Genomic DNA, 72089 nt, shown 5'->3' on the forward strand with positions numbered 1-72089 from the left:
CACATATGGACACTATATTTGTATATGACAAATGCAGAAAATGGTAAATTGAATATGCATATTTGATACATAAACTAATTTTTTTAGAAATCAACCAAAACATTCAGTAACTGGAAATACCTTTAATATTGTTTTTAGAACCAGCAGGTAAAAAAATGAGCAACCAATTTCCTGTGTATTATGCTATTTCAAGGAGAAAAGCAAGTCCTATGATTAAACCAGAAATTAAATGTACAATATAATATATATTCAATATTGATCAAACAATTTAAAACGCGTGATGCCTTCGGCATATAATTTAAATGCATCGTAAGCTGTACACGACGTCTTTTAGACATCGTATGGCCATCGCGCCATCGTCGTAATCCATCGTGTAGCCTTCGTAATCCATCGTTTAGCCTTCGTGATCCATCGTGTAGGCTTCGGCTGAGATATGAAGCATAAATACCCGTCTTCGGTTAACCTTCGTATGTCCATCTTTTGCTATCGTATATAATTTCGGCACCATCGTATACACTTCGTTATTCATCGTTCTTGCTTCGGTCACTTTTTGGTATTTTAACGAGATCGGGGCCAACTTCGTACGAACTTACAATTTTCGCATTCGGGTGTCCATCGTATATAAAAATCGGGACAGTGTGACGCGGGCATTAGGAATTTTGTGACAGTAATTTAAATTTCAAAATGACTGAGTGACGTTTTTTCGACGCACTGGTCAACTCCACCATAGTGAATCACATGACTTTCAGTTAGTATACACCAGCGAAAAATATCTTTATAAGTAAAGAATTGGCACATAAAATAAATACACGGGAAATGGCAAAGTTCACGTCGTCTAGTCTGATTAATCATTAAACTTTTACACAAAAAAAAAAGTCCAAGCAAAAGGGGGAGGGGCGTACGCCTCTACGCCCCCTCTGGATCTGCCACTGATTTGATCATTTCAACTCCTTTGTACTTCATAATATTTGTCATGAACAAAGACATATGTTCGATTGAATAATGATTTCCTCGTAACAAATGATAGAAATTTCGGAGATCCCGTATTTGATCCTTTACCGTTAAAATGAAAATGCCAATGACAGAGGTTGATTATAAAAAATGTTTTACTGTGTTAAAAAAACTTCGACTTAAACAATGAAAACTTACACGTTGGACATGAAATATTTTGTCGATGAAGAAAATTAAATTATGTCACTTTTGAAATAAGTTTGTCGATAACGTAACTTATTCTGATTGTACAGAAACGCGAATTCGATCATTACTCTGTTACGGGCTGTAGTTGTTGCAAGGTAGACCTAATTGGTAAAAAAGGTATGTAAAAAGGGACGAAGTATATATCAAAAAAGACAGTCAAACTCATAGATTGAAAATAAACTAACAACGCCATGGCTAAAAATAAAAAAGACAAACAAACGAACAATAGTAGGAGTCACAACATAGAAAACTAAAGACTTATAAATAAACACTGGGGGTGATCTCAGGTGTTCCTGAAGGGTTAACAAATTCTTCTCCACGTGTGGCACGCGTCGTGTTGCTTATGTTATTACAAATCCGGTAAATAGTCTAATTCGTTTGGTCACATTCGTAAAAAGGGAAGTAATTTAGACTTTAATTTTGAAGAGAGTTTAAGCACCGGTAACAATATAATGGAAATTGATGCGACTGACATTTGAAAATTCCTGTACCAAGTCAGGAATATGACAGTTCTTGTCCATTCGTTTTTGATGCATTTTGTTATTTGATTTTTTCATGTGATTATGGACTTTCCGAATTGATTTTTCTCTGAGTTCAGTATTTTTGTGATTTTACTTTTTTTGTTGATTAAGGACAAAATGCTTGTCTTACAATAAGAAACGAACAGATCGTTTTGGTGGGGTTTTATACATCTAACTGAGGCCCAGAATTACCTTTATTTCTGTATCACAGGCAACTATTGGGCTACAAACAAATTGCTACAAATTTCAGGAATAAAAAAATAAGCTTTGAAGAAGATTTTCCGTAGTATTGTAAAGAAAATACAACACATAACAATCAAAATCATGTAATTTCAGAATAAGAGACAACAATCCGACCATCAAGCAGACAACAGCCGAAGTCTATTAATTGGTCTTCAATGCAACGAAAATCCCACACGCGGAGGTGGTACTCAGCTGCCCCCTAAATACAACTGTGTAATAACAAAGTGAAAATGAACGTCACATTTATCACAAAAAATATAAATGAACTAAAATTGAAAAAAAACATACAAGACCACCAAATATGCACATACAAAAAATTAATAACGTTTTAGACATAGGTTTAAATCTTGGACAATAACTGAATAGATTTTGTGTTGTATAACAAATAATATTATCTAGATCATCAAACTCTGTAAACTATGTACAGTTGATATAAAAATGAGAGGATAGTCGTAAATTTAAGGTGATAGACGATTCAACATTACATCATTTTGATCTATAAAATAGATTTATACATATTTGTTATAGATTAGAACGTTGGCTTCCCCGTCTGAATGTTTTACACTAGTATTGTTGGGCCCTTTTTAGCATGCTGTTCGGTATGAGCCAAGGCTCCGTGTTGAAGGCTGTTCCTTGATCTATAATGGTTTACTTTTAGAAATTGTTACTTGGATGGAGAATTGTCTCATTAGCACCCATACCACATCTTCCTATATCTGTATTCTTCTCTTTTTTCTTATCTAAGAACAGTAGATACGATTAGGATATACAATTGTCTTGTCGAAGCGGAAGAGTGTCTTTGGAATTCAAATATTTAATAATAAAAAATCAAACTCATTTTTAACTTTGATAAAGAAGCCAATAATTTTTGAAATTATGTTCACGTAATAGAACAGCAAGAATTTCTAGAAACGTTCAGATTTGTAATTCTACCAGAATTGTATGTATGTCTTGTAAGCGCTGTACCTGTAAAACTTGTTTGCTCTTCGATATCACAAGCCAACTGCTCCCTCCTTGAGCATGATGGCTTACTCCTAAGAATATCAACTATTTCATTGTGCCTTTTTTCGATAGCGATACACAATGCGGTTTTGTTTGTTGTTGTTCGAATGTGCGGGTTAGCACCGTGGCGTAAAAGCAGGTTTACAACTTCAACTTTGTCCTCCTTTGCAGCCTCGAATAGAGGCGATTCGTTATCATCATTACACATGTTTATGTCACCTTTGTTGGCAAGGAGAATTTCAACAACTGCTAATTGACCTTGACGTGCAGCTATGAACAGTGGTGATTTACGATATTGCGTTAAAGCATTAACCTTTGCTCCATATGTCAGTAAATGTTTGACTATTTCTGCTTGACCTTCCAAGGCAGCATAAAATAATGGTGAACACTTTCTAGAATTTACGATATTAGGATCTGCTTTATGTTCAAGTAATATTTGTACAATATTTCTCCAACCATGCCAAGAAGCTATTGAAAGTGGCGTTCCATTCTTTTTTGTATGCAAATTAGGGTTGGCTTTATAATTTAACAATGTTTTGACCATATCGAAATGTCCTTCTCTCGAGGCTAGCCATAACGGAGATTCGTTATTTTCATTTATGATATTAGGATCACACGTTTTGTTCATGAAAAACTTCACTATTTCTAAATTGTTGTTATTTGTTGCTTCGTGCAGTGGAGTTCTACCTGCAAAAAAATCGTCCTGCATACATCTGTAACAATCCTGCTTTGTTACGAACAGCATTTTTACAATATCGAGATAGCCCTTTGATGAAGCTATATAGATGGGTGTCTCTCCTTTGTGCCAATAATCCTTCCGACATATATGCGGGTCACAATCATGAGCAACCAATAATTTAACAATGTTAGTATGACCCTCTTCCGCAGCTAAGTAGAGAGGCGTTCTACCCATTTTATCACGAACATTTACATCAAGGTTAAATTTTAAAAGCATTTCAACGATATCATAGTGCCCTTTCTTCACAACGTCTAAAAACGGAGACTCTCCTGAAAAAAATAGCGAGGTTTTATTTGAACTAATTCGTCGCTGTATGTTTGCAATAAATTTGCAACGGAAAGATTCAAATTGCAACTGTCTGTTTGTAAAGACCGTACATCCGAATCCATTGACTATATCTTTATAAAGACGATCAAAATATTGATTTTCAAGGTTCTTATTTATCTTAATAATACATTCATCCATATCTTCTTCTATTGATTCAAATTGAAATCGATCGCGAATAAATTCGGCTCGGCAGAGGTCTAGAAGAAGGTCTTTTGTGTGTTCCCCATAAAACGAGGCCAGAATATCAAATAATTTATCATGAATAACACGATATTCATTTCTAGTTTTCTTTACATAAGAGTTCTTGAGACTCTCAATTTGATTCTTCACAACTGCAATGGACAACTGTTGGGATGTTAAGAAGGTATTAGAAAGATGGTCCAAAATGTCTTTCATTGCTTTATTTTGCAGAGACAGGTCCTCATCGGTAATACAATTATTGTATAAAACAAACAAGGATAGTGTTGCAATGGCTGTCTGGTCATCTTCTTCCATCAGGGACAGTAAATCATCTTTTATTATTTCTACCGGACTAGAAAAGAATTTCACAATGTCACATATATTTTTAGAGAGAAAAAGCCGACACAAGAGTGGAAAGCAGTCGAACTGTATAAGCTTTTTATCCCCTTTTAGAGTTTGCATTTGTTCAGAAGATAAATATTTTTCCGCAATTAGATATTTTTCTTCGTCATTCAAAGCATATTTATCACACATCAAATTAATACTTTCTGCAGATATATTAAATCGTTGAAACTTTTTATCATGAAAAATATGTGATCGACATGTTATGAAGATTTTAACTTTACCCTGCCTGAGGATCTTTTGTATATCACCAGAAAGTTTATTCCATGTGTTTAGTGTTTGAAGTTCTATAGAATATTTTCCACATAAATCATCGAAAACGAATATCTGTTGACTAATTGGGTTATAATATTGTGTTATATCAGTTGGAAAATAGGCCGGTATTATATCATAGTTCTGTTGATCATGTAATATTAAAGCTACGTAGTGTACAGAGGTAGACTTCCCGCATCCCGAGGGGCCAATAACAAAGATGGCGTTTTGCGTAGCAGTCATGTCTTCTAATGCTTTTATAGCTGTTGTTTCAACTACATTTTTAACTTCGTCTCTCCATTCTTTAATTTTTTCATCATGAACCTCTAAAGTGAAAATTGAATACAATTTAGCAAATAGTTTTAGTTTTGTTGATATGATGAGCATTGATAAGTATGCAACTTGACATTTCATTATTTGCAAGAAAGACAAAAAGAGATTCTCTATTTTGATACGTTTATTTTAGCTACACAAGTGTGGTATTTCTCTTAAATTAGTTCTATCAAAACATTTTCTAACTCTGCTTAATTACCACCATCTCTCGTGAGAAATTAACAAAAATGTATGTTTTGATGATATTCTTTCATTTTAAACACTGCAAATGTATAGGTTCCATTAATAAATCCACGAGAACTAGAAATTAAAAAAAAACAGACACGGATTCCTCTACCTCATTGTTAAATTTGTACCTCGAATTTGATATAAGCAGTCACTGCGATCCAGATTCTTTGACAAACAAGGCCATTTTAATTTTAAAATGATCAATCTTATCCCCTTAGTAGCAATGTGCCAGCTTTACCTGTATTTGGGATATACATTTCCTGACACATTCGGTATTCAACTGCTACTCTGGCTTTGTAAAATGTCACCAGAGTCTGAGCAGAAAGTTGATGCACAACGGTTATGTTAAAGAATGTCTCGTCTTTTTTTCAGAAAATGGTTTATCGAAAGATACTATATAAACTTATCATAGATACCAGAACTAAATTTTGTATATACGCCAGACGCGCGTTTCGTCCACAAAAGACTCATCACTGACGTTCGAATCCAGAAACGTTAAAAGGCCAAATAAAGTACGAAGTTGAAAAGCATTGAGGACCAAATTTCCTAAAAGTTTTGCCAAATACACCTCAGTTAATCTATGCCTAAGGTAGAAAAACCTTAGCATTTTAAAAAATTCAAAATCTTGTAAACTGTTCATTTATAAATATAACCATATCAATGATAATTCATGTCAGCAACAAAAGTGATGACTTCTGGGCTGGTGATACCCTCAGGGAAATAAATCTCCACCAGCAGTAGTAAATAAACTCATCATAGATACCAGTACTAAATTTTGCTATGACCTTGGTTATAAATATTCCGTACAAACTTCATTAAAAATACATGATGGTCATGAAGTAAAGATCCTAGATACTGACGTTGGTTATCATCTTAATAACGTGTTATATTGTTATTTTATTTGTTTTTGTAAGTTATTACTTTTACTGTTCAGTCTATTGTTTGTAATATCCTTTTGACATATCATGTATCGGTATTTATACATCCCGCCATAGTGTTATTGCACTATGGTAATTTTTTTGGTGTGCCTGTCTTTCGTATTTGCTAAATTGAAGGTGCTTTGTCTTTATGCCTTTATATCTTTATTTATTGATATATGTAGAGTTGAAAATAGAAATGAGATGTATCAAAGAGACAACAACCCGATGACAAAGCTGAAAACAGCCCAACAGCTAATAAAACAATGTTGGCTTATATACCCCTATTTTTTACATTTTACTTCTTTGTCTATTTGTTTTGTTCATACATTGTTGTCAATATAATGGAATTGTCTACGACTGTCATACAAGTGAGAGATTTAGATAGATAAGAATCCAGGTTTAATCAATCATTTTCTACATTATAAATGTCTACCAGTTCAGGAATATGACAGTGGTTATCCATTCGTTTAATGTGTTTGAGTTTATGATTTTTACGTATGATTAAGCACTTTCCGTTCTGAATTTTTCTCAAGTTTGGTATTTTTATTGTTTTACTTCTTCGAATTCTTTACACATATTAAAATGAAATCGGTTTAAATCACTAACCCTATAGAATTTGTAAAATGATAATAATTGATCTTTATATCAGTTACTTTCATAAAAATAAATAGAAATGACGATTTTGAAGTAACATATAGATAATTCGCAGTTTTCTTTCTTGTCTTCATTTACAGATAGTTATATTTATGGATAACTTCAACGCTTTTTGTCACTCACCTTGCAATCCTTTAGGTATGGTATTTCTCGTTACATTTAAATTTCGTATTTCTACCAATATTTCCTTATCAAGCTTGTAATTCTGGAGGTCACGGCATATTGCTTTAAATCTCTCGCCTCCAAGTCTAGTGATTGCCTTGAATACAAAGCAATATGTAAGAAAAAATTTCTCGATACGCTCTTTATCTATGTTTTGTATATTTCGAAAATTTGCGTCCATAAAATTTCGGAATTTCTGGTTTTGTAGACGAAACGTGCGTCTATCGTTCAAAAAATGTGATCCTGTAATCTAGGAATATTTTATTTTCGACCACTGATTTTAAATTCATGTTTAATATTCCTAATCTGAATCTTATAAGAAATTTTCAGGGAGAATATCAACTAGAAATCGATGCAAACTATGAGTTTTATGTATCTTATGTTTGAAAAAATGTGTGCGCGATGATTGTTGCAGAATGTTGATAAACCACTGTCTCAACTAGTTTAAAGTAATTTAACCATTGATGAAGTTTTGTATTTTCTTATTTACACACAGAACCGCCATGGATAAACAAATATGATGTGATATGTCAACGATATTGTCACTGAACGCTACAAACACTAAAGGATTAAACACATTGTTTTTATGTTATTGACGTGTAAACCGGGAATAATATAAAAGTCCTTCAAACTTTTATAAAGTTTGAGTTATTTGACCCGGTTTACACACCAATAACATCTATAAAAAATGTGGTTAGTCCTTATTATTCTTAAGCCAAATATATACGTTTTTTAATTAACTTTTTTTTGTGTAACGATAAACGATACTACAATTATCATCCAATGAACAATTTGAAAGGTCGTAACAAAGTTGGCCGCAATATTGACTTTTGTAAAATCGATAAATGCAACAGAATATCAAATGAAGTAGCACCTACCTCAAAAAATCTCATTTAAATGAGATATTAACCAAATTTGAGGCGTACAAGTAACGAAATAATCTTTCCCTTGAAAGTTTTCATTCGTATGACGTCGTGTTTTTACCATGACGTAAATTTGCTAAAGCATTCATGAAATTTTGCGGAATTTTATTCAAAATTCAATTTTATACATTTTCGAAGCTCTTCTGTATTATTTCTTTGTTTATAATTTAGAATAAACACAACTGTCCTGTTTTCTTTTGTAATCACAATTTGCTGAAACTACTGGGATCCCTCAATGAATGTGTTTTGGGCATGAAAAGATAACAGTGAAAGTTACGAAATCAATGTCGTTTCGGAAACAAACCAAGAGAAAAATTGTAATTGACAATCCAATCTAAGTATTCATTGACAAAATCTTTTAGAAATGCAGTCCACAAAGCATATGCCATGTGGCTATAATAAATGATTTCGGCTAAACCGAATTATGTGTTCCCTCAGAATGATTGACTTTTCCACTCGTTTCGTATACAGAACTTTGATTGGCTTTATCCACACAAGGGTGCAAATTAGCTTGAATTAGTTAGTTAGAAAAAGTACCAGGCTTATCATTTGATACACCAGACGCGCGTTTCGTCTTCATAAGACTCATAAGTGACGCTCAGATCTAAATAGTTAGAAAGCCAAACAAGTATAAATTTGAAAGTTGAAAACTAGAATCTATAGCTAATTGAAATCGAGAAAGTCTAGAATAATTTTTTGATGATGCTCCATATACAAAGTTTTCAGGCGTTTCTGAAGCCATGACTTTCACAGAAAGCAGAATACGACAACTGCATTATTCTAATTATATTTTGGCATTCAAATCGAACATCGTTTTCAAACATTTGTTGTCAAAGTTATGAATAAATCAAACGGGAATTATTAAATGTTTGCAATCATTACTAAAAAGTGAAATAACTAAAAGACCGACAAATTATAAACGGAGAGTCCCTAAGCAAATTTAAAAATCGAAAAATGAAACGAATTGATAATAACTGTCCTTTTCCGGACATTGCACAGGTATTTTTATTTCGATCATATAGCTTATAAACAAATGTATGTACAATTAAAGAAAAAATTGTTTAGCGAACAATGGAAAGTCTTTCCACATCAAAGAAGCAACTTTCTTTATACTGATTCAATAAATGAATGGTTTTCATATACTTTTGAGTTAAATAAGGGAGATAATGTGCTACTTCTTGTAAAGTAATTGTCACTTCCAGTCTCATCTGATAGCTTTTTTAACAGTGATTCTAAAAATATAAAGTTTCTATATACTTTTACCCTTAAACCAGAAGATAATTGGCCACTTCCGGTTTATCAAAAGTCACTTATTCTACACTAGTGATAAGTAAATGTATTTAGATTACAAAATATATGGATCATGAGTACTTATTCATGATAAATGTGCAAAAATGGCTACTTCCAGTTTTCTCAAGGTCACTTCCGGTTGACATTTTTCAAGGACATATGTCACCCAACATTTTGGTAAAGGTCATATGGCTATATAATGAAAAAAGTTGAAGTAATAATCAATAAACCTGATAATAACACATTTTAGGGGCACTTACTCCTATAAGATGCCATTAAATTGTTTCAGACAAAATGTAACATATCTACATTACAATTAAGCAAACATTTTGCACTTGTTCTTTTATACATATCTTCAAAGGTATTGGAGAAAATGCCGAAACAAGGAAAAGTCGACATTGAGAACTTACCTTGACCTTTGATCTTGACCTAATTTTCTAAGTTAGGACCCAGGGGTCTCAAATAAAATCATTCAAGGGTTATACGGTAAACGGTTTATGAGTTAAAAAAAACATACCGACAAATTTATTTTGTAAAGATAGATTCGAATCCCTTCGATCCAAATTAGCCAAATATTCCTGACGAACAAGTTAGAAAAAGAAATTTGTCAATATCTTTTTTTTGTTACGAAGTAGATGCACACATTTAATAGTGAATAGGGAAATAACATTTACAAAGAAAATTGTTCGTCTTAGCAGGGTAAAATTTAAAAGCCTATAAAGTATATGATACAATATACAAAATATATAAGCGACATATTGCGAAACAAAAATTTCAGAATGTGGCGGGGAAAAAATTAATAATTAAAAACCTTTTGGACCTTAAAATAATAATTAAAGGTCTTCTCAGATCTATTTTGATATTCAAATATTAAAATTCAGTCTAAAATGTCAGTTCCTATGGCTTAATGATAAATAAACATGAATTTAAAGCAAAGGTCAAAATCTAGAACGTTCTATTAACCAATGAACTTGACCTCAATTTCAAGGTCACAAACTGAGGACCTCAAATCAAAAGGCGAGAGGTCTTTAATATGTATGGTTAATGAGTAATATCACATAACGCATAATTCTAAATATAAGATGGGCGAAAATTTATTGTTTACGCACCCTTTCAACCAAAATTTATAAGTTACGACATGTTTTAACTAACAATTTAGGCAAAATAATATGTCGATATGTTATACGGTTTTTAAAGATAAATGAAAATAAGCCAAAATAAAAATTTAGAATATGACCTTGACCTTTGACCTTGACCTAATTTTAATTTTTTTGTACCAAGGACCTCAAATCAAATATCCTATGTCTGTATCACTTATGATTTAAAAGATAGAAATGCATATTACTTATATCAAATGCATAAGGGGACATAACTATCATATGGAGTGTTCATATTGCTTCGGTCGAAATACAACAAATCATGCGAAAGATATAACGAGCAATGTTATAAAATAAATTTGTCGTAATCTTCTACGGTTGCGAAGCAGTAGTGGACACAAGGAAAACAGTGTTTGGGGAGATAACTCCTACAAAGAAAAGTATTCGGTTACGCAGGGTAAATTTCAAAGGCGCATAAACTGTTAAATATCATATACATGTACCAAATATCTAAGCGACATATTGCAAAACAAATGTTTATCGCAAGAACAAAATTAGGCGAAAGAAAAAAAATAATTAGAAGAAAAACAATAGGTCTTTCCAGAGAAAAAGTGGAAAGACTTAATAATCAGAACAATATCAATAAGTCTTTCCACAGAAAAGTGGAAAGACTTAATAATAATAGTAAATATGTCGTGTGCAAGCAACTAGAATGTTTACGTATATTCATATATAAATTTATTACCAAGCTCATTGCTAATAAGAACCCTTTGTAGGTCCCAAAATATAGCAGTTTTACAAAATTGATAAAATGTAAACTTTTTGCAATCTATTGTAAGTAGAATACTTTTGTGTCATAAATATGGGCTGTTTTTGACAATACGATTCACAGATATGGTACGTGAATCATTAAGTTATGCTAAATTACTGAAATCTACGCAATTCTAGCATTTGAGTTAACTTTTAGACGGTTTCCGTCTTTAATGGAAGTGGCCGCATTTGTGTTCATTTTTTATATCTAAATGTAAGTTGTCATAATAAAGGAATAGGTTGTCAATAATAGCAGCAATGTTGGTTCCCAAATGTATCAAATATTATGTCAGTAAAGAAATCAAGCATCTTGGTAATAATTATTTTTAAAAATTATGAGATATCCCTCCCTTAGATAACATACTTGAATCTACGTTGGTCATTATATTTCATGAAACAAGACAGGACCAACTCTTTCATTTTGTGTATTAGTTTTTGAATGGGGGAATACTTAGATTAAGTGTAGAAAAGTCAAATGTTTTTTAATACTTTAGCAAGATGAAAGAGTCTTAGATTGTTTGTGCTCCTTAGGATTTTTGGAATTTTAAAGTATCTACATTTGATTCAGAACATCTAAAGAAAAGATAGTTTTACAATAACTTTGTAATAGTTGAAATTATTGGTTTTGATATTTTTCTCTCACGCTTTTTATTTCGATCATATAGTTTATAAATAAATGTATGTAAATATACCGTGTGCTACCAAACAGAACGTTGTCGTATATTTATTTATTACCTTGCTTATTGCGTCCCATTGGATATTAAATTCTTCCTCTGACAATATTTTATGATCGGAATGTGCAATTCTGTTCCGATAGTATTTGATTCTTGTCAAATCGGCTTCAATACTTTCATCTGTATCACATGGTAACTTTTCTTCTACTTTTATGTTAGCCAAGTTACGTAGCAAACAAATCATTAGAGTTAAATCGAATGATAGCGATGATGCAGCACCTGTGAAAAATCATAGTAAATTCTAAATAACAGTATGTGCATTTAAAAATGAAAAAAAGTCTTTACTAAATTTAAAGGTGGAGAAGGATATTGCTTTATTAATGTTACTTTGTTTTTTGTTTAATTTAAGAAATAATTGATGCTAGCTATATTTTATTGTAGTTTTAATATGGTAGGCATTATATTCGTGATTATTTTTCCAAAGCGATAATGAGGGCTAAAATAACAAGAATATAATGCTTACGCATGTTAAAACTACAATAAAGTATATTTTGCATCAATTATTTCAATACTGATTAGGACAAATAAGGTAATTTCCATGTCCGGTGTGTTTAAGTGTATTGCGTTTGTGTTAGCTCTTCCATGAACCGCCCTTTTTGTTTGTAAACAAGCAAACGACTGGCAATATGATTTTTCAGAGGGAATCTAACATGTTTTTTGCATAATCAACTGAAAGTCGCTTTTAGTAATAAGTATCATATTATCACATAGGCTGTCGTGTTATGTTTTGGTAAACATCTGCCATGTATATGTGTATTGGTTATTAGACATTAGTTTCACTCAAAATTATATTGCTGGATTTTAATAAGGATTTGAAAATAAATTGATTACAGTTTCATTCTAAAAGAGGGACGAAAGATACCAGGAGGACAGTCAAACCCTTAAATCGAAAATAAACTGACAGCGCCATGGCTATAAATGAAAAGGACAAAAAGTAAAATCCCAAAAATACTGAACTCAGAAGAAAATCAATTCGGAAAGTCCATAATCACATGGAAAAATCAAATAATAAAACGCATCAAAAACGAATGGACAAGAACTGTCATATTCCTGACTTGGTATAGGCATTTTCAAATGTAGAAAATAGTGGATTGAACCTGGTTTTATAGCTAGCTAATCCTCTCACTTGTATGACAGTCGCATCAAATTCCATTATATTGTCACAGACAAACAATAGTACACACGACACAACATAGAAAACTAAAGAATAAACAACACGAGCCCCACCAAAAACAGGGGACATAGCACATACTATAGTGAAAATATAGATATTACCGACTGAAGGAAACAATAAATCCCATTGAATTTGATTTATAATCCGCCTCGATTTCAGAGAGTTTAATGTTTTAAATCTGTGTTGATTTAAAACAGTTTGAAGACCGCCAGGATTAAACTGCTTGTCGAAGTATTCCCTCACTGCTGGTGGGGCTACTTTAAAAACTAAATTGGCTATCCGCAAATGATTGTTTTCGTGGTCATTTTCGTTCGTACCATCACCCATCACAGGAAAACTTATTGATGAATCTACAAAAAGAAAAGGCAAATAAATTCATATCATCACCCATTGCAGGAAATCTTGTTAATGAATCTTCAAAAAAAAAAATGACAAATTAATTTTCAATGAGGTATTTTACATATTTGGGTGCATGTAAAAAAAGCATACAACATTTGAAACTTTCAGGAATAATGAATTATTAAAAAAGACTTGATACACTTTGCTATCAAACATATTTTTGTTGTTGTTATATGTTATATACTGAGAGATGCATATATATGTAAGCCACGGTACTAAGGGGCAACTATATATTGCTATCACTTAATTTATACATATAAATACTATCTAGCATATATTAGTGCAGTGATGGTTGTAGAAATTATACAATTGCGGTACCGGTATTAGGTTCAAAAGACCACTCACTATTTTGGCGTATTCTGTAGGGTTCGAAAATTGTACAAGTTTAATTTTAAGTAGTAGAGAATTGATAAGAAGTAGTGGATTCGAAAACGATAATCAACTCGCGACTTTAGTAGTAGAGAATTGATAAGAAGAAGTGGATTCGTAAAGTGGCGAGTTGATTATCGTTTTCGAATCCACTTCTTCTTATCAATTCTCTAGCATAACCCATTTCTAGTAAAACGACTATCTGTTTCATGATCTTACAATGAATCAACTGAATTTCATGAAAATAATTTCGTATTTTGTCTTTTTTATTGTCTAATAGCTGGAACTGACTAGATCCACACGGTTCCCATTTATATTTAACTTAATATAAGTTCAATTTAACTTAAATGTGTAGTTATCTTCCCTTTTTATTACCAGATTTGGTATTTGTAAAAGCTTATTTCATTCAATGTTGAATCATTACAAATAATTATCATTGATTAGATTTTAGTATTTATAATTCATTAAAATAGACATATAACTAATATATGGATTTTTTAAAATCTTTTTTAGAAAAATAATTTTTTTTAATTACCAACATTTAGAAACTTTTAATATTTATATATATAGTGTTTAGCAACATAATGATCAACCAATGGCCCGTTTGATTGAATTTACAACACACAAAACTAAATGAAGTGTGAAATTCACAATTTATAATCAAACAAAGATTAACTAAGTGATCATAGTATGTTATCGTTATAATCATAAATTAAAAAGATGATGAAAAGGGAAAGGCCTAGTACCTTAATAGTAATAAGTTTAATGTGTACATGGATGTTTATTTTATCAAGGAATTGTACTAGTAAGTAATATCTACAATTCCTTGATTTTATAGTGTTTATATATTTCATTAGATAACAAAAAGACAGTTCATTGACGTGCATTGACAGATATACGCTATAAGAGTGATATTTAAATATCAATTTATATCAGCACTCGTGGCCTAGTGGTATCATGCATAGACTACAGATTTAATTGTCGAAAATACGCGCGAGTTCGAACCCTATATTATTCACTCTTTTTTGAGAGGATAAAATATCGTAAGTTAAAAGTTATGATATAAGTTATCTTAAGTTAACATGGTGGTCAGTGGATTCTTGAAAAATAATCCATCGCTACAACAATATAGACTGACGTAAGAGAAATGGGTTAATACCACATAAAAGCTATTACACAGTTGTTACAGTTTTTCCGATATTGTAAACTTTCAACTTTACTGATCGTTTAGTATCTTTTGAAGCACATCAATGAATCAACATTAACTTGGTTGTGAGAGAGGTCATAAGTTCGATAACTACCGGGTCAAATGTCCTTAAAAAGACAAGAACCGTATTGAGAAAACAATAATCATTCTTAACGTTTATTTTTATGGAGGAGAGGGGGTTAATTGTAATGGAAATAAAATCAATTCGAGCAGTCATGACCTCATTTTCCAGTCGTATTTTTTTTGTTCAAATACAAAGCAATCTTTTGACTACATTACATACTGGACAATCCAAGTACTAGTTATAACGGAAATTGTATCAGTCATCAATAGGATTAAGAAAGTACGTATAACTTCAGCGTTCTGTACTGTGTAAAAAATGCTTTTTAAAATACGATGTAGTTTTTAATCGACAACACAAAATTATTTGGATTTGTTCCCCGTTTTCATAAATATTTTGCTCAATTTCTTTTACTAAGTATGTTCAAGTATGCTCATTTCCTATCATTAATTATCTATTCTAAAATAATGACTTTCCCTTGTCACCATCTTATGGTGTTTATATATCTCAACTTGTACGATTCGCTCGTGTATGTAACAACATATTAGATTTTAGCGAGAGAAATTTATGTATTACTGAAAAATTATAACACCGGGGTTTTTGATATCACAAACTAGTCAAAACATTTATTAAATTTTATCATCGGTATCAGGAAATAATTCGTAAATATAACTCAACATGCAGACTTCTTATACGTTCAGGTATTTCACATCCAATCTTTTTATGGTAATATTCTTTACAAAGCACAAAAATGTCAGTATTCAACTCAAAAGCTTACAAAACCTTTAAACAAACTTATTAAGAAGGGATATAGTTACGATACTGTTGTCAGGTCATTTAAGATTGCATATTTTTGCTTTAATATTGATGTACGTATATAGTCTCTGCATTGGAACTAAACACATTTATTTAAAAAAAACATTTTTTAGCATGACACGGGTTATGTTCTCATATATTTTATGATAATATGATACTAAACTCCTGACGGGAGGGATTGTGCCTGATATTCATATGAAGTTGACATAATTTTTCAATCAGTTTAATTGAAGCCTGGAGCTGGCATGTCAGTTAACTGCTAGTAGTCTGATGTTATTTATATATTATTGTCATTTTGTTTATTTTCTTTGGTTAGATCTTCTGACATCGGACTCGGACTTCTCTTGAACTGAATTTTAATGTGCGTATCATTATGCGTTTACTTTTCTACATTGGCTAGATGTATAGGGGGAGGGTTGAGATCTCATAAACATGTTTAACCCTGCCGCATTTGTGCGCCTGTTCCAAGTCAGAAGCCTCTGGCCTTTGTTAGTCTTGTATGATTTATAGTACCATGAAAAGGAATGTCAGTTAATTATTGTGAATTATTCGAAAAAGGTGAACTGTATAAGGTTATAATACCAGTTACTCGTTCTTTTGAAATTCCATAATAAAAAAATCATTGCTGTTGTATTTGATTGACAGCTGAGAACATTCAAAAGACAAAAAAGGTTATCGAATTAAGGAAGCACGATAGGTTCAATCATTTTAAGACACTCTATTAAACATCGGTTATTAAATAAAGGAAGCACGATAAAGTCAATCATTGTAAGACACTCGATTGAACATCGGTTATTGAATTAAAGAAGCCCGAAAGGGGCTATCATTGTAAAAGGGGGACGAAAGACCCCAGAGGGACAGTCAAACTCATAAATCGAAAATAAACTGACTACGCCATGACTTAAAATGAAAATGACAAACAGAAAAGCAATAGTACACATGACACAACATTGAAAACTAAAGAATAAACAACACAAAACCCACCAAAAACTAAGACATTTGATTGATCGAACATCGGTTATCGATTAAGGAAGCACGATAGGGCCAATCGTTGTAAATAAAGTCAACAGTAGTTAGTATACCGCTGTTCAAAACTCGTAAATCTATGGACAAAAAACAATATCAGGGTAACAAACCAAAACTGAGGGAAACGCATTAAATATAAGAGGAGAACAACGACACACCATTAAAATGTAACACACACAGAAATGGACTAAGCAATAGACAAAATTCGATGATAATAACAAATATAACATCAACACCAAATATATGAATTTGGGATAGAAAAGTACCGTGACACGTCTCATAGTAATGTGAATTCACACTAAAATATAAGAGAAAACAAACGACACAACGTAAAAATGTTACACACACAGAAACGAACTATGATATACCAATGGCCATTTTCCTGACTTGGTACAAGACATTTTTAAAGAAAAAAATGGTGGGTTGAACCCGGTTTTGTGGCATGCCAAACCTCGCACTTTAAAGGCAATATTAAATATAACATTAAAATGATAACATAATATTACAGGACTACAATACAAATAAATAGGATAACGTATTAGGCAAAGAAACACATGAATAATAGATAACAAAAGGCATCAGGTTTAAAATTCAATACGCCAAAAACGCGCCTTGTCCACACAAGACTTACCAGTGACGCACAGATATAAAAGTTCGAAAGTAAAAAAAAGGGGTACAAAATTGTACAGCACTTAGAATCAAAAGTTAAAAAAAGTTCTGCCAAATACGGCTAGGGTTTTCTGCTCGTGATAAGAACATTCTTATTATTTAGAACAATTTATACTATTGCAAACAGTAAATTTTATCAAATGAATATAAAAGATAGACATGATAAAACTGAAGTCTTAACTAATTACAGAAAACAAAACCCGAATACATAATACAAAGACCAAAAAATACAGAAAATAGACACAACCGACTTAGTCCAGGCCTCAACGCAAAAAAGTCATAAAAATGACATTACATATGAAGTGGTGAAAAGGCACAAAAATTACGTTACATTAAGCCACTCTATTAAACATCGGGTTATCGAATTCAGGAAGCACAATAGGGTCAATTATTAAAAGACACTCGATTAAACATCGGTTATCGAATGAAAGAAGCACGATAAGGTCAATCTATGTTTGTCACTGTTTACACATCGGTTATCGAATTAAGGAAGAATGATGGGGTCAATCATTGTAGTACAATGGATTGATAAAAAAATCGATTACCGAATAAAGGAGGCACGATAGGGCCAACCATTGTTTGACACTTGATTGTTCATTAGATATCGAGCTATGGAAGTTATTGCAAGATAGGATCAATCATTGTATGATACTTGATTGATCGAACATCGTTCCCGAAGTAAAGAAGCTCAAAAAAGCCAATTATTGTAAGTGCTTAATTAAACATTGGTTTTGGAATTCAGGAAGCACGATAGGGCCGATCATTGTAAGACACTTGATTGATCGAACATCGGCTGTCAAAGTAAGGAGGTACGATAGGGTCAATCATTGTAAGACTTTCGATTAAATATCGGCTACCGAATTCAAGAAGCACGATAGGACCAATCATTGTTAGACACTCAATTAAACTTTGAATATCGAACTGATGAAGCACAATTCGACCTTTGAAATTCAATTGGATTTATTTTAATTTAGTGCCCAATATTTAAAAGACAGTGTATAATTTAACGATAAAATTGTCGATATAACAGCAGACATTCGTTAACTCAATGAAAGTTGTTCAATAGTAATTCGGTCCTAAATGATAAGACGTTCGATATAATATCGGCCATGAACTAAAGGTCTTGCAAGAAACTATTGGTTATTCAAAGAAGGGTGTTCAATTGAACACATATCTCTTTCAATAAAGTTACGTTTGATAGAAAGTGGTTGTGTACTAAAAGATGTTCGACAAAGCCTCTATAATCTAAATCGAATATTGTTGATAAAACTATAATCATTCGATAAAAACTGTGTCACTGAGTTATGAACGTTCGAAAGAACATTGGTCATTAAATTCATCATGTTAAAAGGAAATCGTTCATTTTATAAAAGGGGTTAGGTAGAACTTGGTTCATTAAGTACAATATATTCGATAGGATATCGGTCAACAAACGTTCATTGGAACATCATATGATTTTAATATAAAAAAGAAGATGTGGTATGATTGCCGATGAGACAACTGTCCACAAGAGACCAAAATGACACAGAAAATAACAACAATAGGTCACCGTGCGGCCTTCGACAAGGAGCAAAGCATTTACCGCATAGTCACCTATAAAAGGCCCCGAAATGACAATGTAAAACAATTCAAACTAGAAAACTATCTCAGTTGATATGTTATTTTCGTGCATGTTAACACTATACGGACTTCATAAACAGGAGTGTGCTCCTAACACAACAACTGTTCGAACAAAGTTATAAGGAAGAAAGAATAAAAATGACAATTCGTATATCTTATGGACACAATCATGAGATAATTGATCCATACGATGTGTCTGTGTCTAAAGTAAGTATTGGTTTACCCCTTCTAATATTGTGGCTTACTATTTACCATGTTTACGTCGTCGAGTCTTTTAAGTTGCGAACGTGACCTATTCCTGAATATGAATAAAGGAAACAGTAGTATATTACTGTTCAAATGACTGTTTATTCAATAACTATTTCACTTTTATACTGCAATCAGCTATTTTACTATACAGATAAAGCTATACGTATAAACGTTAGCTTTATACGTCAATGACCTCAACTCACCTAAAAGCCCCGCCTACTTACAACGTCACGTCACAACCATGACAACGTGTAGTAAAAATGGTCAAACTTTTATGAATTTAAACCTGTTATGTCTTCAAATAGGTAATTTATATACCATGTTTATCAAATGTTATTAATTAAATTCATTTTCCCTTTCTAATTCCTTAAATTGTCAATGCTTACCGCCTAGACTACGTTCATAGGGAAATACCCCAAAATGGTACCCCAGGGGGAAAATTCTAAACACTTTTTTTTTAATAATATTTGTTTCATATTTTTATCATTTTTTTATTTTTTTATCGATTTCAGTATAAAAACAATATACGTATAATGTCTTGAAATATGAAATTTATTTGTATTCGGCACGAAACGGGAAAATGCTCGGTAGAACCATTTTCCCGTTTCTAAGCCTCATACAAATAAATTTCATATTTCAAGACACTATACGTATATTGTCTAATTATAAAGGAATGCATTTATTGATTGATTGCTGGTGTTTTAACTTTTACGCGTCACATTTGGGCTATTTCGTGTCAGCCAGTTGTTTTATTGGTTGAGGAAGCCAGATTACCTGGAGAGAACCACGGACCTTTGATAGGGAAACTGACACCCACAGAAATTCATTGTTAACCAAGGTATGGAACGCCAACACTGTCTTGTTTTGACCATTTTCTTTATATGATGTGCATTTACCTTTATATGATGTGCAATTGTCATTATATGATGTGCAAATATCCTTACATGATGTGCAAACATCCTTATATGATGTACAAACATCATTATTTGATGTGCAAACATCATTATATGATGTGCAAACATCATTATATGATTACAAACATCATTATATGATGTGCATGTATACTTATATGATGTGCATATATACTTATATGATGTGCTTATATACTTATATGATGTGCAAATATACTTATATGATGTGCATATGTACTTATATGATGTGCGAATGTACTTATATGATGTGCAAACATTCTTTTATGATGTGCAAACGTACTTATATTATGTACAACGATCCCTATATGATGTGCAAATATACTTATGTCATGTGCAAATATACTTATATGATGTGTACATATCATTATATGATGTGCAGTTACCATTATATTATGTGCAAATATACTTATATGATGTGGTTGTGTCATTATATTATGTGCTTGTAATCTTATATTATGTGGTTTGGTTTACTTCATTATATGATGTCGAAACGTCATTATATGATGTGCTTTCGTCGTCCTTATGGTCAATGAACATGATTACGATTAGAATGATTACTGTCTACGTCATAACTGATTCCGATCTGCTTCTGTAAACTATAAACCCGGCTCAAATATGTGTCCATCGCTAGCAAGAGTGCAATTAATAGGAAAATGAGACAATGCAATTTAACAAAATCAACGTTTTAAACAGTTAAGAGGGAGATAATTTAAAGATCAATTAATACAGGAGCTAATTGGAGAAATTTGCGGCTGTGGCGAAAATATGATTAAACAAATTTTGGGGCTCTTTATAGGTTGCTATTTGGGTTTAGCAAAAGCTACGTGTTGCAGGTTGTACTTTTACCTATGAGTGTTTACTCTTACAAATTATGACTTGGATGGAGAGTTTTCTCATTGGCTCTCGTACCACATCTTCTTATTTCTATTCATTGCAAAATGCATCATTGAACTCACAGTCAGTTTTAAAGATATTTCACAACAATAGCTATAAAATTATCTACTCATGCATAATATGGCGAGATGGTTTGTTTTATAAACTGTTATTGAATAATATAAATGGTAAGATGTAGAATGTAATAATTACATTAGATGTATGTTTCATTATGATACTTTATTCTGATTGGCTAACTGCACATCACGTGTTATTCCGTAAGCAATTGTATTGCTCAATAAAACTTTTCATTCATGATAACACGCGGTACGTGGTCCCACATTAAAGTGCACAGGTGAATTAAATAAAACAATAATAAAATTCGTGTTTTCATGATAATAGCTAAAAAAATGTAATTATAAGTATTGAATGCTTCTTTTGGTAACTTCATAGGGTTGTAAAAGCGTTGACCGTGTGCACATTTTAGTACAAAATGTACTTCGGTCAACGCTTTTACACCCCAATGAAGTTACAAAAAGAAGCATTCAATTCCTAAGTGTTACTCCTCCAAAACCATACAAAGTCGGATATATTTGTGATATGACGAATACATGTAGTGTTTTGTACTTCCTTTATTTGTCTTTGAAACAATCTTTTTTTCCTCAGAAAAAGCCAAAATATCCAAATTCGGAGACTGCATGCTTAATCCACGTACTGCCCGCGAAATGCAAAATGGTCAGGTTTGGTAATGTTCACATATTTGTATATACAGATTGTTTATTTTCAACATATTTCAATGGAGATTTTTTTAACGTATTGAGAATGTGTGTGTAATTGTTCTCTTGTGGTTTTTTAGGGGAGGGGGGGGGGGATCGTGAAAAGTTTATGTCTTTGGAATGATTGTTTTTTTCGCTATTTCACGATAATAACTTGGAAAATAAATTAAAGGAATTCCCATCTTTCCTACGCCGTCCCTACCATCAATGATGAAAATGACAATAATTATAATTTACTTATTTTTAAATCTGTTCTTATAATATAAAAAAAGAAGACGTGGTATGACTGCCAATGAGACAACTCTCCACAATAGACCAAAATGACACAGAAATTAACACTTATAGGTAACCGTAAGGCCTTCAACAATGAGCAAAGCCCATACCGCATAGTCAGTACAAACGGCCCCGAAATGACAATGTAAAACAATTCAAACGAGAAAACTATTTTGCTCAGAAAAGGTTTCCCTATAACTAAGTATCAAGATAAAAGGCAATAAAACAACAAAACTCATAAGAGCCAAAATTGCTCAAAATGGGACCTTAAAATTTACCAAAATATATTCAGACACATTGCAGTATTTTTTTTAATCTATTGTAGTTTTAAAGATAAACCTAAAATATTAAAAGTCACAGCCGTAAATCTTCACTTAGAAAAAAATAAAACACAACTCTCTATATGTCAGAGAACACCAGGCCTCAGTAAACAAAAAATAAATATAGTATTTTTATGTTCATTCAGACACAAATCTAATTAAATTACAGCTATTGTTTGTCCAAGCTATGCTTACGCGGATCTGAAAACGCTCCATTCTATTTTCTGTTTAAAGACCATTGGGAATCTCGGTTTTGTCGGATTTATATACACCTTCAAAGGCTGAATATCATTGGCTTATGTAATATTTCCTAGAACAGAAAGTATCAAAGCACTGAAGTACTGAACATCGGATGACCACAAGTTCTCGTTGATGGTCACACGCACTTGTCTTAAAGAAAATCACATCAAAATACCTGAAAGTGAGGTTATCTTACAGAGACATATTTTTTCTGAGACAATTTCGTGCGTGGTAGATGAACGGGCTCGTCTAGATATTCAACATGATATAGTCAGTATCAAAAACGAAACTACCTATTATTCTATATATAACAGTTACATGTATACATAATTTTAATCCAAATGCTATAGCATTCTATTCTACTATTCTAATAATAGTGCAGTACAAGTGCATGGTGAAAACACTTCTATAATAATTCGGATTTTCTAATAGTTTGGATTTATGTAGGCATTCATTTTTCCCGTATAAACGTTCTTGAGATGTTCTTCCGAATGCGTTAACACAATTGTCCTGTATGTGTGCATAGATATAACTTACTTATAACTTAAAAATATATTTCTAACGACGCATCATATAATTTATTTAATATGTTTAAAAAAAAAATTATGAGTATTACTTGAAGCAACAAGGAATGCTATTTTGCCCTCGGTTATGTCTGCGTTTTTATACGATCGGTAACATGTACCAGTCAAAGTCGAAAGTCAAATCTCTGTTGCGACAATACATCGGAATGCCCTCACGGTCATCGTGATGTAAACATGAAGTGTGGGCAGGAGGACGTGTGCTTCCTTGTTCCAGGTCAAACACTATTGTTTTATTTTTTCTCTCATTTTCTCATTTCCTCATATTTATCAGAATAATCTGTCCGGGTAAGGTGAAATGGATTTCTGTGAAGTAGCATGTTAAAAATCCGACTCAGGGTGTTGGTCTATTACAAATCAGGGTTAATATTCATTTCACATTAATATGTTCCCGTACGAATATGCACCTGTCCCAAGTCTGCAGCCTGTAATTCAGTGGGTTATCGTCTGTTGATGTGTTACATACCGGTTTTTGTTTTTCGTTCATTTTTTGTACATACATTATGTCGTTAGTTTTCTCGTTTGAATTGTTTTACATTTGTCATTAAGGGGCCTTTTATAGCTGATTATGCGCTTATTGTTGAATGCCGTACGGTGACCTATAGTTGTTAATTTCTGTGTCATTTGGTGTTTTGTGGAGAGTTGTCTCATTGGCAATCATAACACATAGTCTACTCATACTCCTTAGAGAACACTGTATTGAACATCTTAAAAACCTAACACGTCAATTTGACTCCTTGTCTCAGGCTTGCAAAACAGATCTAACAGCAAGCGAATTCGAGAACATCCAAGAGCGCCTGAGCGATATAACCAACACTAAGACCGCCACTCTCCGCTCCAGACAAAGATGCAAATTTCAAAGGGATGGTACTTCTTTCCCATCCATTAGTACAAAAGAAAAAAAGAATAATAAAACCAAAAACAGACATTTTAGACGTAGACCTCAAGTCCTCAGCAACAAGATCAATACCGTTGTTAATCTTTCCAGCAAACAACTTACTGAGGACGAAACGTCATTACTATCCAGAGGCCTAAACTTTTGTCCAGTCCCTGGTCCAGTGAATGATACTAAATTGTCTGAGGAACTGGATTATTTTGCCAGGAGCCTCCGCATCAAGGAACATTTTGCATCGAAAGAGGACGATAGCACCACCTCAGATAGTGACTCTGATGACTCCAATGAATATAGATTTAGAAAGAAAAGCAACTGGGTCCCTAAACCAAGCAAAAACACCACCTTAGAATCATTTATAGACAATGTTAAAACGGATATACTTACAAATGTAAAAATAAACAATCAGACCTATGATAATTTAACACCTGATGAACGTGTGGCTTTGACAAATTTAAGAGATAATGACGACATTGTTATTAAACCTGCAGACAAAGGGAGTGCAGTTGTCGTCATGGACAAATCTAACTATGTCCAAGAGGCCATTCGCCAATTAGATGATGACCGGTTTTACAAAAAACTTAATTCGGACCCCACCCTCCAATTCAGCGAGGAAATAACAGAATGTTTAAAGGAAATGTGTGACAATAACATCATTGATATAGATACTTTCAAATATTTAAAACCTGAAAATTCAAAACCTGGGCGATTCTACCTGCTCCCTAAAATTCATAAACCTGGTAACCCAGGTAGACCAATCGTCTCAGCTAATGGTCATCCCACCGAAAAAATATCCGAATTCGTTGATTACTATCTTCGACCACATGTAGAAAACTTGCCATCTTTTATTAAAGATTCTACAGATTACTTACTAAAGATGCAGGATTTAAACCCTCTACCTGCCAATACTACTCTTGTCACTATGGATGTCACCTCTCTCTATACGAATATTCCCCATGCGGATGGTATTGAAGCATGTAGAGAAGTTTGGGACTCTCGATCTCCTAAAATTCCACCTACTGATTGCTTAGTTGAAATGCTTACTATGGTCTTGAAAAAGAACAACTTCACATTCCAAGGAGAACACTATTTACAGACAAATGGCACTGCTATGGGTACAAAAATGGCTCCATCTTATGCCAATATATTCATGGGTAAATTTGAAAAGCAACTGCTGGAGTGCTCCATCGAAAAACCGCTTTCCTGGTATCAATTTATTGATGACGTTGACATGAAATGGGACAAGGGAGACCAAAAATTAGAAACTTTTATAACAAATGCTAACAATCAACACCCTACCATCAAATTCACCCATGAAACATCTTATTCCACCATAAACTTCCTTGATACGTCTAGCACCCTCTCTGTAGGTATAATAAACACAGATATATACTCTAAACCTACAGATACTCATCAATACTTGTCGCCTGAAAGTTGCCATCCTCCACACTGCACGAAGAGCATTCCATACAGCCAAGCTCTCAGAATAAGGCGAATCTGCTCCTCTGAAGACACTGCAAAACAACGTCTGGGGCAGCTTAAAGGACATTTAAAAAGAAGGGGATATAAACACAAAAACATCAAAAATAGTTTTCGAAAAGCGGAATCCATCCCCAGAAGCAGTCTGCTAACTTACAAAAATAAACAGAAAAGTAAAAGAATCCCATGTGTGCTCACCTACCATCCATGCCTGAGAAATAGTTTCAAGACCATTCGTGATCATTGGACAGCAATCGAGAAACATTCGAAGTTATCCAAAATCTTTCCTGAGCCTCCCATGATTGCCTTCAAACAACCTAACAGCCTGAGAAATATACTTGTCCGTGCTGACCTTTCCAAACCTAACCATACTGTAGGTAATTGTCAGCCTTGTGGGGACAAGCGCTGCAAATGTTGCAACCAATTGCAGCATTCATCAACATTTCACAGTAAGACCACAGAAAAGACATACAAGATATTTTGCAATGTCAACTGCAAAAGCTCAAACGTGATTTACGTTCTTGAGTGTCCTAGATGTGGTCTCCAATATGTTGGTGAATCTATGCAGCCATTTCACAAACGCCTCAATGGCCACAGGAGTGACCTCACAAAAAAACCGTACATTCCTGTCAGCCAACATTTCAGGTTACCAGATCACAACCTGAAAGATTTTGATCACATGAAGATCCTTGTGATCGAACAGGATTGTACATGGCAAAATAGGCAAAGAGAAAATCGGGAGAGGTTTTGGATAAAAACACTGGGTGTCCTCCATCCAGATGGAATCAATAGAAAGAAATAATTAAATTTACAGTCTAGTGTTAATATTATTATATTCAGGATTTTGGATTAAAATCAATCGACAAAAAACTTACCTGTATTATTAGTGATCTATGTTTACACCTTATACATTATATCTCATTATTGTTAAAACTTTTGTCACCGAAGAAGGCCATTTGTTGAGCCGAAATATTTGCAATTATTGTATAATTTATATCATCTGTTCAGTTTTTCCATCTTTGTGCAATGATATTCAACACTTTTTAGTGTTTTATTTTCCATCTATTTATCGGTATTGTTACACAATCTTTCAGACTCATATATATATATATATATATATATATATTTCAATTTCCCGCTGGACGTCAAGCATACATTCATAATCATGTAAGTGTGCAATAAATGCATGAAAACATAATAAAAATGTTAGGTCATCCCATATCTCCTTTAATTCCTTTTTTTTGGGGGGGGGGGTGGTGGCTCGGTTGGCGAGTAGTCGAAGTATCTAGCCTGTCAACACCTACATGTAGGTTGTGAGTTCGAATCCCACACGTGGCAGGTAAGCTCGACTCCAATCTTAATTTAATAGAATTATTAGTTTTTCCTACTGAAAGTCGGTGGTTCTTTCCGGGGACTTCGGCTTCTTCCATCAATATAAACTCACCGCCACGATATAGCATGATAGTGTTGAAAGTGGCGTTATAAAGCAATCAATCAACAAATTAATCAACCAATCATTCATACCGGTACAATTATAAATGCAAGAGAGGATAATTTTGTAGCTATCGTTATCAAATATTTTTAAAATTGACTCTGAGTTCATTGGTGTCTTTTGCAATGAATAGAAATAAGAAGATATGATATGAGTGCCAATGAGACTACTCTACATCTAAGTCATAATGTGTAAAAGGAAACAATTATAAGTTAAATTACGGCCTTCAACACGGAGCTTTTACTCAAACCGAACAGCAAGCTATAAATAAGAGCCACAAAATTTGTTTTATCATATTTTCGCCGCTGCAGGGAAATTCTTCAACTAGTTCCTGTATCAATTGATCTTAATCTTCCGCTGAAATGTTTGAAACGTTAATTTTTGTTAAAATGCAAATGTCTCACTTTATCTTAAAAATGCACTTTCGCTTAAAAGATTAAAGATCTATTTCTAAAACGTAATAAGTTAACTACATATGCTCATTATTGTAGATCCCGTATATTCATTATTGTAGACCTATCGGTAAAAATTCATAATTTGACAATTTTCCATCAATAATATCTGGTGTGACTTTTTTCATCTTCAATCAAGGAACAAACATTTCAAGGTTTTTTTCTTTTTACATCTCAACCATTTTCCAAACGATAGCTAAAGATTTGATCCGGGTTTATATTAATTCTGCAGAAGCAAATCGGAATCAGTTCTGACGTAGTGAGTAATCGCTTTAATCGTAATCATGTTCATTGACCATCAGGACGATGAATGCACATCATCATAATGATGTTTCGACATCATCATAATGCTGTTCTGACACCCTATAAAGATGTAAACCGAACCACACACCATGATGTTACATTGTCATAATGTAATGACATTACCACATCATATAACGATGTTAGCACATAACATAAGGATACGTTCACATCATATAAAGAAGTTTACACATACTATAAAGACATCTGTACATGATATAAGACCATTTGCACATCATATAAGATAATTTGCACATCAGATAATGTCAAATTGTCATCATATAAAGGTGATTGCACATCACATAATGCCGTTTCTACATCGTATAAGGAAAGCATCACATAATATAAGGACGCAATCACATGACATAATGGAGAAAGCACATTATATAATGAATTGTGGACATGATATAAAGATGTTTGTACCTCATATAAATGTGTTTGGACAGCATATAAGGACAACTTCACATCATATAATGACTAGTGTACATCATATAAGAACAAGTTCATATCACATAATGACAAGTGTACATCATATAAGGACAAGTGCACATCATATAATGTCATTTGCACATCATATAAGGAAAGAATAACATCATATAAAGGCAAATGAACATCATATAACGAGAAATGTCATAATAAGACAGTGTCGGCGTTCCATACCAAGGTATTAAGTATCATTTAGGTCTGAGGAATGCTGGTCGGTAATCATATTGTGTATTTTTGATTCATAGATTTTTTTTGTCTATTACGAATATCATTCATTAAATATATTCTGCTAGTATATACATAATTGTGTACATGTAATAAGATACTAGTACAAAGCATAAGGAGAATAGTGAAGTGCATTAAATACTTTATATAGCATTTTACGAATATTAAATAATTGTGTCACACTTTCAAACACATGTACTTCCTTTTTAAAGATTCCTATTACTTACATCCGACCTTTTCTTGTGAATAACATAAACATAGATATATATATATATAAATATTCTAGTATGACATGCTACTTTCGTTATTCAAACAATACCGAGATACAATTCTCTATATGTCTAGATTTGACGCAGATACATATTTAAAAAAATTGCGGCAGATACCAATGTGAACTTCAAATAAAAAAGTCGAAAATATAGTGAGAGAAAACTAAAACACAGAAACACAGTGTACAGACCACAACATGGATAACTAAAGACTAGGCAACACGAGCCTCACCTTAAACCTGATGTGATCCCAAATAGTCCGGAAACTTAAAACTTAATAAACGGACTTGCAAAGATTAATTTCGAGCCAACATATTATCTATACAACACTTTATAGGTGATTTCACAATTCGACTAGAATTTACTTTATTGGTTTTCGGGTTTGATTCAGAGTAGGAACAGATTTTGAAAACAGGAACATCTTCTCCAAATACGTAGTCTTGATAGAGTAAAAATATGAGTACATACCTAACTCAAGCAGGTATCTGTTGTTCAACTGAAATAATGTCTAATTAAAAATCGTTTTAACACTAAATATATCAGTGTCAATCCAGTATAATACATACAATATACTAGTGTTTCCTGCTACATATACTTATTCATGATTTAAAAAGAGGCTCTGAAAGGTTGTGTTTGTGTCTAAATTACATAGGAAAAAGCTATTATAAAAATACTAAACTCCAAGGTAAATTCAAATTGGGAAGACAATAAAACTGTCAATACCAGATATATAGCTATAATTCAATAATGTTTTCTAAAATTTAATAGAATTGTTCCGGAGATCTATTTTTGCACTTGTTCGATAAGTTTCGTGTTTGTATTTAGAAGAAAAAAGTCCCTGTATATTAAATCGTTAAAAGGGGTCTTATGTAATTCTGGACATGTACCTTTTGAGACGCAATCGATTGGTATAAAATAATTTCATTTAAATCTAAGTAAAAGGGGGAAGGTATCTTGGTTCTCAATGAGAATGTTTCCTAATACAATACAAAACAAACCAATGTAGGTACAAAAAACGGCCTCAAGCAAATTTGAAGTTGTAGTAAATGTTTTAAACACATTAGAAGTACTAGACGTATAATAAATTACTGTCTTTAAGTCCACAACATCGCAATAAGTTTAGCTATGCGAGGAGTGGGATCTTGATGAGCTGAATGAGTAACAAGCTAGTCATTTCCAGGTCCAGTGGTGCGATAAATATATAGTCCTCAAAGGATTTCTTCTAGCAACTAATAAAGCAAAATAGGAAACTTTTTTTATGAAAGTTTAGTAAACAAAGTTTACTAGATCTAAAAGAAACCATAAGATGCACTATCGTGTGTTACACAACCAAATATACATAATTTAGGTTTAAAAACGTTTAGTGCTGAGAACCGATATATAATCTCGACGGAACACCAAAAAGTTATAGGTTCAGAATAAGCCACATACAGTGCATAAAGGGTATTGTAAGAAATACGCAAATTAATCTGAAAGAATACATACCAGAAAAGTTATATTTTTTTAAGGGCGAGAATCGTATTTAATTAAAAATGGAAGAAGTGAACAATAATTTACCATACATCCATTAAAATGAGACGAGAACAACAAAATTGTACTACAGCCACTTAAAAAAACGGAAATGAACCATTCAATCTGAAACCATCAAAAAGGGAACGACAAAATTAACTATAAGCCACATAAAAGTACAATATTTCAACTGTATCAAACCCCGAAAGATAGAAAATGAAAGGTAAACAATATCAAGAAGCAGCTCTTTAAAACTTTATCCAAGCGAATGTGGGTGCATCTTATGACAGTTATGACAATTCGTATATTTTACGGAAGCCATCACGAGTTGGTTGACCATTATTGAATTACCGTTTCTCAAATGATATCGGATATGTTACGTACGTCGTAACTACAGACCCCTTTCCTTTCAAGAATGTGACCTACCGAATTAGGTAGCACCTGAGATCACCCCTAGGTTTTGGTGGGGTTTGTGTTGCCTATTCTTTAGTTTTCGTTGTTGTGTCATGTATGATATTGTTTGTCTTTTTCATTTCAAGCCATGGCGTTATCAGTTTATTTTCGATTTATGAGTTTGACTGTCCCTCTGGTATCTTTCATCCCTCTTTTATAGTATAAAAAAGAAAATGTGGTATGATTGCCAACTATCCACAAAAGACCAAAATGACACAGACATTAACAACTATAGGTCACCGTACGGACTTCTACAATGAGCAAAACCCATACCGCATAGTCAGCTATAAAAGTCCCCGATAAGACAATGTAAAAAAATTCTAAAGAGAAAACTAACGGCCCTATTTATATAAACAAATGAACGAAAAACATATATGTAACACATAAACAAACGACAACCTCTGAATTACAGGCCCATGGCTTGGGACAGGCACATACATAAATAATGTGGAGGGGTTAAACATGTTAGCGGGATCCCAACCATCCCTCTAACCTGGGACAGTAGTATAACAGTACAACATCAGAACGAACTATAAAAATCAGTTGATAAAGGCTTAACTCATCAGATGGACAAAAATAGGTCAATTCTATTGCAAAATAATAAATGTATGTGGTGCAACACAACATTCATTCTATCAAGATTATTAGTTTTCTGTTAAAATGTTTTTGTTTGACAGCAACAACTTATTTTCACATAAACTGTTTGAAGGTATAAAAACAAGATTCTTTCTTTGCAAAGCAACACTTGATTCCATTTGAAAGTTTTGAAATAAAATAGAATAGAATCAGCGAAAAAAATAGCAAAGAAAAGTGATGCCCGTAAATCCTTAAATACAATTATACTGTTATATTGATACTAAATAAACATGAATTGCTAAAATATTGAATTATGATATGTAGGCTCATAAAATAATGATATATATGCTCATAAAATAAGGAATAGAGACACATGGTAAATAGTAATTAAAGGGATAACAAATGAAGGCTCAGCATACAAATCTTCATTAACATGTATATCAGTTGTGCACACATGCTTTCTTGTATCATTTTTATCATAGAAAATGCGTTTTCTGTAATAATAAGTAATAATGACGGACTAGCTTACTAGAAATGAAATTGTATTTTCCATTCGATCATAAAATTGAGAATGGAAATGGGGAATGTGCAAAAGAGACAACAACCCGACCATAGAGAAGACAACAGCAGAAGGTCACCAACAGGTCTTCAATGCAACGAGAAATGTCCGAACCCGGAGGCGTCCTTCAGCTGGCCCCTTAACAAATATATACTAGTTCAGTGATAATGAACGCCATACTAAATTCCAAATTGTACACAAGAAACTAAAGGTTAAAATAATACGAGACTAACAAAGGCCAGAGGCTCCTGACTTGGGACAGGCGCAGGGGTTAAACATGTTTGTGAGATCTCAACCTTCCCCCTATACCTCTAGCCGATGCAGAAAAGTAAACCCATAACAATACGCACATTAAAATTCAGTTCAAGAGAAATCCGAGTCTGATGTCAGAAGATGTAACTGACCATTATTCATCTTTAATTTCGTTTTCAAATGTTCTAAAATCAATCAAAGTATTTCACATATATATGCATGTACATGTATGCAGACACTTGCATAATTGTGTTTTCTCGCGTTTCATTTAAGTATAGTGGGATAATATTGTATTGACGTAAACGGGTCGAATGAATATATAATATTATTCCATATTGATTAAATTTTAGTAGGTTTCTCTATATGAATGGGATTTTGAATAAAAAAGCATATTCACCTGAGAAAGTGTTATTCACCGCGCTAAACGTCACGCGCTTTTACATGCAACGTTATGATAAACATTTTCATGTACAATTTGTTTTGGTACATGTTTGTCATCAAATACATTTTCTTCTCTCGGAATATGGAATAAAACAATTACTGTCTTTTGTTTCGATAAATATGGGGTTTAATTGACTTTTGAAAAACTGATATTCACTTCGGCCGTCGGCCTCAGTGAATATCATTTTTTCAAAAGTCAATAAAACTGCATATTTACCTCATCAAAAGACAGTAATTGTATAAGGTCACACATAGTGACAAATGGATTTACTTTCTGGTAATAAAGCATAGAGTCATTTTCTAGCTGTCGTACAACGAGTGAACACTCAACTTTCGTTTTAGATGTACATGTACACACGTTGATATTTTTATTGCATTTAAACTTGCCAATACACACATGTTTAAGGAGTAGGTCAGAATACCTGGCCCTGTACACAGTATTGCGCACTTGGCATCCACTGACACAGGTTTTTAGAGCTTTTTGATCGATTATATAGTTTTTTATCTATAGTTGTTCCTGTCCGGCCCCGGCCGTCTATGAATAGGTGCATTTAGTCAGAAGTTGGTTTTGGTGTATTTAGGATAGTGCACACATTGGAATTGTATTATGTTGAATTAAATATGCATTATAATAATGATGATAATAGTATTTATGTATATTTATAATACAAACTGGCGTCCATCGAGCATTACGGGCTGTCGGCAAACTAAGATTATGTATGCGTATTTATATTTATCACGAGTATGTAATTAATACTGTCGATTTCTATCCGATGCAGCTCATGCTCTTAATGTATGCACAAAAATACACATGTTATATTAGTTTTGTACTTTATTAAAATATTAGGTGAGATATTGGATATAACATAGTACTGTGCTACCAGCACGCAGATATATTCCCTGGGTATTTTCACCTTAAATAAACTTAAAAATCATATCAACTGAATTAGAAATATAATTTCAACATAGCGTAGATTATTTCTGTTTTAGTATTTTTTTAGCACATTTTTTTTGGAATTTCGGATCCTAAATGGTCTTCAATTTCGTAAAGACCCCTAAGCAAGACTCCTACATGCAGGTTAAAAATAATCAAAATTGGCCGTTATTGGAGTAGTATTACAGCCAATGGAAGTAGACATCTGCGTTTGTATTTTTCTCTAGCTTTCATAGTCGTTACGCTTATAAGTGATTTTCAAGACACATGTACGATTTAGGCACAAACATTTTAAGCAAGATGGTTGCTGTTTCACAAGCAAATAATGATTTAATTAATAAGATAGATAACTGTAGTGTCTTAAGAGATAATCAAAAGTAACGAATATATGCATGCTGCCTTTGATTTGACCTTTAGTTGAAAACTGGTTTAGGCAAGTGATCATTCTGTTCCGAATGTTTAAATTGAAAAGTAAAACAGGTAAACATCTATAATGTACCTTTTCCTTGTCAGATTCAGTCTACAAAACATATTTATTATTCAGTTAAAACTATAATCAGACCTGACTCGTATTTGGCACAACTTTTTGGAATTTTGGATCCTCAATCCTCTTCAACTTTGTACTTGTTTCGCTTTATAAATATTTTGAAATGAGCGTCACTGATGAGTCTTATGTAGACGAAACGCGTGTCTGGCGTATTAAATTATAATCCTTTCGCCAATGATAACTATTTACACCACTGGGTCGATGACACTGCTGATGGACGTATTGTCTCCGATGGTATCACTAGCTCAGTAGTCAGCACTTCGGTGTTGACATGAAAATCAATTAATATATATGGTCATTTTTATAAATTAACTGTTACAAAACTTAGAATTTTTCGATAACTAAGAATTTTCTTATACAAGGAATAGATTTTCTTCGACGTATCTAACACAACTTTTTGGAATTTGGGGTCTTCAATGCTCTTCAACTTTGTCCTTGTTGGACTTTAGAACTATTTTGATATGCGCGTCACTGATGAGTCTTATGTAGACGAAACGTGCGTGTGGCGTATTAAATTATAATCCTTTCGCCAATGATGACTATTTACCCAATATATGGTTATTTTTATAAATTTACCGTTATTTTTCGAAAAACTAAGGATCTTCCTATCCCAGGAATAAATTACCTCAGATGTACTTGGCACGCCTTTTTTTGGCCATTGGGGTCATTTTGACACCACCACAGTTATCTATTTTATCAATTGAACCACAGTTTTCTTTTGAAACAGCAAAAATCATGCTCAATTTTTGGCATAATTCGTATACATGTATGTACATGTGTAGCTAACAATTTTTTTATAAGTGCTACGACTATTTAGGATGATAGTAGGTTCTACAGATTGTAATAAGAAAGATACAAAAACAAGAAACGTTGACGTCTGCTTCCATTTGACTTAATATTACTTCAATAACGACCAATGTTGAATACTTTAACCTGCATATAGGAGTATTGAATGGGAGTCTTTACTTTTGTGTTCTTTAATTTTTATGAATTTTCTTTTCTATTTTTTATTTCTAATTCATTCATTTTATTGTAGCACCTCGTATTTCTATTTGTTTTAGCTTATTTTTCTTTATTTTCTAATGTATTCTTACAATTAATAAGCGTTGTTATTTAAACTGACGATAAAACCAATTGTTATTTGAAAAATGCCTATTTACCTTATGAAAGAATATCTATTACATTGGGTTTTCCTACTGTTAAAAACAGTATCAAATTTGTTCTTTAATAAACAGAAATGAAGGATGACATTATCATTGTTTAACACTGTATCCATTTACGCTTATATTTTAAATAGAGTAACTTGAGTGGTTCTAGTTCAACGAATTGATCCGCAAATATATACACATATCATTAACACATACATGTGATATACAAGTGTAAATATACATTTAGATTGTATGATATAATTTACTGGGTTCAAGAAAGGGAAACTCACCTAGTAAGGTTTTTCATTGTCTAATTTTTAGATGTGATCCTTTGATTTAGATCTTTGTAGTGACATTTTTCTCCTTTGTGTTAGCTTTATATAATTACTATATTAACTTTATAATTATATTAATTACTGTTCCTATGTATACTTCTTTTTTCTTCACTGATTATGTATCGATATAGTTGTCTTTCATTAACAAACAACCCTTCTGTTCAGTTTTTTGCGTTGCTTCATTTGTTTACATAGGAATTGTTGCGAACACTAGCACTTATTGAGGACCTTTTACCCCGATGAAAGTAATTCAGTATTGGCTTTTGGTATTTTTAGTAAGTTTTGTTTTGCCTGTTATATATCTTCTCTGCAAAACAAAACCGGAATTTTGATTAAGACCATCAGTGTCCATTATCAATCAGGAAACAATTACACTAACGCTGACGCCATTGTCCTTTAAAACCAAAATACCACTTCCTTTTGATAACGTTAATCAATAAGGACAAAAAGCTTTAGGATAAACTTAGTAACGATTAAATATGAAGGAATGTACAAGATACAAATATGAAACTTATCTAAAAAGTTCAAACATCGATCTCAAGAGCAAGTCTATAGTATATTAAAAACAACTATGAATAGAAATAGGAAACAAAAGATATATGGTGATGATCTAAACAGAGGGGTACCTTTGCGACAAGTCAAAGATGGTTCCAATAGAAAGGAGACTGTGGCGTTATATACTTAGACCGAGGGAATGTTCGAATTGTGGAAATTCTGTTTTCAATGAATTAAATATAGTTCTATTGTTTATTAAAAGAGAACTTACTTACTCTTGTACTATACTCAGTAATAAGTCAGCAGGTGTTATCCATGCATTCAATTGGTTGTTGTAGTTTTTATGAAATGTACCTTTGAGCTTGTTTTTTGTTAGTATTTGTTTCATACCAATATATGCAGGAAAAATCCCTTACGAGCCTCGTTTGTTTTATTTTTGGATAAGTGGATGTATCCGGAAAAAACTGTACTGTATGAATTAGACCGGATTGAGACAGACATATACAACTTGTTACAACTTATCTTCAGTTAAAATACAAATACTTGCTGACTTAAGGTATGTTAAAAATTTTACTTTATTCATGAAGACAACCTTCAATTCATCTTGTGCATTATTTTTTATGTTAAATTCTAAAATTTCATGCACTAATGGGTCTATTATTGTAAGTTAAATCAAGTGGCAAGAATTTAAGGTCATTACTATACCTTATGCTGAAAAATTCAATATACCTTTAATTGCAAATTAGGTACTTCTAATCTGAACAGCAGCGCAAATGTGTCCTGCTTCTATCATTTCATATATCTTTTTACTATATAAAATTTTACTATATGTCTTAAAAACGTAAAAAATAAAAGTATTTGATACATTATCTCGCTTCAGATTGTATCATTTTTATAAAACAAGACTACATGCAGGTCGACTTTATAACATAGATATTCACACTACTTAAAAATGAAATATATGGATCAAGTGAAACATCTTTTTAATGAATCAAAAGAACAGAGTAGGTGTGTTCGAAAAACAGATTTTTTGTAAAAGTATTTTTAGAAGTAGATTTTTAAGTTTGAAAAAACTTAAATTGTTGTGTGTGAAAACTAGGGTTTATAGGCCTCAACCACTGAAAAATTTTAGTCTGCCCTACCCAGAAATAATGAATTAGATTTTTTTTTAGATGTTTATGTATTTTAGAAAACTCCACATGCCAACCGATCATACAACAGTTTTAAGGAGACTACATGCAGAGAAGTGCGTTTACTGATGCCCATTAGCTAGTAGATACATTTGTCTTTCAAAATACAACTGGCACACTAGAATCGAAATGGTGCTATTTTTGTAAATTTATCGTCGTTCAAGAGCTAAATTTGGTTGGGTTCTTGTTGTTTATTCTTTAGTTTTCTATGTTGTGTCATGTGTACTATTGTTTGTCTGTTTGTCTTTTTCATTTTTAGCCATGGCGTTATCAGTTTTTTTTTAGATTTATGAGTTTGACTGTCCCTTTGGTATCTTCATCCCTCTCTTTGGTAATGCGTCATCCCTTCAATGGCTTCAATTTTTACGATTGTAAAAATGAACTGGCGTAATAGAGAAATAATGTTGACGATGTAGAATCCTGTGTGAACATGGAAAATGTTTGCTTCTCCTTGTGATCAGGATGAACAATTACCGTATATATAAAGACTATATCTACAAAGCAAAAAGTAAATTGGTAAATTATTCACTAGTACTACTAGCCACACTATAAAACATTCAAACACGATTCATTTATAATCGCCTATTAGCATATAAAAAAGTTACAATCATCACTAACAAGCTACTATGATCATGTCCAAGTTACGACTATCTTATAATCAAGTTACGGTTATCATAACAAACTTTTCTTTTTTCTTTTTTCGATGATGTATAAAAATACGGAACGCATGTTCCAACTGGGAGCTTCTCTCCAAGAACTCCATGCAGTTTGCAGTTTGCAGTTTCTCTGAAATTCTAATTTGCTTGACCAAGTTAGAAAATGAGGGTCGGTTGAAAACAAAACTTTATGACAAACGAGATGATTTCAATAGATACGATATTCCCGTGCTTGCATTTCATTTCATGATTTTCTTGATAGAGAGTTTCTGCTCACAAGGAAGCTGTTAAACCAAGAGTTCCATATGCTGAAGTTGAAATCATACCTTCGTAAATTTTACGGACGTCATCACGAGTTGGTTGACCGTTATGGAATAACCGTTTCACAAATGATATCGGATATGTTTCTTACGTCGTAACTACAATCCCCTTCCCTTTCATGAATGTGACATACCGAATAAGACTTTTTACCGGATTTGTTATCACGTAAGCAACACGACGGGTGCCACATGTGGAGCAGGATCTGTTTACCCTTCCAGAGCACCTGAGATCACCCCTAGGTTTTGGTGGGGTTCGTTATGTCTATTCTTTAGTTTTCTATGCTATGTCATGTGTACTATTTTTGTCTTTTTCAATTTTAGCCATGGCGTTGTCAGTTTATTTTCGATTTATGAGTTTGACTGTCCCTTTGGTATCTTTCGTCCCTTTTTTAGAGTACTTGGTGATAATTTTTAATGCACCGAGTATGCAGAGTATTGGAATGCAGTACCCCAAGTAGATCTTCTTGCACCTAGCGCTAGAAAAATATGTTTTATTAAACTCGGTGCAAGTAATTCACCTTGCCGTATTACTTTTTATATACTTAATGTATTTTATTTCATGTCATATATTCTATGAAGCACTGTATTTGACGTATTGCTTAATAATAGAAATAATACTATTATTGAACTTCCATTATAATTTGTATTATTACTTCCTTCACAGAAGGCCCACATAAGTAACTACGATTATCCTGACAACCAACCCCCGGAACGTTACATTAAGTAAGAGTATTTAGTGATAATATTTAATGCACCAGGTGTATTCAATCTCATCCTAGTTACTACGTGATATATCATGTCTTTCTTGATAATTCACGCATTCTGATGTTTTCCAATAGTGTATGCTTTTTTGAGACATGCACCCCCAGCTGTATAATACCTCAGTGGAAATTATTTGCCTTTTCTTTTTGTAGATTTAGCAACAAGATTTCCTGTGATGGATGATGGTATGAACGAACATGACCAAGAAAACAATCATTTACGGATAGCAAATTTAGTATTTAAAGTTGCTCCACCAGCGGTGAGGGATTACTTCGACAAGCAGTTTAATCCTGGCGGTCTTCAAACTGTTTTAAATCAACACATATTTAAAACATTAAACTCTCTGAAATCGAAGCGGATTATAAATCAAACTCAATGGGATTTATTGTTTCCTTCAGTCGGTAATATCATCATTTTCACTTTAGTATGTCTTATATTTAACTGTAATCAATTTGTTTTCAAATCCTGGTTAAAATCCGACAATAGAACTTTGAGTAACAGTTATGTCTTATAAACATACACATACGCATGACATATGTTTACAAATACATAACAAGTCAGCCTATGTGATAATACGATACGTATTATTAAAAGCCACTTCCATTGTAAAACATCTTTTCAGTTTATTATACAAACAAAATACATGTTAGATTCGACCACATATCGTCGTTAAATTAAAGTTAAACAAAAAACAACACCAACAGAAATAAAACAATGCCTCCTGACAAATGATAACAACTGATAACAGCTCTTCACTTTTAAATGCACATACTGTTATTTTGAATTTACTATGATTTTCCACAGGTGCTGCATCATCGATTTAACTCTAATGATTTGTTTGCTACGTAATTTGGCTAACATTAAAGGAGCAGAAACATTACCTTGTGATACAGATGAAAGTATTGAAGCCGATTTGACAAGAATCAAGTACTATCGGAACAGAATTGCACATTCCGATCACAAAATATTGTCAGAGGAGGAATTTAATAGCCAATGGGAATCAATAAGCAAGGTAATAAATAAATATACGACAACGTTCTGTTTGGTAGCACACGGTATATTTACATACATTTATTTATAAACTATATGATCGAAATAAAAATCGTGAGAGAAAATATCAAAACCATTAATTTCAACTATTGCAACATTACAAAGTTATTGTAAAACTACATTTTCTTCAGATGTTCTGAATCAAATGTAGATACTTTAAAATTCCAAAAATCCTAAGGAGTACAAACAATCTAAGACTCTTTCATCTTGCTAAAGTATTAAAACATTTGACTTTTCTACACTTAATCTAAGTATGTCCCCATTCCAAACCAATACACAAAATGAAAAAGTTGGTCCTGTTTTGTTTCTTGAAATATAATGACCAACGTAGATTCAAGTATGTCATCTAAGGGAGGGATATCTCGTAATTTTTAAAAACTATTATTACCAACATGCTTGATTTCTTTACTGACAAAATATTTGATACATTTGGAGAACGCTTTTAGTAACAAAATATCGGCATTCCGATGGGAACTAACATTGCTGCTCTTATTGACAACTTATTTAGATATCAAAAAGGAACACAAATGCGGCCGATAGCAAAAAGTTTAGATTTCATCAATTTTGTAAAACTGCTATATTTTGGGACCAACAAAGGGTTCTTATTCGGCGTAGTCCTTTGCTTAGGGACTTTTCGTTTAGAATTTATTAGTATTTTTGTTATTGTACATTTTTTAATGTTGATTGCAAACATTTAATAATTCCCGTGTAATTTATTCACTACTTATTTAGACGATGTGCGATTTGAATGCCGACATATAATTCGGATAATGCAAACGTCATATTTCGCTCTTTATAATAGTCATGGCTTCAGGAACGCATGAAGCCTTGTGCGGATAAAGTCAATTAAAGTCCTGTATATGAAACGAGTGGAAAAGCCAATCAATGAGAGGAATCAAATAATTCGGTTTAGCCGACATCATGTTTCATAGCCACATGTCATATGTTTTGTGGACTGCATGTTGATTTTTACAAGATCTTTGCAAAGTTCTTTGTGTCTGTATCGTTCAGTGGCAATATCGTTTCCCGTCATATTCGTTTATTCATGGTGATTCAATAACAAATTAAATCTTACGAAACTATACACCTGGAAAAACATATTGCAACACTTCAATTAAACAATGTAAAATGACATAATTTTAAAAAGTGTATCATTTGGGTTTTACCAAACACTTTTAATGCGTTTGTTGTTTTCATATTGAATTCGTGTTACTAAATTACATTTCAGGCAAAATTAAGACTAGAGAGACGAAACCTTAGAGCTGTACTGAAACAGTTATCCAAGCTTTGTCTTGTCTTCTATACCGAATAAAATAGTTAAAACGCGAAAAACTATTTACGTGCAACTGTTATGTCCTATCCATGTAGCATTAATATTGGATGAAATGTCAGTTAATAACACACGTTCAAATTTAAAACATAAACAGATTAAGAGTATTTGGTAAAACCCAAATTATACCTATTTTAAAATCATGTCATTTTACATTGTTTTCAATGGAAGTGTTGCAATAGTTTTTTCCAAGTGTATACATCAATGGTTAAACTACTTTAAACTAGTAGAGGCAGCGTTTTACAACAATCATCCGCCATGGTAATAAGACATAAGATACTCATAAGGTCATTAATTTCTAGTTGATATTCTGCCTGACAATTTTTAAATTGATTCAAATTAGGAAAACTAAACATGAATATAAAAATTTGTGGCTGAAAATAAAATGTTCAAAGATTACCAGAAATTTCGAAATGTTATGCACGAAAATGAACATTTTTGCGAAATATAGATTACAAGATTATTGATTAAGTTTTTATCTAAATATTGCTTTGTGTTTAAGGCACTCACTAGACTTGGAGGCGAGAGATTTAAAGCGATATACCGTGACCTCCAGAATTACAAGCTTGATAAGGAAATATTGGTAGAAATAAGAAATTTAAATGTAACGAAAAATACAATACCTAAAGGATTGCAAGGTGAGTAGCAAATAGCGTTGAAGTTGTTTATGAGTATAACGATCTGTAAATGTAGACAGCAAAGAAAGAAAAATGCGAATTAGTTATATTATACTTCACAATCGTCATCTTTATCTATTTTTATGAAAGCTACTGATATGAAAGGTCAATTATTTTCATTTAGATACACTACACAAGATACATTATGAGAAATAATTTTTATTTTTGTAGCTAGCTTAACCTCTCATTTGTATGACAGTCGAATAAAATTCCAGTATATTTACACAATGTATGAATAAAACAACAAGAAATAAAAGGAAAATGTAAAAAATAGGTGTACAGCGGTGAACATTGTGTTATAAACATAATTATAAATGAAAACAAATAACAACAAAAGCTTTTGGACTGTGTTAAGCTGTTTCATCGGGTTGTTGTCTCTTTGGCACGTTTCCCATTTACATTCGTAACTCTGTGTCAAAATATAAAAATATAATGACATATAGACAAAAACACATAATTTTGCAAATACGAAAGACAAGAATACAAAAGTTTACCGTAGTAAAATAACACTATGACGGGATGTATATATACCGAGACACGTAAATACATATTACCAAAAATAGACTAAACAGTAAAAGTAATAACTTACAAAGACAAATATTAGAACAATATAGCATATTATTAAGATAATAAACACCATCAGTACCTATAATCTATACTTCATGTCCATCGTATATAATTTGTGAAGTAAAAATGACATATTTATCAACAAGTTTTAACTATCTTTTGATGAACATGTTTTTATCAAAAAGACGAGACGTTATTTGACATAACCGTGGTTGGTTAATTTTCTGCTCAGACACTGGGAACCTTATTCAAAGTCAGACTAGAAGCTGCATACCAAATTAGACGGAATATGTATATCTCCTCTGCAGATGAAGCTGGTACACTGCTACTTAGGGGTGACATTCATAATTTTAAAACTGAAATGGTCTCGTTTCTTATAGATTCTGGTACTAAGGTGACTGCTTATGTCAAGTTTGTGATACAAATCTATCAATGAGACGGAGGAATCAACGTCTGTCGTTTTTTTTTTAAATTTCAAGTTATTGGAGATATATATTAATGTAACTCAATCAGAAAAGTTTGTATTGTAAAAATGAAAGAACATCATCAAAACATTCGATTTTTCAATTACAAAGGGAATGGTGGAATTTAAATAAACAACAAACATTTTTGATAGAACTAATTTTCGAGAAATATCACACTTTTGTACCTATAATAAACATTTCGAGAATCTCTTTATTTTAATGCCAATAATAAAAAATGTCAACAAAACTATAAACATTGCTATATTGTATTCAATTTTCTCTTCAGAAGTTCACGATGAAAAAATCAAAGAATGGAGAGACGAAGTTAAAAATGTAGTTGAGACAACAGCTATTAAAGCATTAGAAGACATGAATACTACAACAAACGTCATTTTTGTTATTGGCCCCTCGGGCTGTGGGAAGATATGATACACAGGACTATGATATAGTACCGGCCTTTTTTCCGACTGATATTACCCAATATTATAACCCAAATAGTCAGCAGGTATTCATTTTCGATGATTTATGTGGCAAATATTCTATAGACGTGCAATCACTAAACACATGGAATAAACTTTCTGGTGATATACAAAAGATCCTCGTGCAGGGTAAAGTTAAAATTTTCATAACATGTCGATCACATATTTTTCATGATAAAAAGTTTCAAAGATTTAATTTATCCGCAGATAGAATAGATTTGATGTGTGCTACGTATGCTTTATCAGACGAAGAGAGATATCTAATTGCAGAAAAATATTTATCTTCTGGGCAAATTCAAACGTTAAAACGACACAAAAATCTCATCCATTTCGACTGCTTCCCATTCTTATGTCGGCTTTTCCTTCATAAAAGTACTTCGGACATTGTGAAGTTCTTTTCTAGTCCGGTAGAAATATTAAAAGACGATTTACTGTCCCTGATGAACGAAGATGACCAGACAACTATCGCAACACTATCTCTGTTTGTCTTATACAATAATTGTATTACCGATGATGACATGTCTCTACGCAATAAAGCAATGAAAGATATTTTGAACCATCTTTCCGATATCTTCTTAACATCCCAACAGTTGTCCATTGCAGTTGTGAGGAATCAAATTGAAAGTCTAAAGAGCTCTTATGTAAAGAAAACTAGAAATGAATATCGTGTTATTCATGATAAATTATTTGATATTTTGGCCTCGTTTTATGGGGAACACACAAAAGACCTTCTTCTAGACCTCTGCCCAGCCGAATTTATTCGTGATCGATTTCAATTTGAATCAATAGAAGAAGATATGGATGAATGTATCATTAAGATGAATAAGAACCAAGAAAATCAATATTTTGATCGTCTTTATAAAGATATAGTCAATGGATTCGGATGTACTGTCTTTACAAACAGACAGTTGCAATTTGAATCTTTCCGTTCCAAATTTATTGCAAACATACAGCGACGAATTAGCTTAAATAAAACCTCGCTATTTTTTTCCGGAGAGTCTCCGTTTTTAGACGTTGTGAAGAAAGGACACTACGATGTCGTTGAAATGCTTTTAAAATTTAAGCTTGACGTAAATGTTCGTGATAAAATGGGTAGAACGCCTCTCTACTTAGCTGCGGAAGAGGGTCATACTAACATTGTTAAATTATTGTTAATACACAGCTGTGACCTACATTTATATCGGCAGGATTATTGGCACAGAGGAGAGACACCTATCTATATAGCCTCATCAAAGGGGCATCTCGATATTGTTAAGTTGCTATTCAAAACGAAAAAAGATTGTTACAGATGTAGAAAGGACGACTTTTATGCAGGGAGAACTCCACTGCATGAATCAGCAGACAACAATCATTTAGAAATTGTAAAATATTTTTTGTACCAAAAATGTGATCCAAATATTATAAATGAAAATAATGAATCACCTTTATGGCTTGCATCGAGAAAAGGCCATACCGATATGGTCAATTTATTAATGAACTATGGAGCGGACCCTAATCTACACACAAAGAAGAATGGCACATCTCTTTCAATAGCTTCATGGAATGATTGGAAGACTATTGTTAAAATATTATTACAACATAAAGCAGATCCTAATATTGTTAAAATATTATTACAACATAAAGCAGATCCTAATATTGTTAATAGTAGAAAGCGTTCGCCATTATTTTATGCTGCTGCCGTAGGAAATACAGAAATCGTTGAACTTTTAATACAAAATGGAGCCAATGTTAATGCAGGAGCACAAGATTTAAAAACACCAATGTTCATCGCTGCACTTCAAGGGGAATTGTCTGTTGTTGAAATTCTCATTGCTAATAAAGCGGACGTAAATATTTGTGATCTTTACAACGAATCGCCATTATTTGCAGCTGCAAAACACAGTGAAATTAAAATTGTAAACCTTCTGTTACGTAATGGTGGGAAACCAAATATTCGAACAACATATAACAAAACTGCATTTTATATCGCGCTCAAGAAAGGTCACAATGACATTGCTGAAATTCTTAAAAGATATATGTCACACACAGAGAGGCTTAATATAGCTGCTAATATCGAAGGGCAAACAAGTATGGAGCTTACATGTAAAAGACATCATTGTAATCCTCATACAACTACGAATGTAAACGGTTCTGTTTATTCTTGCTGTTCTATTATATGACTTATATGACAGCAATTCCAAATATAATTGACGTTATAATTAAAATATATATCATTCATGTACTAGATTTGACAACTTATTTTTGTGTTAAAATTTATATTCAGAATTTTGTAATGATATTGATTTCAATTACAGTATTTACGTGTATATTTCGTGTGTATCAGGTATATTTAATGTTTTCATAAGTTATGATCTCGAAATTCACAATGCATTCAAAACATGCAAAATGTCTATAACATTTGTTTACATTTGAAACACTTAAAAATATACATCTGGTCAAGATTAAACTTCAATCTAACGGTTTTCAGTATTTCTAGTTGATCACTTATTTTAATGTAAAATACACACGCGTGTTAATATTTCTCTTTGCGAAGCGGAACCTATCTGTGATCTAATTTTTGTTGACAACATGATCATAACGAACTTTGTTGTTAGCAACGCTAATTGTGTATATAAAGAAAGATTGTAAATTCTTTATTGATGATTCTATCGCAGGCAGATTTATTTTCTGTGGATTAAAAAACTGATTTGTAACACTATTATTTTATATTTTGACTCCAATAAAAGGACTTGGTATTTACCAATTTGTTTCTGTTAATTGCATTGGTTTGCATACGGAGATGTGCATTAACTGTGATCTAGATTCCTATCCATTAACTTAAACCTAATTCTACATTGGTAACGAATCATCCAACTGATGTTACAAAGTAGAATAACGAAAATATTGAACTCTGTGGAAAATTAAGAACGGAAAGACCTTCATCAAATGGCAAAATCAAAAGCTCAAGTTAGTATAGCTTGAAGTACAACAATAGCCGACTACAGATACAAAATTTTTTTTACGCGTCTATAACGCCATCCTACAGATGGGATCCACCTCAAAGCCATTCCGGTAGTATATATCAAAATTCTTCCTTGGTAAAAGTGGTTGGGAATCAAATCGATCTTAGAAACCACTTGCAAGAACCACAATCGTGTGGCATGGTATGTTCCGGCGCCCAGTCCGTAAAACAGTGGATCATGTATACCAAATACAGAGATCAAGAAATTCAAACAACTAATATGAGTCGGCATGCAACTGGATGCATATGCCGTAGCACCAACACAACCAGAGATTTCACAACCGAATACCATACAGTCTATCAATCAAATTACATTTGATCGTTCAATTAGATAAGGGAGACGTGCCGAACACGTAGCATGCGTAGTATTCTTCCTACACGAGGCATCTACCGAAACGTTACCATTCTGTGTTAGGGATATATAAATTATAATTAACAAAGTCATCTAGGTGATGTCAGTTTCTGTCCCACCGTACATAGAATAAAGGATAAAACATATGCAGTTATCTATGTATAAAACCTTGTCCTCGATCTAGGTGTTGCCAATGAGGGTTGGTTTAAAACAAAACTTTATGACCAAAGAGATGATTTCAGCTTGGGAAAGTGAATTTTACATTTTTATATACCAATATGTAAGCAGCACGTGCATATTGAGTGAATATACTATTTACCAGTAGAGCTTGCATTTCCTATAATACCCTAACATGATTTTCTGAAAAGTGGGTTTTTGCATTCAAGAATGCGAAATATGAAGCAAGTGTTTCATGTGGTTAAGATGAAATCATTTCTTACGGAAGTCATCACGAGGCTGGTTATGAATAACGACGGAAATGTTCCTATTATTGTTATCATTATTCCTTTCCCCTTGCATTGCCTTATTATGTGATATTTCCCAATTATACTTATCACCATATTATATTTATAAGAGTAACAAGGTACATGTGTACGTGCCATAGAGACATGATCTAATTTCATTTCTAAATCACATGAAATCACAATCATATGTTGGTGATGTTCGTTTTGGTCAGTCTTTGGTGTCTAGGTTGTGTTTGTTTATTCTTGTTTATCTTTTGATGTTTTTTCGTTTTTTTTTTTTGTTTTTTTTTTTTGTCTCATATACAATTTTTCATCGAATAAATTGCGTTTGAATAACTTCTCGGTATATTTTTCTGTTTTAAATTCATAGGTGCTATTTCCCGTTTGTTGGATCAGAATTGTATTTGTTAATATTATACTTTTTGTTTCTTTTAATTCATAAATCAAAATCAAACTTATAAATCATTACTTTGTAGATGATCCACTCATACAATATTAGTTTTAGGTTCAGTGGATCCCTCTGAAACGGAATTAGTATTTAGTAGACTTAATCATTGGTCAATAAACTCATTAAACATTTTGTCAAATGTACCAGGAATACAACTATCTACATCAAAGGAGTGTTTGTCTACTAAAGACTCAACAGTGACGCTCGAATAAAAAAAAGGCTAAATGAGGAACGAGAGTTGGTAAACCTATGATGTTGAATTAGATTTGGTTGAGTTTAGTTTGAATTTAAAAGTAAAAGTTTCCGTTAGTTTTGTTTAATTTCGAGTTCCTGATTGTAAATACGTGACGCATGTTGACCCGCGGAGAATCGACCTAAATAGTACCATGGACCTAGAAGCAAACAATACACATGATCGATGAATCACACATACGTTTCTTAAATTTAAGAATTAGTGAGTTTGGAATCTGGACATGAAGACATTACGATCATTCCACCATATTAAGTTAAAAATACCAGCTGGATTATAGATATCATTGAATTAAAATGTAATAAAAGAAAGTTATCGATTTAAGATATGCTTTAAAGTTTTTCTTCTAAGATGGCGACAATAACGTTGTTGTTGTCGAACCAGTAAAAGTTTAGAACATAAGTTTACTACTGTCGCTACGTTCTGAATTTGGTAAAGGAAATAACAGTTGTCTATCTTTTGCCGTAGTGATCATTAAACAATGTATTGTTGATTTATTGACAAAGAAAAAAATATTGCATTGGTCACTTTTGAAAAAATAAATGTATTCAATTGATATAAAACAATGTGGTTAAAAGTACAACACTATTACTTTATTTATTAGAGGGATGGGTTCTTAATATTCAGCAGCGTTCTCACGTTTGATTTCATTAGTTTTTGTAGACTGATGAATTTCTCTTGAGTTCGGTATTTTTGTTATATTTCATGTTACTAATGCATGCCCAACACATACTGCAATTTATCTGTTATGTCCTGTGTTTGCAAAAGACTCGTTAAATGTTCAAATAACTTCCGAGTAGTTGTATGTTCTGTGTTTGCAAAAGACTCGTTTAATGTTTAAACAACTTGCAAGTAGTTAGTTTAAAGATTGTTAGATTTAATTGTAGTTTGAACGATAAACTCTTCGTGTTAAACAGTTAATTTGTACTGATTGGTGTAGCAAGTGTCTATTGTAGTATCTATCCCGCATACTCCTGACCTCACTTGCATTTCCTTTCATAGAAAAAGGTGATATTAACCAGGTGTTAAAGCTAGCTAAACCTAGTAAATAAACTCATGATAGATACCAGGATTGAAATAATAGTGCATCGATCTAGTAGCAGACATTACACAAGATCGATGCAGCAATACATGATTTTTTTTTTAATTTATGAATTAATGAGTATTGACTGTATCTCTTAAAAAGGTTTCAATCATCTCACAAAATTACCCAGAAAACAGTTTGAGTACAGATAGCATAAAAAAAATCACAGTGACATCACAAAAAGTTAAGGAGCTAGGTTATAATAATTCATGTTTTGCAATTGTTCTACTGATAAGGCACACACTTTGATAGACGTTGTAGTAATTTAAATAAACATTATACATTGATGTGATTTATTTTCTTAGAGAGGTTAATCTTATTTTGTAAACCCAATACAAATATGTTTATTGTTTCTATTTATAAGATTATAAAGTGTCGAATATGTCAATATTGTATGTATAATTATAGATTATGATCAGTGGAGATCTTTTTGAGTGATACTTTTCATTTTGTAGGGAATATCATATTGATATTACATGGAGAAATTAATCTGCTATAGACTACTTTATGTTTAACGAGACTTCTTCGATTCTCCTTTTCATGTGATAAAGATAAATCAAGAATGAAAATATCGACAATTTAATTTAGTAATGTATCTGACGATGAAGTTTTCTTTTAATATTTTGTCAAAAAATATAAATGTTTAATTTCCCGATTCGTTAAAGACTTAAATTTCTAGTGACCTATAGTTTAAATTCTTGATTATTTTGTTCGTGATTGTGTTTTAGATTGATATGACATGCAGTCTAGAAAATGTTAAAGTCTTTCCCATCCTGTATAAGTCATATTCATGTATTCTTTTGTGGTTTCAACATTTACATGGTAAAAAAATACATACTGATATGTATTACATTGCGACATAGGATTGATTGATTCATTCATTGGTGTTTGGACACTTTATTTTTCCTGCACTATTGTGTTGGTTTTTTTTTTTTTTTTTTTTTATTGCGGTCAGTTTTTATTAGTGAATAAAGCCGGGGAGCCCTTAACGAACAACCGACTTTTCGAATGAAATTTGAAATCCTAATTATTTAAGACTGGTGAGATGTTCACCTGCCACATGCGGAATTCGAAATCGCAAAAACACAGCCACCAAGGCCACACTTTATATATGTTTAATGAATAATTAATATTAAGACCGATGATACATTTATGAATGCATGAAAATGGGTAGATGTGATAAAATTGACATGTTGACAACCTCCACAAGAGATTAAGTAACGTAAAAGGTGAGCAACTATATGTTATCATTTGTCCATCGACAATGAGCACATCGTATTAATTATTTTTGAAAGCCCTGAAATGATGACGAAAAACAATGCAAATGAGAAAACTAACAACCTGATTGATGTATAAAATAATGAACAAAATTCAATTATGATATACATGTACAGCAGCATACAACAGACAACAACTATTGAATTACAGGCTCCTGACTTGTGACCAGAATATTTGAGAATGTGGCGGTTTTAAACATGTTTGCGGTCGCGACAATACTCCTACGTAGAAAGTGGTATAACAGAACAAGATACGAACAAACAATAAAAATCAGTTGAAAAGGAGTAACTCATAAGATGGATTTAAAGCACAAAAGCAACTAACAAAAAGTCCAGATCTGATTTTGCACAGTGCAAAACAAATTTCAACAAATAACAAAAGTATGTATATAAGACTAAAATTTAGTTTATTTTATTTAATCAAATTTCAAACAAGAGTACTCCTGTAAATGTGTTAAATGGATCGTCCCCGTTTATTGTAGGAGTATTGTCATGAGTATGTCTTACCCAAACTACGTCGCCTTTCTCTAAAAGATGAACTATCGTTTCGCTTCCCATGTTGTAATCACTCTGTCCACCATAAACCAATGCAATTTGCTCGGAGTTTTTAACCATTTCAAGGTATAAATATTCTCCGTTGACGTTCATTACAGTAAAAGAAAGGAGATACACTCCTCTAGTCGGTACGATGAAATGGGCGTGTCTGATGTCATAACCATTTCCAACATTCGTGTTTACTTTGTCATACTCAACAACTTGGTGTTGTCCTAATTGTATTCTGTGGGTAAGGCTTACAGAGAATGCTACCTTTGATGTCGTAGGAGGAGTATCTATTAATAAAATAGTACACATAATATATGTATTGAAAGTGGAAAGACATTATACTGTAAACAAATGTTTAGAAGGATTTTTGATGTTGCCTTTGTGTAAACATGGTCACATGAATACACAAATTATTTTGTGACACGTTACCATGTTACAAATCATATAGTTAAAATATTAAAAGAAAAATGACGCAGTAACTCTTTCCTAATGGTAACCCCCCCCCCCCCCCCCAGCTCCCCAATTGTTTATCAAATAGATTTTCATTGAACCTAACACATTTTTAAAGTTGTATGGTAAAGGCCGTATTTCTCAAATCATTAACACTCTAATTCCAATAGTTATCAAAGGAACCAGGGTTATAATTGTATACGCAAGAGGCGTGTTTCGTTTTCATAAGATTCATCAGTGACGATCAGATCAAAATAGTTAGAACATCAAACAAGTACAAATTTGAAGAGCATTGAGGACAAAAAATCCGAAAAATTGTGCCAAATTCAACTAAGGTTATCTATGTCTGGGCTAAGAAAATCCTTAGTATTTCGAATAATTTATACTTTTGCAAACATTTAATTTATAAACATGATCATACATGATATTCATGTCAAGACCGACGTGCTGACTTGTGGGCTAGTAATACCCTTTTGGACGCAACGTCCACCAGCAATGGCATCGACCCAGAGTATTTGTCTTCTTATGCCACCCTCACATACACGGAAATCCGTACAAGTCCTTACGAATCACAAACATTATCAGATCTGTTAATTTGATTTGTTACGAATGACTACGGTATGATGTATTTACGGTCCAATTGAAAGAGTTGACACCAATAACTACACGTGAATGACAGGCATTTTGCGAGCTTTTTACGTATTGCTTTAAGTATTTTACGGAATGTTTATATTCAGCGTAGCTTCAACGTGGTGGTTACGATCTGTCTACATGTTGTTTCTAGCTTGTTGCTAGTATTTTCAAATCCTTACAATTTCGAGATCGTTTGCCTCTGCTTAAATCGAAAACTATACGTAAGATATACAAAAAGTCTATTAAATTTATTCGTAAATCACTTATACCAATCCGTGATGCGATTGTAATCCGACTTAAATGAAAACTTTACAAATTGTAAACTAACCGAAATGAATTGTAAGTAAAATGTTATGAGTAATTACTGGTTCCCTACGAGTAATGTGTGTGTTGCTGCGAACGGTTTGCGATACATATTGATTGTTTTTAGTTATTTAAGAAAAACAATCCATGGACAGTTGTAAGAAGATTTTTTACATGTCAACACATATACCTATCAATTTTTGAGTCATAACGAGTGTCTACGAGATGTAACGAAATATTTACGAATACCAGCAAGCTATTTACAGATACTTGCAATTGACTACGAGTTGGTGGACAAGGACTCGTAAGAAAATTGGCGAATGTGAAGGAGTACTATTTGTTCGTGCTGGTTTTTTTTTATTTTTTTTTCATTTGTATGTTTCTGCGTATAGTTTGGCGTAGATTACATTCATTTGTTAGTTTAGGGGCCAGCTATAGCCTTCATCCGGGTGTGATCTTCTCTCTGCTTTAAAGACTTATTAGTGCCCTTTGGCTGGTTCTGCTGTTTGGTCAGAATGTTGCCTCTTAAATGCATTCCTAGTTTCTATTTACAAATACACAAACAAATTCGCTTACTTACTAGACGGAAGTAGTAATCTCTTCTGCTTGCTAAACTGGTTTAAATCGTCGTTGTTCAAATTTTTCATCATGTCGTTAGGTAACTGTCGTTCCGAAACAGTGGTTTCAAACTCCGTTCTATGCGGATTTTCCTCTTCAGTTTTGTTATTTCCTACGGATGTAGGGTAATTTACAGCATATCTTTCTTCGAGTAATTGTTTAACAATGTTATTTATAATTCGATTTTCGTCTGATAACTTGTCAACTCTTTCTGTTAGCTTGACATTATCATCTGTTACCAATAGTATTCTCTGTTTCATAGTCTGGTTTTCGTCATATTGTACGGTTAATTTCTGTTTAACCATTGTTAATTCGTTATTTAAAACTGAAACCTGTTCTGCAAATAAATTTAACATTATTACTATGAAGACATTACTGACAAAGTTTTGAAATTCACAAACAACAATTGAAATTAACTCTGGAACACTGATGCAAGTTCTCGAATTGCGGTGGTCGTGGTTCTAAACTCTAAATCAGAAAACGTAAACAGAAGAAAAAACCAAAGAGAAGAAAAGGTAAATATGTCTTTGTTTAAACGGTCGCGTATCATTGTAAACTAGAATATGACCATAGGGGCATAGTCAAGACGTAAAAGATGCTACAATAAAGAAAAACAAAGAACAATTTCAGTGTTAAACATATTGTCCTGTGTTTGTAACAATATGTAAATTGAAATTAACTCTGGAACACTGATGCAAGTTCTCGAATTGCGGTGGTCGTGGTTCTAAACTCTAAATCAGAAAACGTAAACAGAAGAAAAAACCAAAGAGAAGAAAAGGTAAATATGTCTTTGTTTAAACGGTCGCGTATCATTGTAAACTAGAATATGACCATAGGGGCATAGTCAAGACGTAAAAGATGCTACAATAAAGAAAAACATCTTTTTCATCGTGTTAGATTGTACTTACTCATAAGAACTGTAATTTTGCAATGAACATCTTCAAGACCTCCTGATGAGTTTTCTAGAGACTGCTGTACAACAAAACCAATTAGAATGAGGTAAAGCATGGTTGTTCTTGTCCAACAAAACTAATCTTGACTTTAATACGCGTACGTCGTTATCACACTTGGCTTAGATATTGCACTATTTTTAGCTGGGTTCAAACTGTTGTATCTCAATTTGCCTTATCTCTAGTTAGGTGATTCTATTTGAAATCTCGGTTCTATAAACAGATAAGTACAGGTACTTAAAGGTACAGTAGGTCCGAGACCACAATTGTCGTCCCTTGATTTTCGTTGTTCACAAATATAGTCCCTAGTGTTGACAGTGGGTTACTTGCCATTATTTTTATACCCCTTCCAAATTTATTTCTCCATGTTTAATGCCTCAAATTGCAAGTAGGGGGGTGAAATTACACTGTAAAAAAAATTGGGTCCAGAATTTTAAAGGAAAGTAGTGATTTTGTCCAGCTGAAAAAGGTTAAAAATTAGCACTTCGGAAGCTGTCAAAAGATTTCAAGACGCCCTAAACATAGAATTGTCCATATTTTGAGTTAGAGACGATGAAGTTTTCTATAATTTTGATATAATTTGTCCCAAAAGTAGTACAACACACTGTAAAAATTTCTTTGAGAAAGCGCAGGTGGGATTTTTTTTATTTTCATTTATGTTCTAAAAGAAATGCACTACGAAATAATTGTGTTCTCGGACCAGTAGTTCCGTGTAGAAAACTACATTTCAATATATCTTTTATTTTATCTGATGTTATTATAGACCAAATTAAACATATTTGTATTAATTTTGAAATCGAGTTTTTTCCCAGATTGAAGGCTAAATGATAACATATAGCTATGTTGCCATATATAGCTGCAGTAATGTATAGTTATATGGACTAAGTGTATACATAGTCTGTTTAACGATCGCCTGGTCTGTAATGTGTGTTGTACATGTAATGTCAACTCAAAATTCTTATCAACAAAGGACTGACTTGTTGTCGGTGGTATTGCCTTTGAGATCTTTTAAGCCTTAGAAAAATAGAAAAAAGGCAACAGTAGTATATCGCTGTTCGAGTCTTATGTGGACGAAACGTGCGTCTGGCGTACTAAATTATAATCCTGGTACCTTTGATAACTATTTACACCACTGGGTCGATGCCACTGCTAGTGAACGTTTCGTCCACGAGGGTATTACACGCCTAGTAGTCAGCACTTCGGTGTTGACATGAATATCAGTTATGTAGTCATTTTTATAATTTTCCTGTTTACAAAACTTTGAATTTTTCTAAAAACTAAGGATTTTCTTATTCCAGGCATAGATTAACTTGCTTGGCTTTATAACTATTTTGATATGAGCGTCACTGGTGAGTCTTATGTAGACGAAGCGCGCGTCTGGCGTACTAAATCATCATTCTGGTACTTTTGATAACTATTCGAAAGTCATAAATCGAATGAGAGAAAACAAATCTGAAAAAGTGGAAATACAAAACGGAATGCCGCAATGATTAAGAAACGTGAAACATTTCAAATTCAAACGAAATAAACCAACGACTTGATTGATGAAACAGCAATAAACGAAATACAGAAGGGTAATGATCATCTAACGACAGTCACCGAATAACAAGCATATGACAAGGGAAAATATGTGTGGGTAATTGTGTACTATATGTGCATAATATAGTAAATGGACTTTGAAACAGAATTCAACTGATAACAATGCAGAACATTATTGAGACGTTCCTTTTATCTCATTCAGTAATTTATATATATATATTTATAACGGGGCAGGTCAATCTGTTTGCAGATCATGTACAATAGGTTCTTGTCGTTTAAATGATTTAAATATTTTCCACTTGACATTCAAAGTATCAGTTCATTGCACTGCAGGAAGGGGGGAAGTAATATTCTTGATACAGATGATCAGAAGACGGCGAAATAAATAAATGAAACCGAGACGATATAGAATCATAAAACCATAAAACCTGAATATATTAACACGACAAGTCTGTGACCTTATCGTACTAGACTTACCAAAAAACCATACTACAGTGAATCCTGTCCAAACCGAACACCCACGGGACTTTGCGTTTTGTTCGGTTTTCACAGGTGTTCGGACTGTAGAGGTAAACAGAAGTCGACACCAAAATAATTTTAGCACTTACTGACAAGGGATAATAGGTGACACAACAGACGACTATTTATTTTCGTGATGATATAGATGTAAGCGTAAAAATATAAGTAGATAAAGATAGACCTATTGGTACATTTTTGTTTATAAATCAAACGCCACTCCGTCAATCACGCTTGTCGTTGTGAAACTAGAATGTATAGATCGTTCAATGATGTCAGACGTTGAGCAATTTTGCTTTTTATAATATTTTCTAATCCATTAATTCACTGACCACTTCATATTCCAAGTCACTGTCAAATGACGATTCCGTAGTTGAGTCGAGATCGTCATTGTACACACGAGTTCTCGGACTAAACTTGCCACCCGCTAACTGATACTTCGCAACACGATAAGAGTGAAATAACAGCAGGGGTCCAGTTGTGTCCAGTTTATTCTCGGACTTTATCGTTGTTAAATAGCTTACGGAAGTCTTCAGGAGCATCTGAATCAAATATATAGGGCCTCTAAAGGGAATCCGGCAATCGAAAGCCATTGACCTTGTCGTGTTGCATGACTTCCTAATCCAGTGAAAGGCTTTAAAACTTTAAAACTATTACTTAATTAAACAGTTTAGCTACAGAATGGCAGTCACGATAATTATTTGAGTAACGTGCATTTAATTGATCTAAGGGAAAGTTCCTTTCTTGTCATTTTCGGCGATGGGGGCAGCTGACCAGTTTAACGTTTCTTTACAACATAAATCATTTGATCACTGAATACATGGACACAAACATGCTAATTAGTTTGTCATAACAACTCACCAGTTAATTTAACTTCAAATACCCTCGGGGATACTCTGTCATCCTGTGTTTGTTTAATGAAATCATGAAAATAATTAAAATAATTTTTTGTTTTGATTGCTTTCGATCGATTTTGACAGGCAATTTTTAGATACATATTTACTATCGAGCCTTCAAAAATCGTTCGGAATTCGGTGTTGACAGGGTTCGGTTTTTTCAGGTTAGATTAACGTTAATTGATAGGGGAATTTTGTGGGACTTTGAAAATTGTTCAGTTTAAACTGAAATTCGGTTTTATCAGGGTTCGGTTTACCCAGGTTTCACTGTACCAATAAAAAGAAAACTGTATACTGCAGGTATATCAATATGAATCTGATATGATACATGCATGTATAAGACAGATTATTTAAAAATGGAAAGATAACATAACATAACATAACATGCATAAACTAAATATGTATAGCTTTGTTTATCAACCTGTGGTTTTTTCTGAATAATTTTAATTATAACATACTATTATGTGAAGAGAACTGTGATATATATGTTGAGTACAAGTTATAATCTTGTATGTTTATTTAGAACAAAACATGGATTTGTATGAAAATCTCTTTTAACTTGAACAAAAATATATGATCATTCAAATGGGCAGTAGCGACGAGTTATATAAAAAAAATCTGAAGTATGATGAACAAGATGGCCTTCAATATATTTTAACATTTATACCTATCAAGTGCTTTCGGAAAAACAGTCAAATATATATTCCCGGTGTTTGCGAACACTCTTTTAATCGTTTACTCCTTCCATGACATAGTGTTAACATTGATGGCACTATTGACAGGATAAATTTGTCCTAGAAATCTTTAATCTAGCAGAGAATTTCTTACATGAAAGCACAATCATGTGTTCATCAAGGGTTTATCGTACCGCATTGGAAAATCTACATGAGTTTTAACAGAATACAATATATGTCTACAATTAAAATTAAAGCTGTTAGCGACAATTTTTTATTAGGAGCAACAGTTCATAAGCTCCCACTTCCCACGCTAAGTGACGCAGTTAGAAAGCTTTCCAAAAGAGGTGAGAAGGTTTTTTTTCTTGTAATTACAAAGGGGTGTCACAATTTTTGAGATACAAACAGAATCAAAATAATATGAGTTGTCTTTGTGTCTGTCCAGAACCATTTGATACGAACTATGAGATATTATCCCCTGCAAAATAAATATACCTTATTGATCTTAAATAAGTGGAAAGCATAGTTTCGATCATACATGGAAATATATATTTGTTACAACTTGAAATAAAAACTATACTTCCCAATTCAGTGTGATGCGCATATGTATTATAGGGACGTAAGTTAGTACCAAACATCTGGGGAGTTGCACCATATATGGTAATGTTGACCATCATATGTTAATACAACCCTGTAAAAAAAGTATAACAATCATGGTAGACATATACGATATATTTATCAAATAGAAATTTTTCTTTCGTTGGAATGATTAATTTTGCTTGATAAAAGTATGACAATTAATGAGAACTCGTTATCCTTTTCTTTTATCTTCCCTTTTGTTTTCACTGCACTTCACTTTAACATGACTTGTAGGTTTAGCAATATTTGATCTGCGCAAAAAGAGAAGTTGATTTTGTTTTCTTTACGTCTAATGGAAAATATGTATTTCTTGTTTCGACTAAACATCTTTCTTAAAAGAGAGGCGAAAGACACCAGACGAACAGTAAAACTCATAAATCGAAAACAAATTGACGACGTCATGGCTAACAATGAAAAAGGCAAACAGACAAATAATAGTACACAAAAAATAACATACAAAACTAAAGACTGAGCAATACGAACACTACCTTAAGTGTTGATTGCATGCTCTGACAGTTGACGATCTTTTTAGAACTTGTTTTGGCATCTATGTCCTGAGGCAATCGAAACACTTGCACATAACACAATTATCCACCCGAATCAAATATGTAAATAACTTTAGGTCCCTCAACAATGAGCATGCAATGAAAGGCTCCAATAACACAAAATGTGAACCACTTAAAACAAGGAAAACCCGACAACCTGATTTGTAACGAACAAAATTCAAAAGGGTAGAGAGCATCTAACGACAGACACCGAATAACAAACATCTGACAATGGAAAGAATATATATGGGTATTTGTGTACATTAGTTACATGTAATAGTAAATGTATTTTAAAATGGGATTCAACTGATAGAAATGCAGATCATTAATGAGACGTGTCTTTTACCTCATTCAGTAATTGATATTTATATATTTATAACGAGGCAGGTCACTCCATTTGCAAAGCATGTACAATAGGTTCTTGTCGTTCAAATGATTTACAAAGTTGCCACTTGACATGAAACGTATAAGTTAAAGAAAACATATTCAACCAGATCTTTGCATTACGGGACGGGGAAAAGCAATATTCTTGATACAGATTATCAAAAGAAGGCGAAAATAAATAACTGAAACCGAGACGATATAGAATAATAAAAACATAAAACATAACGATATATACACGACAAGCGTGTGACCTTATCATACAAGACTTACTAAATATTCTCAATACCAACAAAAAGAAATCTGTATAATGCAGGTCTATAAATATGAATATAAAATGATACCTGCATGTACCAGACAGATACATTCAAAAATTGTAACATTAACTAGACCTGTACTTTTGTTCATCAACTTCGGGTTTTCTAAATAGTTTTATGTTGAAAAAGCTATTATTTGAAGACAACTATAATATATGGGTGTTTTGTAGAAGTAAGCATGTTGAACAAAATATCATTTGTATGTTAATTAATAACAAAATTTTGATTTGTCCAAAACATTCACTTATAACTATAACAAAAATATATGATCATTTAAAGGGGTACTAATACGAGATATATATATATATATATATAGTATAATGAAAAAATGGCCTTTTACATATTTTAAACATTTAAACATTTCAATTGCTTTGAGAGAAAAACAGTAATGCATTCAGCTCTAATTCAGAACTGCTTCATCTTTTTTTTTTGTTAATAGTTTTAATAAATTGTCAAATATCTATATTCTCTATGTTTGTGAACAACCTTTTCATCGTTTACTCCTTCGATGATATAGTGTAAACATTGATGACACTATTAGTCAGCAGGATAAAATTGTCCAAGACATCTTTAATATAGCAGAGAATATCTTAAATAACAGCACAATCATGTGCTCCTCAAGGATTTGTCGTAGCGCATTAGAAAAACTATAGGAATCTTAACAGGATATTTGTCAACACTTCAAATTTAAACTGTTAAAGACACATGTGTATTCCCAACAACGGTTCATGAGCTCTCACTTCCGCGCTTCGTGACGTAGTAAGAAAGCTTTCAAAAAGTGGTGAGCAGGGTTTTTTTTCATGTAAATGCACAGAGATGCCACAATTTGTTAGATAAAATCCATGACATAATCTTAGATCACAATCTCTGCTATTCTGGGCCGCAACATTCAGACCTTCGAATTTTCTACGCTTTACCCTACTACTTCAAATTGTTAATTGAAAGATCGACTTCACCATCTCATTAAACACAGGTTTGTCTATAAACATCGGAATTGTTGGTGTAAATTTCTTGTTTTGGGCTACAATTATTTTTATTTTGTGGACGACCACACTGATCCTATCAGAGAGTGAACAGAAGATAAAACTATCAAAATGCTGGACTTTGTAATCGACAATATATTTGTTGAATTTGGTTGATTAGTATTTCAACAGAGAGTCTGTATTCCAAAAGGTACTAATTGTACAACTCTTCTGGTCGGCTTATTTTTGTACTCGTATGACGCAAATTCTAATATCGTCAAAATAAATTGTCAATCAAAAGGTAACGATCATGAAACTTAGCGTTTTACAATGTTTTAATTTATTATATATACAAATCATCTGTAAAACAAGCAGATTATCAATTAGTTTAGTACATATCAGATTTCAGAAATATGATAAGTGAAACGAATGCATGGAAATTGCATGCTCTGATTGTTTGACGACCTTTTTGGAACTTGTTTTGGCATCTATGTCCTGAGGCAATCGAAATACTTGCAAATAACACAATTATTCAACCGAACCGAATATGTAAATAACTATAGGTCCCTCAACAATGAGCATGCAATGAAACGCTCCGATATCACAAAATGTGAACAACTTCAAACAATCAAAACCCGACAACCTGATTTATAACGAACAAATAAAAATCAAAATGGTAGAGAGCATCTAACGACAGACACCGAATAATAAGGATATATGTGGGTATGTATGTACAATAGTTAGATGTAATAGTAAATGTATTCTGAAATAAGATTCAACTGACAACAATGCAGAACATTACAACGACGTTATTTTCATCTCATTTAGTAATTGATATTTATATATTTTTAACGAGGCAGGTCAATCCATTTGTAGAGCGTGTATAATAGGTTCTTGTTGTTCAAATGATTTTAAAGTTGCCACTTGACATTAAACGTATAAGTTGAAGAAACCCGATTTCACCAGATCCTGGCATTGCAGGTACGGGGAAAGCAATATTCTTGATACAGATGATCAAAGGAAAGCGAAAGTACATAGTATTAAATGAAACCGAGACGATATAGAATCATAAAAACATAAAACATAAAGATATATACACGACAAGCTTGTGACCTTATCATACTAGACTTACCAAATATTCTTAATACCAACAAAAAGAAAACTGCATAATGCACGTCTATCAATATGAATCTGATATGATATCTGCATGCATCAGACAATTTTATTTAAAAACGAACAGATCACATAAACAAGATCTGTAATTATGTCCTCCAACTTGTGTTTTTTTTTTTAATTATTTTGTGTTTAAAATGCTATGATATACATGTATATGTTGTATACAAATTATCATTTTGTACAAATTACAATTTGTGTGTTAACTTAAATTCAATGGAAAAAAATACATATTCTTAAACTTTCCATTGTGTAGTACCTAATAATGTAGTTGTCTTGTAACAATATGAAAGAATATTCTTTGTAAACGCAATTAAAATTAAGATAGATCTTAAATATGGTGTCGTATTCAGGACGAATAAGTAAAATGAATATATACATAATGTTTGCCAAACAGTCTTTGATTCGAATCAGAATCCAACTCAGATCTGTTGTGTTTATTCCTGTCAAGAATAATTTGATACGAACTACGAGATATTATCTCCTGTAAAATAAATATACGTTATTGATCTAAAATAGTGGAAAGCACAACGTTTCGTTTGGCCTTGATTTTTCATGAATATATATTTGTCACAGCTTGAAATAAAATCTTTATTTCTTATTAAGTGTGATACACGTATTTATTATCAAACTGTATTTAGAACCAAACAGCTAGGGAGTAGCACTATATATGTTAATGTTGACCATAATACTATATTACTACCCTTCTTAAACTTTGTAACAATTATGGGATACAGATTTCATCAATAAAATATAGATATTGTATTAGTCCAAATAAGTATGACGCCGTCGCAGAATTTATTTAAAATAGCCTTTAAATAGCGTCATAATTATGATAATGTTTAGCTAGTTTTGTGAAAATAATTGTATGAATTTCAAGATTATGTTTTCGTCACTGTTTGTGATGTCCTGTGCTGTCGTTAATGGAAGATGTTTGTTGTATAATTCTGCGGTTTATATGTTGTAACGATTACCATTTTATTTATTTGTGCATTTCTCTGTGTGAGTCTTCTTGTAGTTTTTGTTTGTATTTCTGTCACGTGGTAGTGTTATTCTACCAGTATTTTCATTATTGCTATATAAGTGGGAGGTTTGGCTAGCTATAAACCCTAGTTCAACATTCCATGTTTTCTTAAAATGTAAAAAGTAAAATCCCAAAAATACTTAATTCCGGGGAAAGTTCAATACGGGAAGATCCTAATCAAATTGAAAAATCAAATGATAAATCACATCAAACTCCTGATTTGGTACAGATGTAGAAAATGGTGGATTGAACCTGGTGTTATAGCATCAAACATCTCACTTGTATGACAGTCGCATCAAATTCCATTACATATACAACGATGCAAACGAACATAATAAGTAAAATTGTCAAAATAGGGATACAGGAGGTAGTTTATCAACATTGATCAAGTCGGGAATATGGTAGTTTTTATCGAATACTAGTTCGTTTCTATGTAAGTTGCATTGGTATTTGTTTTGTTGAACTTTAGTGTTTCTGTTTTTCCGTTGTTTTTTTTTTTTTTTCTTATAGTAGATGTATATCCCTCAGTTTTAGTTTGTAAACCGGATTTGTTATCTTTCCATCGATTTATGACTTTTGTACAGCGGACTACTACCGTAACAGTTGCATTTATTTAGGACGAGAACAAATTAGAGAATTCACATGATGAGCACGTTTTTTAGTTTTTGTTTGTTTTAGTGTTATGTTGAACAAACACAAAAACATATTTAAAAGCACAAATAGACAAAGTAATTTTATTCATGAAGACAGAAAAATATGCAGCATATAAGATTTTTATACAGGAAGAGTAAGAGTTCTAATAAAATGTGTGTGGTAGTCCATCAAGTCCATCATCGCAGTCTAAACATTACAAATCACAACTGTAGCAACGATGCTCATAACCACTCTGAAAACAGAAATCATATAGAATGCTTAAAGTCAGAAATATAACAGTTGGTGTGCATTCGTTTGATGTGATTGAGCTTTTGATTTTGCCATTTGATTAGGCACGTTCCGTTTTGGATTTTCCTCGGAGTTAAGTGTTTTTGTGATTTCATTTTTTCTTAGTTTATTTTCAAAAGTGTACACAAAAAAAAAGTTATGATTAATTAAAAATGTCCTCAATATGTAAATTCAACCAATGACTAAGACGTTATTTGCATTAAGGGTACGAACAAAAAAATAACTCGTCGTCCTTGAAATTATGAAATGGTCAAAGGGTAAGTAATGATATTCCTGCAAACGTACGAAGTCGATTTACTTTTATGTCACTGCATGGTAATCTATGATATTTAGAAAGATAAAAATTCTTTTATCGATACGTTTCGAAAAATATTGGAGCCATATCAAGATGTGCAATATTAAGAGTTATTCACGGATGAAATCATACTTTTCCATAAAATCTTCTTATTGCTGAGATCAAGAGGTGGGGGAGATTTATAAAAAAAATGAATAACACTTTGTCTAGGGAAAGTAAATGACTTGAACAAGACAACAAAGCATGCGTAGCAACAGATGAAAATAAATGTCAATCCGGAAACTCCCCTTTTATTTACGCATAAGACTATCAAATGATCATCCCTTTAAGCCAGATTTAACAATGAGTCAAATAAAGTCAAATAATGATGAACAAGAAGTGTGTATGTTAAACACATACCCCGTTACAATAGCAAGTTCCATGACAATTTGTATGACTTTGTCCACAGCAACCACCATTTCTTCGTCCTTGTCTCCAACAATAGGCGGCACATCCCGCTTCACCTGCCCAACAAGCACCTCTTGTATGTCTGTCAATTGCTACGCCTTAAAGGAGAATCAATTAATAGTATAGATAAGGGGCAACAATGGCGTACGTTCAAACGTGTGAAACTAGTATTCAAATCAAGATAAAAATAAGACGAAATCAAATTTACACCCCACATAGATCGACACTACTTTTATGTGTATTAGATCTTACAGAAGCTTTAATTTGAGTTGCAACTGAATTTAGTATTTATTATATAATTTAAATGTTAGCTCCTTCTTTTCCCAACAATTACATTCAATTTCCATAATAACGAAACTGTAGTACAAATGTGCAAATATAGTGGTTTTCAAATAACAATGTTTAATCGAAAAAATCAGAAGCTGATAAAAAAAAAATCTATTTTTTTATATTAAGCATAATTACCTGCATCACTTTCAATCCACACAGAGGCTGAAAATAAAAATAAAAAATAAATAAAAATATCACCTTTTCAACGAATTGGATATAAAAAAATAAAACTAAAATTGAGAATGGAAATGGGACATGTGTCAAAGAGACAACAACTCGACCATAGCAAAAAACAACAGCAGCAGAAGGTCACCTAGAGATCAACTAGTCTAGAGGTCAATATATTCAACTAGAGGTCAATAAACAAGAGGTCAATATTTTGTACTGTGTACTACAATGGTCAATTGATAATGGTTGGTTAACTTTTCAATAGTTATAATATACATGTAGTACTAAGCCATTAAAAAATTCGACTGAACTAAAATTTCACAGAAACATAACTTTGTTAGATTTATTTGGACCAATTCATAAATATCCGAAGAGACCCAAACCTGGCTTGCAAATCATTGAATGAAACCAAAAGAATATTATCAAGATAAAGGTTTCAGCATTTTTCGAATTTTGACACTGGGTCAGAAAAACAACTACAGGGGGAATTGTTCATTCAGTTTGAGGTCTTTGGAAATGAGATAAGAACTGTCAAAAAATTAAAAACTTAAATACATTAGGGTGCAATAAACATTTTTTTCTATGACGTCACATTTTGAGGAACCATGCATAAGTGACCCTAAGTGGTGGACTGGTAAATAAAGATACTTGTATAAAACTAGATATCACTGGTTTCAGAATGTTCTCTAGTTCATTGTAGTTTATAATGAAATAAAAACAATGTGTACTTTTAATATATTTAAAAAAATCCATCCAATGAACATGGGGAAAAAAAGGTCTAATCTGAGCATAAAAAAACTTGAAACCAGGTCATGTGCACACCCATAAAGACATGATCCATGCACGTTTTACATAATCAAAACTGTATGAAATTTGTAGGTTTTTACCTGGCCTTTCAAAAAAGTTTGTGTCAGGGTAAGGTCTCCTGCTCCGAAAAGAGCTACAGTGGCTGCAAATAAGTTTTCAATTTTCACTGCCAAAAAAACATGATGTTTACAGTGTTGTCTCCCCTCAAAACATGTATATTTGATATAGTTTTTAAAATTATTTCAATCATTCAACCTGTTTTATTTGAAAGCTAATTAACTCATTTTCACAATCAAATACAAAAAACATGATACTTTTTCACCAATTGAGTAAATAAACAGGGGTTTCCCTCCATGGTTATTTTTAGTCGGGGAATAACCTCTAGTTTTTATACGAAACTGTTTATAGCACCCTTAATATATTAATAATAACCGGCACAGAACTTAAAATGAAATCGTTCCTCTAATTTGAAAAGCCCGTATGTGTACACTTGAGATCAATACCATGGTTTTCATTGTTTGTGTAATATGATGCTAATTGATCATTGACAACCTTAAGAGATAAATGCTAAATCATAAATGTTTAAGAAAGATAATACGACAAGCTTGATACGTTATCATCACAGACTTACCGAAGATTCCCAATGCCAACAAAAAGAAAACTGTATACTGCATGTTTATCGATTTGAATCTGAAATAAAATGTAATAAATAAGGTTAATTAAAAACAAAAAGATAACATAAATAAATCTGTGCTTTTGTCCATTGACTTGTGGACTTTGTGAATAGTTACATGTATGTCTTAAAATGTGATTATTAAAAGACAAGTGTAACATAAACATATATATACATCACATTTTTATATTTTGTTGAAATAGTAATTATACAAATATTTTAATTACAAAACAGAAAGATTCCTGTAATTTTGTTTGCCATGTATAAATTGAATTTGAAAAGAAATTTTAACAGTTAAATAACAGTATTGAAATATAGTAAATATGATTTTAAGCTTGAAGCAAAAAAGCAATTCTTTCAATCTGATGAAAAGAAAAGTTCCCAATATTTTTTTGATTTCGCATAAAACATGCGAGATGAACATTTGAAATAAGACCTACGCCAGACTTGTGTACATATCTGTTCGTGTATAGACACACCTATTTATTTGTTTACTCAACATATTTCAATTACCTTTTTTGAATTCCTTCTGAAGTGTCCACTGATCAGTTGGTATATCGAAAATTCTAAACTAAGCTTGTTTTATATACTCATCTACATCGGATATTCGATATTTCAAATTCAGTAATTACGCATAAACAAATATATTTTTCTACGAATTCATAATGTTTATAGTTTAATTTACTTGGAAAGATTGAGACGCTTTGTTTATTTTAAGCATTGAAATGATTTTTTGTTCACTGAATTTTTGCGGCTATTTGGACCAATACCAAAGGGTTACATTAAATGTGATTCCATTGTCAGGTTATTGAAGTCTGAAAGATAAGATGTTTGATATACGTCAGTGAGGGCAGTGGGAGTTCATGGGAGGAGGGTTCAATGGATTCAATCATTGAAAGTCCCCTTTTTTACGATCTAGGCTTCAGAATTGGGACATATGGTTGGAACCCCTTTTATCCTAGGTTGGAACCCCCTTTTAAAAATGACTGGATTAGCCCCTTATGAGAAAGCATATCAATGGCATGCATGTTGTAGTTACCAAAAAAAGCATAAAAATGTCGTTTACAAAATCACATGCCTTTATAAAATCGTCACATGTTTTACAAATTGTCCATAATAAATAAACAAAGTTTACATGATTTTTAAAAAAAGTCTTCCATTAAGAAAACACTTAATTCGCGTAAGACAAGTAATAATTTTTTTTAACGCACATATAAAAACAAACATGCACGGACGAGGTTCCACACTAGGGTATGCCACATGAACAAATGGTAGGGATAAGTTAGCTTTTAGAGATTCAAACACTTTCCATTTTTATTTTAAATCTCAAACGATGGAATCACAGAAAGTACATACATGAATTTCAAAGATCATATATGGTCAAAGAATATTTTAATACTGCTTTTTCTTCTCTTTGAATCTTTACTGGACTATTATTGTGTCTACTTTCATTATATTGCATGTATGCTCCTTGTGAGTCCATTTAATGAAAATTTAATATCTTCACCTTCTACATACTCTCCATTTTGAAGTGATTACTAATTTAAGTGTCTCATAACAACACGGCGGTGATTTTTGTCAACATTTAGTGAACGACAAATTAACTTCAAAAAGGAGGGTTCATGTTTTTCTCCTGATCCCCAATTTGATCAGAGAAAAAAATTGTGCATGGTCAAGCAGATGACGAAAAACTATTCTAAATCCAGATATTCCCCATACCTAAAAGTGTTTCATTTTGAAAAAAATATATATTGATTGATAGCGTCGAAAAACAACACAAGATACATTTTCTAACTCCGACAAAAACATTTCTCCCTTTTTTTAAGTTAATTGGTTACTTCCTCAGGTAGATGTAAATATATTTTGACTATTGGAAGAAGTATTCTTTGTGCATGAGATATGTTCTTAGTCTTTACTTCAAATCAGAATGAGACTTTGATCTTTGTCTTTATGACCTTCAACCCAGGCAAAATAAATATACCGTATTGATCTAGAATAATTGGAAAGCAAGAGGTTTCGTTTGGCCTTGATCATTCATGGAAATATATGTGTGACAGCTTGATATAAAATATATACTTCCTAATTCAGTGCGATACGCATATTTATTATAAAACTTTATTTAGAACTGAACAGCTGGGGGTTGCATCATATATGGTATTGTTGACCATAATATTATATGACTACCCTTTTAAAAAATTATAACAATCATAAGATAACTATTTCACCAACAGCATATTGATATTATTTATACATCTCTATTGGTAGAATGATTAATTTTACTTGATAAAAATATAACAATGAATCAGAATTAGGTTTTGTTAACCTTTAATTAGATCCTTGAACATTAGGCGGCCTTTTTTAAATGGGGTACACAAAAGAATGTTCAATGAAAGTTATTGCGGAAAAGACACTTAATTGTTTGATACCAACTTATAAACACTTTCAACAACTTAAAAAATACACAATGATATTTCAGACAATACTCACTTTTCTTTAAAGCGAGTGATTGCTTGGTTGTTACATGTAGCTTAACATCTTGGGATGCATTCGGTTTTTTTTTTTTTTTTTGGGGTTTTTTTTTTAATCAGAAGATTTGAGTGAACTATCTATTCGCATGTTATTCAATAAATTAATTCAGTAAAAAGTTATAAGAAAAAAAAAAACATTTGTACGGAAGCTTCCTATGTTTGCGTTGTAACGCAAACCGTTGCGATATAACGCAAACCTTTGCGTTTTGAGGCAAACCTTTGCGTTAAACGCAAACCTTTGCGTTAAACGCAAACCTTTGCGATATAACGCAAACCCAAACTTTGCGTTATAACGCAAATGTTTGTGTTATAACGGAAATATCTTGTTTCAATTGTTCATTAAGTTTTGTATATATGTCCGTCTGTCATTCATTTCGGATGTGATTTACTAGTAGACAAAAAAAGAAACATACATACAAGGCCAAATCATTATAATAAATATGCATAGGAATAATGGAATACTTGAAGTGCAATTATACATAAATTAAGACTGATTTGTGCATCAGAAAAGTATATAATTTAACAAGAAAATAGATATAGTTTAGTATATAGTCATATTTAAATTGAAAGATCAAAAATAATGTCATAAAATTGTGAAATCTCCAAGTCAAATAGACAAAATGATCTTTCTGCTTTAAAATGAATTATTAATAAGGAAACATTTTTTTCTCAGAATATGATCAAGATTCTTTGATAGAAAGTCATTGAATTTTCATTTCAATATAATGAAGTATTTTTAAGATGCTTGGGTAGCAATTTGAAAAGAGAGTACATAATTTTATTAATAAAACATCTTAATTCTATTCATTTATTGCCAAAGGGTAGCTTGTTTGAATCTAACCTACTTTACACAGTTCTCAAACGAGATCATACTTTGGAAGTATATTTATATTCGGTAATAGCTATATTAGCAGGGTTGATTTTTTTCTTAGGTATAACCTCAATTTACTCAATTTTCTTTGTAATATATACTAGTAGTAACATGGATATCGTTTTGGGGGCCTTTATAGTTTGATGTTCAGTGTGATCCAATGCTCCGTGTTGAAGACCGTACTTTGGCCTATGATGGTTTACTTTTACGAATAGTGACTTAGATGGAGAGTTTTATTATTGGCACTCATACCACATCTTCTTATATTATTCTGCTCATAATTAGTCAATGATATGATATAATTATTCAAGCATTTTACTTTGCAATGACTACAAAGGTGATAAATTTTAATATATACAGCCTCCTCCATTAATAACTACTGTTTCCTTTGAATCTTTAATAAGAAATAAGATAAAACAAATGTTTGCGTTATATCGCAAAGGTTTGCGTTATAACGCAAAGGTTTGCGTTGTAACAGGTTTGCGTTATTTCGCAAAGGTTTGCATTATAACGCAAAGATTTGCGTTTAACGCAAAGGTTTGCGTTATATCGCAAAAGGTTTGCGTTATAACGCAAAGGTTTGCGTTTAACGCAAAGGTTTGCATTATATCGCAAAGGTTTGCGTTTAACGCAAAGGTTTGCGTTATTTCGCAAAGGTTTGCATTATAACGCAAAGATTTGCGTTTAACGCAAAGGTTTGCGTTATATCGCAAAAGGTTTGCGTTATAACGTAAAGGTTTGCGTTTAACGCAAAGGTTTGCATTATATCGCAAAGGTTTGCGTTTAACGCAAAGGTTTGCGTTATTTCGCAAAGGTTTGCATTATAACGCAAAGATTTGCGTTTAACGCAAAGGTTTGCGTTATATCGCAAAAGGTTTGCGTTATAACGCAAAGGTTTGCGTTTAACGCAAAGGTTTGCATTATATCGCAAAGGTTTGCGTTTAACGCAAACATAGGAAGAAAAATTAAAAAAAATGTGTGGCGCTAATACGCTCCCGTACATTTGTCCAATAATTTACCCTACGTATTTGTTATCGTCCACACGAGACCTTATCGAGATTTTAAGAACAACACAAATTGGTTTACAATCACTTATATCTCAAAATGACAGGAAATGCAATATTAAAATTGAAATTGAAATGTATAATGGAAATAATTTATTGAGTTATTTCGTTGTTTAGATCTGATGCACTTGATAACCTTTAAAATGACAATTAATTTTGAAAAAAATAAAGATTTCAAACGTAATTGGTTGGAAACGTGTTTACAGGAGTGTTGTTTCCACGACGATTATAGTAAAGTGTCCATGCATTTTATTAAAAAAGAGAAGATTTCTGAAGAGAATCACGAGTTCACAATTCGGTGAAAGACAACAAACGATATCAGAAAAGAAAGAAGACAAAAACGACAATCAGATAAATACAGGTTGTATAAGACTAAAAGTTGAGCAACTCAAACCCGCTATTATATCAACTTTCCGTTTTCATGTAATTATAATTTAAAACATTCAAGCAGCATAATTACGAGTCACATGATTATCAAACTTTAAGTTAGTTTTCTTAAGTATTGGTTTGAAGTTGTCTTAGGAAGCACGCAATTGTAGTCATAGATTTTAAACATTCATTTTATTGAGAAATGCAATAATTTTAGAATGCCTTACGACAGCTGTCAGCCAATCAAAAACATGGGTCCGGATGGAACATTCAGTGATAAATTGTAATTATTCATGTATTTATTTATTAATAATTTAATGTGGGATGTAACAGGTATTCTGATTTGGATTGAAAGTGTTTTGTCTGTCAGCTCATAGACATAATTTTATAATGTGACTGTGACGTCATTAACGTTTTTATCGTGCTTCACTCTATTTTAAGATTAAATTACAAGGAATGACTGTTATGATTTTTCTGTCTATTTAAAAATAACATAACAATGTGAGGCACAATTTTAAATAACACGCTACGCGGGTTAGTCAGTGTGTACAACATTTTTTTTATGTTATTTCTTCATAGACAGAAAATATAATTACAGTCATTCCTTAATATATCAAA

General features: G+C 32.4%; 1 protein-coding gene and 2 long non-coding RNA genes across 3 annotated transcripts; all 3 read right to left on the reverse strand.

The window, feature by feature from the left end:
• Positions 1-2812: 2812 nt before the first annotated feature.
• LOC143076710 (uncharacterized) lies at positions 2813-29772 on the reverse strand. The gene is made up of 5 exons (XR_012978763.1): positions 29663-29772; positions 13290-13538; positions 12016-12233; positions 7122-7257; positions 2813-5189 (listed from the first exon to the last, which is right to left on the reverse strand). It is a non-coding gene; the product is annotated as an uncharacterized LOC143076710 (long non-coding RNA).
• Positions 29773-51204: 21432 nt separating this feature from the next.
• Positions 51205-54427, reverse strand: LOC143076729 (uncharacterized). Its single transcript, XR_012978770.1, has 3 exons — positions 54270-54427; positions 53324-53698; positions 51205-51644 (listed from the first exon to the last, which is right to left on the reverse strand). It is a non-coding gene; the product is annotated as an uncharacterized LOC143076729 (long non-coding RNA).
• Positions 54428-63697: 9270 nt separating this feature from the next.
• Positions 63698-67244, reverse strand: LOC143074837 (defensin gallicin-like). Its single transcript, XM_076250085.1, has 5 exons — positions 67153-67244; positions 66598-66656; positions 65127-65153; positions 64614-64759; positions 63698-63863 (listed from the first exon to the last, which is right to left on the reverse strand). The coding sequence occupies exons 2-5, from the start codon at positions 66638-66640 to the stop codon at positions 63825-63827; spliced, it is 255 nt and encodes an 84-aa protein (XP_076106200.1). The 5' UTR covers positions 66641-66656; positions 67153-67244; the 3' UTR covers positions 63698-63824.
• Between the last annotated feature and the right edge of the window lie 4845 nt (positions 67245-72089).

Source organism: Mytilus galloprovincialis, chromosome 5, assembly GCF_965363235.1.
Source record: "Mytilus galloprovincialis chromosome 5, xbMytGall1.hap1.1, whole genome shotgun sequence".
NCBI lineage: Eukaryota > Metazoa > Mollusca > Bivalvia > Mytilida > Mytilidae > Mytilus > Mytilus galloprovincialis.

What these genes read in the sequence shown, in the direction of transcription:
- LOC143074837 (XM_076250085.1), bottom strand. Translation starts at nt 66,640, where the DNA reads ATGCAGTATACAGTTTTCTTTTTGTTGGCATTGGGAATCTTCG. An exon ending in GTGGATTGAAAGTGATGCAG is followed by an intron (nt 64,760 to 65,126) that starts GTAATTATGCTT and finishes TTCTCCTTTAAG; the next exon opens with GCGTAGCAATTGACAGACAT. An exon ending in GAACTTGCTATTGTAACGGG is followed by an intron (nt 63,864 to 64,613) that starts GTATGTGTTTAA and finishes TTCTGTTTTCAG; the next exon opens with AGTGGTTATGAGCATCGTTG.